Genomic DNA, 56478 nt, shown 5'->3' with positions numbered 1-56478 from the left:
ATATGTTCATCACAGAGCATGCTAAACAGATACTGACAATGCCATAAGCGCAATCAGTAACAAATGTGCATAGGATTGCAGTCAGCATACATCCAGATATGCGCACAAGACTGCAGCAACTATCCTCTACTCAGCAGGATTATGCCAAGGTGAATACATCAGGGACTTCAGCACACTGTCCAGATCACAAACCTCTAGCTATTGTACCCATCTAATAGCCCAATCTCAATATATATTATCATCACAGAGCATGCTGACCAGAGTAGGAGGCAAAAAAACTCACAGTGAAGATTTTGATCGAAATCAAAATGAAGATTGGCTAGGCATGGCTAGCAAGCCGCTGACCCAGAAAACCAATCACCCTCCGTTGCCGGCAGTGAGAGGAGATCGGAGATACAAAGCCTTGCACCGAACTGCCACCGCAATCCGGTTGAGCCTCAACGTTGCAGCTCCAGCCACCAACAAAGCGCTCACTCTCGGGTAGAGCACCAGAGAAAACACGAGAGAAGACTCAGGATTTAGTTCCTGGTGCAACCCCGAGAAAGAGCACAGGGGAAGAAGTCAGCCAAGTTTATGCCATCGCACCCAGAGAGGAAGAGGGAGAGGGAAAGAAATAGGGGCCTTATCCTCCTTGCAGAGAACCGACGCAAGCTTCCCTGTGAGATTCCCGCGGCCACCCAACGAACCGTCGACTCCTGGTGCTGCTGCAACTAACCAATCCGCTCGGAGAATCGGCCGGAGCTGTTGCCGCCGCCAGCACCCAGGAACCATCGGACGAAGCAGCCAGGGAGAAAAATCTCCCTTTCCAACCCTAGAAGACATATTTATACGGCGCCCAAAATGGGCCTGGGCCAAAACAGACAGGAGGTCCAGTCCTAGCAGTCCAAAACGGCCCAAAAGCATAAACATTGAAATTTGCATAAATTCCAACAGTGACATCCCCGCTGCCAAAGACGATGGAGGCAGGAGGTAGGCAAGGCGAGCAGAGAGTGACGGGGGTGGAGGAAGAAGACGACACCTAAACGCTCATATGTCAATTAGACAGCTGAAATATGTCGCTGAAGCAAATGCCGTTTTCAAACACCTAAAAAATAGCATGACCCAATGTTAATTGTATGTAACTTAAAACAACATTCTTTTATGACTGAGGAGGGTAGCAATGGTACAGTTTTACTTACTTACTGGTTGTTAAGCATGGTCTGAACCCTGAGTGTTATCGATCTAAAGGTTCATTCTGGCAGAGGCACGATGTACAGATGGATGATGCTGCCTGAACAACTGAATCTTACAAAATTATGACGAGAGTGTTATAACAGCCGAGCCAAACTCTTTGCGAGCTCAAAGGCCATGACCCAACCAAACCTCACCTACACACCACTTGTCCTGACAGCACACAAGAATTGTGTCAACGCGAGCATGCCTTCCCGTTCCTCTCGTCATCACTCGTCGTCGAGATCTCTCGTCTCTACAAATGCCAAGGCCGCACCCTTCCTCTTAATCACCGCCATCCCTCAAGAAGCCACCAGCAACAACCAGCAGCTCAGGATGGGCGACGCGGCCATCGCCGTCGTGGAGGAGGAGGGGCAGGAGCACATCTTCCGGAGCAGGTTCCCGCCGGTGGCCGTGCCGGACGACGTCACGGTGCCCGAGTTCGTGCTGGCGGGTGCCGAGGCCTACGCTGACAAGGTGGCGCTCGTGGAGGCCGCGCCGGGGGGCCGGTCCTACACCTACGGCGAGGTGGCCCGTGACATGGCGCGGTTCGCCAGGGCGCTGCGGTCGGTCGGCGTCCGGAAGGGCCACGTCGTCGTGGTCGCGCTCCCGAACCTCGCGGTGTACCCTGTGGTCTCCCTCGGGATCATGTCCGCGGGGGCTGTCTTCTCCGGCGTGAACCCCAGGGCGCTCGGCACCGAGATCAAGAAGCAGGTGGAGGACTCTGAGGCCAAGCTCGTTGTCGCCAACGAGGTGGCCTATGACAAGGTGAAGGACGCGGGCGTGCCGGTCATAGGCATCGGCGACATGGAGCTCATGCCGGGCGCCATAAGCTGGGACGAGCTCCTCGCCGCTGCAGACCGCACCGGCGCGCCGGTGGTGGCGCTGGAGCCGGTGCAGCAGTCCGACCTGTGCGCGCTGCCCTACTCGTCCGGCACGACGGGCGTCTCCAAGGGCGTGATGCTGAGCCATCGGAACCTGGTCTCCAACCTCTGCTCGTCGATGTTCGCCGTCGGGCCGGAGCTGGTCGGGGAGGTGGTCACGCTAGGTCTCATGCCCTTCTTCCACATCTACGGCATCACCGGCATATGCTGTTCGACGCTGCGGCACAAGGGCACGGTAGTGGTGATGGACCGGTTCGACCTGCGCACCTTCCTGGGCGCGCTGGTGTCGCACCGCGTCATGTTCGCGCCCGTCGTGCCGCCCGTGTTGCTGGCCATGGTCAAGAGCCCCGTCGCCGACGAGTTCGACCTCTCCGGCATCGCCCTAAAGTCCGTCATGACCGCCGCCGCGCCGCTCGCACCGGACCTCCTCGCAGCCTTCCAGAAGAAGTTCCCCGGCGTGCAGGTCGAGGAGGCGTACGGGCTCACCGAGCACAGTTGCATCACGCTCACGCACGCCGGCGGGGACCCGCTGAATGGCGGCCCCACACAAGTGGCGAAGACGAACTCGGTCGGGTTCATCCTGCCCAACCTGGAGGTGAAGTTCGTCGACCCCGACACCGGGCGGTCGCTGCCCAAGAACACGCCGGGGGAGCTCTGCGTCCGGAGCCAGGCCGTGATGCAGGGCTACTACAAGAAGAAGGAGGAGACTGAGAGCACCATCGACGCCAAGGGCTGGCTGCACACCGGTGACGTCGGTTACATCGACGACGACGGCGACGTCTTCATCGTCGACCGGATCAAGGAGCTGATCAAGTACAAGGGCTTCCAGGTAAATTCACTCACTTGCATGCCATGCCAGAGCTAGCTGCTCTGTTTCGTCACACTGAAATGACACGCACGAACCTGACGTGCCCATGGACTGACTGACTCGTTGCAGGTTGCTCCTGCCGAGCTGGAGGCCATACTCCTGTCCCACTCGTCAGTCGAAGATGCAGCTGTCTTCGGGTAAGCTGTCAGTGACCCATCGTCTTCCACTTGGAAATGCAATTCGCCATGTACCACAGATAGTTTGAGCGACATGCATTGTGCTTTTTCCTCCTTTTTCTTTGGCCGCAGCCTGCCGGACGAGGAGGCCGGCGAGGTCCCCGTGTCCTGCGTGGTGCGGCGGCGCGGCGCGGCGGAGAGCGAGGCGGACATCATGGCGTACGTGGCGGCGCGCGTAGCGTCGTACAAGAAGCTCCGGCTGCTGCGCTTCGTGGACGCGATCCCCAAGTCGGTGTCCGGCAAGATCCTGCGGCGGCAGCTCAGGGACGAGTTGGTCAAGAGGACCAAGACGGCGGCAGCGTAGGGGGAGACAAGTTGCTCAACTCCTCCTTGGAACTGCGTATATGAGAGCTAGACATTGCAAGGTGTTGCATACATCAAACGAGCATCATAATCCACGTGAAACTATTCAAAGATGAACTACATATGTGATATATATGTGCTGGTCAATTATGTACTTTAAACATGTGCTATATATGGTTGCGAAAGCTCGATCTGCGCGTTTCCTCACATAAGGTTGTTACCAGTTGTCTATACTCGTTGAACCGACAACAAGGGCGTTCTCTTGCGTCGATCGCCTATTCCCCTTCCCAGGCCACTTCGTCTGGGTGTTTTCTTTCTGTTTAGCCTTCTCATCCCATCAATGTCTAGCACACCATTCACTGGTAGTTGGTAAGCACGAGGTCATGGACAAGATCTTGCCGCCATGGTTTTTGGGTTTGTCGGGCAAAAAGTTTAGGTCTTTATTTGAATATTGACATCCAAATTAAATGTTTTAATTTGGTATTTGAGTTCAACCGTTATGGTTTTAGTAGAAAGTTCATACCATTCAAGGTTGGGTTTAAAGTTCAAAAATCAAAGTACGAACTTTGACTTATCGGGTGAAAAGTTCAAAATCTCGAGTTTGAACATTAATCTCTTTTTTCCCCTGAAACTTTTGATTTCTTTTGTGTTCAAAGTTCGTATTTTCAGGCTGAAACTTTTGAACCGCCTAAAGTTGATAGTTTGTTTGCACCTTCAGCTACATTGCTCACATTAGAAATGAACGGCCGTGTATTAGGTGCCCCAGATACTATTTTTTTTAACCAGCTTCTTTTTATTTGATTACAAAACATTTCTAACTTGGACTAGTAACTTATAATGTAACAAAATACATATTTCCACGTATCTTTTCATTTAGTTCACATCTTCAACTTGACCAAACCATAGTGTATTTTTGAGCTAAATATTTTGACGAGAAGTCTAAAGTTGCGCGTTCTTATTGGATGACCTTCTCCTATACCACTAAAGAGGTATTTGGTTGGGCTATTTTGGCCTTTAATCAGTTCACAGGGCTATCTGATAGTGTTACTTCTCATTTGGTTGGGCTGGCGTGTAAATGCATCACAGCAGGATCGGATACCAAGCTGTGGAATGTTGATACTGCTCACCTCCAAGCATTATAAGATTGCGTTACACATCGAATCCGATCCACTCCTCGCCTTGGCTCAGTCGCGTGACTCTTCTTCTCACCTCGGCTCTTCACGAGGTCGCACGCGACGGTCGATCCGCACCCACCGACGACTCCTACTACTTCCGCCACATCCTCACTGGTGAGGAGCACCCATCCCTCTCTCCCGCTCCCTCTCCTTCTCCCATCCCTCTCCACCCAGCCTTCTTCACCAAACCCTAACCCTTGCATGTGTTCTATATTTGGAGGGGATTCTTGGTGAATGGCAAGCTCTGCAAGAGGGGCTTGAGGGCAAGCTGACCTATATTAATCGGATTAGGAAAGATCATGTCTATAAGTGAAAGTGCATCTAGGCCCCCTAAATGGGTTTTAGCTTATTGATGACAAAACGATTAAGGAACTAATATGTTTATCTAAGTTATGAACAGGTTTAAGTATTAGTTGAGAAGATATATGACGTTTAACGCCCGTTGAAACTAAAGGAGAAGCAACTAAGAGTACTCAATAGGATTTAAATTCTTTTATTTTTGAAATTGAGTCTAGGATAGCCGCTCTATTAAGAGGGTTGCATTTGATTGCTTGAATAGTGTCTCAATGATCAAGATATCCTTTAGAACCAACAAGTTGAGAGACACACTCACCCACGGATATCGGGTTAGTTCTGCAAAAGTTCACTGAGTTCGGATACTCCGGTGTTCACCGGATACTCCGGTACTCAGTGTTTAGTCCGGAGTCTCCGAGGTAGACTCTGGCAGAGAGTCTCGGTTTCGATTTATTTTTATTGGAAAAAGACCGAGTCTCCGATATTCACCGGATACTCTTCATCCTATTCACCCCCTCTAGACACTTTCAATTGGTATCAGAGCCTAACCTCCTACAAGACTTCACCGCTTGGAGGAAATTATAATGTCGACATCCGGAAGTCCGAGGGGTTTTAAAGATGATCCATCAAAGAGTGATGACGGTAATGGTAAAGGAAAGGGAAGTTAAATTCCTTTCAATTATGATCGCTTAAATTCTTCAAGCAACTATATCTCCGTGCCTTCCAGGCGTGCACCATTCTTCGATGGTATACATTATACCGCTTGAAGGTACAAAATGAAAATACATTTAATCTCTCTTCATCCTAGTATTTGAAAGATTGTTTGCACATGATTTGAGTTACCGGAGGAAGATCAAGAGCTCACCTCAAGTGAAGAACAAAATATGCATCGCAATTCTCAAGCCATAAGTGTGTTGCTTAGTGCTTTGAGTCCGGAAGAATTCAATAAAGTGGATGGACTTGAAGAAGCCAAGCAAATTTGGGATACTCTTCAAGTTTCTCATGAAGGGACAACAAGTGTAAGAGAATCCAAGATAGAGCTGCTTGAGGGCAAGCTAGGAAGATTTGTGATGGAAGATCATGAAACTCCTCAAACCATGTATGATCGGATGATGGTGCTTGTGAACAAGCTAAGAGGGCTCAGGAGTGAGGACATTGATGATCACAAAGTGGTAAAGAGATTGCTTAGAGTATTTGCTCCTAGAAACCCCACTTTGGTGACACTCCTCCGAGAGAGAAGGGACTACAAGAGACTTACACCAAGCGATGTGCTTGGAAGGATCCTTGCTCATGAGCTCATGGAAAAAGAAGCAAATGAAGTGAAGATTCATGCAAAACAAAGCTTAACCTCAAAGAACAAGGAGGTTGCATTCAAGGCAAGTAAAAGCAAGCAAGCTCAAGAATCAAGTACAAGTGAAGACAAAAGCTCTGAAGATGAAGAAATGGCCTTCTTTGTGAAAAGATTCAAAAAATTCATGAGAAAGGGAGGCTATTCAAAATACAAGAGAGACATGCCCAAGAAGAGAACATCAAGGAGGGCATGTTATGAATGTGGCAAAGTTGGTCACTTCATAGCCGATTGTCCGAACAAGAAGAAAGGAAAGGACAAAGAAGACAACAAAATCAAGCCATACAAGAAGGACAAGAACAAGATATACAAGAAGAAGTATTCAGGCCAAGCACACATTGGAGAAGAGTGGGATTCAAACTCCGACTCCGACTTCGATGATGAAGGAGTCACCACCATTGCCATCCATGAGCCAACACCAAGAAAATCACTCTTAATGAGTGATGATGATGACGACTTCCCAAAGTGCTTCATGGCTAAAAGCCACAAGGTAAAATCTCAATCCAAGCTTTTAGATAGTGATAGTGAATATGATAGTGATTGTGATAACTTATTTAAAGGTTTGAATAAAAATGTGATGGCTAAAATAAAGGAGCTAATGGATACAATAGATAGTCATGAAGAGACCCTTGAGAGACAAGAGGACTTGCTCATCCTTGGAAAGGAGAGAAACCTTGAACTCGAGGAGCTCTTTGCTAAAGAGAAGGAAAAAGTTGAGAAATTGTCAAATGATTATGATTTGGCCAATTCCTCAATTGCCGACCTTAAGAGTAACAATTTCTTACTTCTAAGAGAAATTATCTTGTTTAGATGAAAATTATAAAACTCTTGAAACACAAATTGATATCTTTAAGAAAGACTCATCCAACTCTAGTGAAGCTAATTTACTATCTAGTGCATCTACTAGCAATGGATGCTCTTGTTGTTTCAACTTTGATATAAATGCTTGTACAACTAATGTTGAATCCTTGCAAGCGTTATAAAAGGAGAATGAGAGGCTAAATGCCTTGGTCAAATACGGGTGCATCAAAACCTATAAATCAAAAGATGCACTTTACAAGACCATCCAAGCCAAGGATAACAAGCAAAAGAGAGGTCTTGGATTTGATCAATACACGAGCAAGCCAAATGGTCGTGTGCTATTGAATGGAGTGGAATGCCTCAAGTTTATCAATGGAGGTAAGCAAGTTGATCACACGGCTCAAACAAGGCAACCAAAGGCTCATGCTCCTTAATGTTCATGCCTCATATATGCTCAAGAGAGACCACCGTGGTAAAGTGGTTGCTCTCTATGTTGGTCCCCGCACAAGAGATTGAATTGTTAAAAAGAATGTGTGGGTGCCAAAAGTGCTCGTGACTAATGCTAAAAGACCCAAACAAATTTGGGTACCTAAAATAAAGGCATAACTTTATTTTGTAGGCATACTCCTCCGGTGGATCAAGTTGGGTCATTGATAGTGGATGTACAAATCACATGACCGGAGAAAAGAGTATGTTTTCCTCTTTTGAAGAAAATGGAGGACCTCATGAAAACATCATTTTTGGTGATAATAGAAAAGGAGAGGTAATAGGCCTAGGTAAAATCGCCATCTCAAATGATCATTCTATTTCAAATATCTTGTTAGTCAAATCTCTTAACTACAATTTGTTATCCGTATCTCAATTATGTGAGATAGGTTATAATTGTCTTTTTATAAATGAGAGTGTGATTGTCTCTAGAAGGGAAGATGTCTCAATAGCTTTCACCGGTAAGTTGATGGGTAAACTTTATCTTGTTGATTTTTCAACGGATGAAGTAAAGTCTAAAACTTGCTTGATGGCTAAGTCTAGCATGGGTTGGCTTTGACATCGTCGACTAGCTCATGTTGGCATGAGGAATTTGTCTAAACTTCAAAAGGACGAACACATCCTAGGACTAACAAATGTTTCTTTTGAGAAAAATAGAATTTGTAGTGCTTGTCAAGCGGGAAAGCAAGTTGGAGCATCTCATCCCGTGAAAAATGTGATGACAACTACAAGACTATTGGAACTCCTCCACATGGACTTATTTGGGCCGATTGCCTACATAAGTATTGGAGGTAATAAATATGGTTTAGTTATTGTTGATGACTTTTCACGTTTCACTTAGGTATTGTTCTTGCATGATGAAAGCGAAACACAAGCTATTTTCAAGAAGTTTGTAAGAAAAGCCCAAAATGAGTTCGAAGTGAAGATCAAGAGAGTGAGAAGCGATAACGGAAGTGAGTTCAAGAATATACAAGCTGAAGAGTTTCTTGATGAAGAGGGAATCAAGCATGAATTCTCGGCTCCTTACTCCCCTCAACAAAATGGAGTGGTCGAGAGGAAGAATATGACTCTAATTGAGTCCGCAAGAACAATGCTTGATGAATACAAGGTATCGGATCAATTTTGGGTGGAAGCAATCAACACCGTATGCCATGTCATCAACCGGTTGTATCTACACAAGATATTGAACAAGACTGCATATGAGCTTCTAACCGGTAACAAACCAAACGTTTTCTACTTTAAGATTTTTGGTAGCAAATGCTTTATTTTAAACAAGAAGGCTAGAAGTTCAAAATTTGCTCCGAAAGTAGATGAAGGTTTTATGCTTGGTTATGGATCAAATGCTTACGCCTACTGTAATTTCAACAAAACCACCGGTTGCATTGAAATTGCGAGAGATGTCACATTTGATGAATCTAATGGCTCCCAAGTGGAGCAAGTTGATCCTAATGTGCTAGGTGACGAAGAAATACCAAGAGAAGCAATCAAGAAGATGGCAATTGGCGAAATCAAGCCTTTAGAACAACAAAAGGTTCAAGAGACTCAAAATAATCAAGATCAACCATCTTCATCAATGCAAGTGAAACCATCAACATCAACCCAAGATCAAGACGACAAATGACCACAAGACTAAAATCAAGATTATGAAGACCCAAACAACTTTTTGGATGATGAAGTGAAAGATATTTAACATTAATCTCAAGTACCACACCCACGTGTTCATCAAAGCATCCAAAGAGATCACCCCGTGGACAACATACTTGATGATATACAAAAGGGGGTAACTACTCGTTCAAGAATTGCAAATTTTTGTGAATTTTACTCTTTTTGTTTCCTCTTTGGAGCCTTTGAAGATAGAAGAAGCTCTTGATGATCCGGATTGGGTGATGGCTATGCAAGAAGAATTGAACAATTTCAAAAGAAATGAAATTTGGTCTTTGGTGGAAAGGCTAAAGCAAAATGTGATTGGGATAAAATGGGTCTTCCACAACAAACAAGATGAAAATGGGATTATAACAAGGAACAAAGTTCGATTGGTTTCTTAAGGGTTCATTCAAATCGAAGGTTTGGATTTGGTGAGACTTATGCTCCCGTAGCTAGGCTTGAGTGAATTCGTATATTATTAGCCTATGCTACTCACCATGATTTCAAGCTATACCAAATGGATGTGAAGAGTGCATTTCTCAATGGACCAATCTCTGAATTGGTATATGTGGAGCAACCACTCGACTTTGAAGATCCCAAGCATCCCACACATGTTTACAAACTCCATAAGACGCTCTATGGGCTAAAGCAAGCTCCTAGAGCATGGTATGAATGCCTTAGGAATTTTCTTGTCAAAAAGAGCTTTGAAATAGGCAAAGTCGACTCTACTCTTTTTACCAAGAATGTTGATAATGATTTATTTGTTTGCCAAATATATGTCGATGACATTATATTCGGTTCTACTAATCAACAGTTTTGTGAAGATTTTAGTAGAATCATGACAAAGAGATTTGAGATGTCTATGATGGGGGAATTGAAGTTCTTTCTCGGATTTCAAATCAAACAACTCAAGGAAGGAACCTTCATTTGCCAAGCCAAGTATATCAAAGACATGCTCAAGAAGTTTGATATGGAGAATGCCAAACCAATCAAGACACCTATGCAAACTAATGGACATCTTGATCTCAATCGAGAAGGCAAAAGCGTGGATCAAAAGGTATATCGTTCCATGATAGGTTCTTTGCTTTATCTATATGCATCTAGGTCCGACATCATGCTTAGTGTGTGCATGTGTGCAAGATTTCAAGCCGCTCCTAAAGAGTGTCATTTAATGGCCATTAAGAGGATTCTTTGATATTTAGTTCATACACCTTACCTTGGCTTATGGTATCCTAAAGGGTCATCCTTCGACCTTATCGGCTATTCGGACTCCGACTATGCCGGTTGCAAAGTAGATAGAAAAAGCACTTCGGGGACTTACCAATTCTTGGGTAGGTCCTTAGTGTCATGGTCATCCAAGAAACAAAACTCCGTAGCCCTATCTACCGACGAAACCGAATATGTTGCCGCGGGAGCTTGTTGTGCTCAACTCCTATGGATGAGGCAAACTCTAAGAGATTATGGCCACAAAACATCCAAAATTCCATTTTTGTGTGATAATGAGAGTGTCATCAAAATAGCCAACAATCCCGTACAACACTCAAGAACCAAGCACATAGACATTAGACATCAGTTCTTGAGAGATCATACAACAAAAGGGGATATCGATATTCGCCATGTGAGAACCGAAAGACAACTAGCCGATATCCTCACTAAGGCACTAAACGAGCAAATGTTTTGCGAGTTGAGAAGTGAATTAAATATCCTAGATTCTCGAAACGTGGCTTGAACTGTTACATATATTTGCTCGTTATAGATTTGTAGCTTTCTTAGCTACGAGTTTGCGAAAACTGCATTTTTGAGTGATTTTCTCAAAATTATTTGGTTCTTTGATCTCTCGATCATGATTTGCAATTTGTGACCATAGTTATGTAATGATGCTTGTTAGCTGATCACATTTAGCAAATTAGTCCTTATGTTCAATGATTTTCTCCCGATAAACTCCTCCCCAAATTTCAGCCTTCAATCTATTCTGTCACAGTTCCAGGTGCCGGAATGTCCAGTGTTCACCGGAGTATCCGGACCTAACAATGTTCACTGCTCAAGTTGTTTCCTGTCCTGGTTCCAGTTACCGGATAGTCCGGTCTTCACCGGAGTCTCTGGTATAAGTATCAGGACCGGAGTCTCCGATCTTCACCGGAGTCTCCGGTATAGTATCAGGACCGGAGTCTCCGGTCTTCACTGGAGTCTCTGGTGTCTCCAGATTTCTTACATAACCCCCCTGCTCGAACAGTCCTCATATTCATCTACTCTCAACTCCTCTCTCCCAAACTTACTCTCTACGGCGATTTTTGAGGAACAACCAAGGAGCTTCAAGATTTGCATAGTTTCTCACTTGGATTCAAGGCCGGAATCTCCAGAAATCCCTATTCATCAAAATCCCCAGAGTATTTTTGCTCAAAAAGGTACTTTTTCCCAAATCTTCCCGATCTATCAATGCCCTTGTCTAGGATCGCTTTTCCTTGGTAGAATAGCTCCATGTACTTCCTAGAACTCATCCCTAAACCAGATTCAACTCTTGTCGGCCGAATCTTCCAAAACCCTAAGTTTTGGGGGATTTCTCGGGCTGACCGGAGTATCCGGTGTTCACTGGATACTCCGGTATCTGCCTGATTTTCAGCAACACTTTTTAATTAGTGTCCCTCATGTCCACAAATTCGTTTTATCTCTCTCAGGTTATTTGAAATGGCCGGAGATCGCTTTGTGAAGGGTCACACATTTGAGAGGAAGAAGAAACAAAAGAGTGATTCTCGCGCTCAAGAGGCGAGAGCACCGGCACATTCCGAAGATAGTGGAAGTGGGCACGCAAGCGGTGAAAGAGTCCGCAAAGTGGCCTCAGGCAGAGGTATTCACATCGAAGAAGGGGGATCCACTGAACACTATGAAAGGGATGTTGTCACTTTATGTCGGACCAAAAGTCAAGCCATGAGGGGCCGCGAAAGTGGTCGTGGAAAGGGCTTAGCTAAGGTGACAGCAGGAAGGGGAAGAGGTGGGATGCCTTCTCGAGAAGAGAGAGGCAAAGGCATCGCTATAGAAAACAGTTCTGAGTCCGAGGATGATGAGGAAGAAGAGCAAGATGATGAAGTCATCGGACCCTTGAAACTCCATAGACCACTGAGAACTGCTAGCATCTTTGATACTCCAAAACAAACTATGAACTACATGAAGCATGTATCCAGGGTGGTCAATGAGAGATTGAACAACCCATATGACTATGAGAAAAATATCGCAGATCATCGTTTTTGGAATGACTTCCAGGCAGATTTTTATGAAACGGTGATCTTGGCCAAGAAAAAGCCAATTACTCATATGCAGTGGATTGACTGGAATTATATGGCTCAGAAAGATGATCCCGTGTTCAATGAGGTCATCGCTGCTTGTGAGAGAAAGAAAGTCAAAAACATAATGACTTTCAAGTATGATTGGTGCGAGGAAGTTATCGCACAATTTTATGCTACCGTGTGGTTCGAGGGATCTGAGAATCCCGTTATGCATTGGATGACAAAAGGAGTCAAGTACAGAATAAGCTTCAGAGGATTTGCTCATCACTTTCATCTTAATACTCGAGACACATCCAAAGATCAAATCCATAACGAGAATCAGCTGACTTTGGAAGAGCTTGGGTTCATGTATCTAAATCATGGATGAGTTGAGTTTGAAAAGCTTACAGGGATGAGACCATTCTATCGTTGCTTAAACTCCCTGTTTCGACTCACCTTGGCACCTAAGAGTGGGGATACAACAACTGTGCAGAGTATTTCTAGGAATCTCCTCACCGCCATGTCCAATGATCATGCTCCCTTCAGTGTGGCATACTTCCTTTGGGAAGAAATTGTGTTTACATCCAAATCGCCCATCAAAAGCTGTGGATACACCCCCTATATCATGTCTATCATTGAGAGAGTTTCCAGGTAAACTTTTGTGAAGGAAGTAAAGCACGAACCCTATCGGATGAGACCCCTGAACATCCGAGCTCCATCTCCCTCTCCATCACCTCCTCACGCTCCTCCAAGCTCAAGGAAGTTTGCCTTGAGACGTGCTCCTCCTCGAGGGTCATCTTTTATCAAAAGTGCTCTCAAAGCTATTTTCAGAGTGTGCACTCATAATGCTACTCAAATCAAGGAGCAAGGTGTTCGTTTAAAGAAAATGAAGAAGCGTCAGAAAGAGATGTACACCTCCATGAACCTTGAGCCACCTTGTTCACCTATCGCTTCGGATGAAGCGAAAAGTGCACCGGTTGAATTTGAAAACCCTTGGGCATGGTATGATGAAGCCCAAGCAGCTGCAGAGAGCTCTCAACCTCAAGCTCAAGATGACTCCTCCGACGCCGCTCCTGGCAACGACTCTGAGCGAAGTGATGATGAAGATGATGATGATGATGATGACACCGATGATGATGAAGATGGCAGCAGCGATTAGGTTCTCTCTCTTTTTGGTGCTTGATGCCAAAAGGGGGGAGAGAGTTATCCACTTCTTAGTTTCCTTAATTTTCTAGCTTTGGACTCTGTTTGATCCTTAATCGTTGTTGGACATTTGGACTCTATTGTTTGTGATGAACTCTGTGCTCCATTTGAATTTGTAAGATGTTTATGTTAGTGTGATGATTGTCGTACTTTCTGAAGTTAAGTGTGATTCATATCTTGCCATAAGCATTTTGTTTACTTAATATTGTATCCCACGGATTCTAGGATATAGGGGGAGCTCTTGCGAATTTAAATCTTGAATATGTACATTTGTGTATAACTCAAGCTTAAACCAATGCACACATTTAGGGGAAGTTCACCATATCTTCTAGAATTCAAAATCCTATTTCAAATATCTTTTGTAAGTTTTAATCGTGTTGTCATCAATCACCAAAAAGGGAAGATTGAAAGTGCATCTAGACCCCATAAGTGGGTTTTGGCTTATTGATGACAAAACGATTAAGGAACTAATATGTTTATCTAAGTTATGAACATGTTTAAATATTAGTTGAGAAGACATATGATGTTTGACGCCCGTTGAAACGAAAGGAGAAGCAACTAAGAGTACTCAATAGGATTTAAATTCTTTTATTTTTGAAATTGAGTCTAGGATAGCCGCTCTATTAAGAGGGTTGCATTTGATTACTTGAATAGTATCTTAATGCTCAAGATATCCTTTAGAACCAACAAGTTGAGAGACACACTCACCCACGGACACCGGGTTAGTTCTGCAAAAGTTCACTGAGTCTGGATCCTCCGGTGTTCACCGGATACTCCGGTACTCAGTGTTTAGTCCGGAGTCTCCGAGGTAGACTCCGGCAGAGAGTCTCGGTTCCGATTTATTTTTATTGGAAAAAGACCGGAGTCTCCGATGTTCACCGGATACTCCGGTAGTTGGTGGGTTTTGAGACCGGAGTCTCCGAGGGAGACTCCGCCAGAGAGTCTCGGTTAAGTCTTTATTTTTATTGAAAAAGACTGGAGTCTCTGGTGTTCACCGGATACTCCGGTAGGAGAAAAAGTTTTAACTGGAGTTTCCAAGAGAGACTCCGGCAGAAGTGTCTCAGTTAGCATTTAATCTTTTTGATAAAAAGACCGGAGTCTCCGGTGTTCACCGGATACTCCGGTACCTGGAGAGGCCAGAGGGTCCAACAAGTCTCCGGACTTAGTCTTTTTGAAAGCCCTGTCAGGACTGGAGACTCCGGTGTTCACCGGAGACTCCGGTAACTTAACAGAATTGTAATGGCTAGTTCTGACACGTTCTGTGACCGTTCTGAAGCCATTTTTGGATTTGGGGCCAGATACTCCTGTGTTCACTGGATACTCCGGTCAGGTCTGACAGAACAGTAACGACTAGTTTTTGAGAGAGGGCTATAAATACTCCCACACCCCATAGCATTTAAAGCTTGCTGTTGCTGGTGAACTCTAGACACTTTGAGCACTTTAAGAGGATTCAAAGTCCCTCCAACCACTTCTAATGCAAAGTTTGCAAAATTTAGTGAGTTTGTGTTTGGAGAGGGTTTAAGCCACTTGAGCATTGAGTTCTTCCTCGAGCATTCGCTGTGATCATTACTCTTGAAGCTTCGTGCTTCTAGACGGCAAGACGTCGCCCATAGAGCAACTAAACTTTGTGGAGTACCACGGAAAGTTTGTAATCCTCTTCGAATTGAGGAAAAAAAATTCTAACTTGATCTTTGTGGTTGTTAGAAGAGGATAGGGTTGGAAAAGACCCGACTCTTTGTGAGCTCCTCAACGGAGATGTAGGCACTTCTTTGTGAAGTGACCGAAGTCCGGGATAATCTCTCGCGTTCTTATTTGTGCAATTTGTTTAATCGTGTGAATTTGTGATTCTTCATATAAATTGCCCTAATGATCATCTTACTAATAGTAATTGTTATTTTAGCTCTGTGATATCTAGTAGACCTAGCTTCAACTATAGATTCTAGCTACTTGCTTTAATTCGTAGCTGTTCTTGATTTCCTGTATAGACCAGAGACTCCAGACTAGACCGGATACTCCGGACCAGACCGGAATATCCGACCTTCATCGGAGTATCCGGCAGATTTAATCCGCTGTTTTAGCTTTAATTTTCAGAAAAGCCTATTCACCCCCTCTAGACTTTCAATAAGGTGTGTATGTTCTTCCTTCTGTCAGCCCTTTCATGTTTTTCCCTAAAGCAATGAGTTGATGTGTAATGGGGGTGCCCTCGCCAAATCTGGTCGCCGGTGTTGAAGAAGCGGGAGGTCGCGGACACCGGCATGGCCGTATCCTCCTGCCGCAGTGCTACGCGGGCTTAGACCTTGAGCCCGACTAGCACAACAAACGCCCCGCGGAAGCTGCTATGCGTGTCAGCGAGGCGAAGAAAGTCGTCGAACAATGTCGCCATCCAACTTTCCATTTCCATTACACCGTAGAAATCAAACAATATCAGTATTTGGATACCGGTGTTTTCTAATTACATTTGTGTTTGCGTTACAATTTTTAACCAAACACCACCTAATTTACCTAATTTTTTTAGCAATACTTATACACGACCACGTGTCATTATGGAAATGCAATACAGCAATAGGCGGCGACCAAACCCTTATGACCTAATCTTTCCACACCCACCTCCTAACCGCCGATTGCCGATCGGACGGCTTGGATCTGATCCAACGACTCCCGGCTCCAGCCCGTTCCTCCGCGCGGCCTGGGATCCTCCACCCCGACACAGCCGAGAGAAAGCAGCCGGCGGCGAGAAGCGAAAGCGAAAGGCGAGCAGCCGACGGCGATGGCGTGGCGGGCGAGCCTGTCCCGGAGCGTGAAGGAGATCCGCGTCCTCTTCTGCCAGTCCTCCCCCGCCAGCGCCGCCGCCCGGTACTAACCTCCCTCATCCCTCTCTTCCCATCTTCTCTCTCTCTCTCTCTCCAAAACTGCTTCTTCTGATGTGGTGGTGTTGGTGATCTCTTCACCCGCAGGGATTTCGTGAAGAAGAACTACGGAGACATCAAGGCCCGCAACCCCTCCCTCCCCTTCCTCGTCCGCGAGTGCTCCGGCGTCCAGCCCCAGCTCTGGGCGCGCTACGGTACGCATCCCTCTTACTTCTCCCACTCAAGATCTGATTTGGACTGGTTTTAGCCATTTCTAGGGGCCAGCTTTTATATCGGTGCCGTGCCCCGTGTGGAATGTTTTCGTCTGCACTCTGCACTGCCGGATCTTGTCTTTGGATATGTTCCATTGTTCATATTTGAGGGAAAATGATAGTAAACCTGCCAATGATTAGATAAGAAAAACTATCCTGACAAGTTTATGGTGTATTAGTGTTCCTCCTGTTCTGGTTAGCTGGCCTGGACGGTAAGAAATGGTGTTGCCATGCTCTTGTTGGCGTTTGGTGATGGTCAACTTGATTCTAGAGTAGACAACCCTCAACTTTATAATCCTGCCAAAATATTCCTCCACAGTTCTTCTAATGTTAGGTTTCATTCTGTTTCTTCGTTTGGCTTGCAGGTGAAAGCTACAGAGCTTTCTCATTAATACCATTTTGATTTTGATTTAATTTCAAAAGTATATCGCAGTTGTTATGATAAAGCAGATCTGCAGTCAAATGAGTATAACATGCTACGACCAAATGGTCAACTTAAAATCTAGACTCATTTGTAACTTAAACTAAATTAGGCAGGCTCGGCATATGGACCCAATTATGTTTAAGGAATGTGAGAGGAATGGAGGTAAGCAGATTGGAGTTAGATAGAAGAAAGGTCGCATCAGCCTCGTGGAGTGGCTTCATATGCTCCAAGCAAAGCTTTCCTGTGAAACAGGTTGGAGAGAGGTAGGATTAGTATGCCGATCTCACCTTACTCAAATTCACCTAAATGCCTTCTCAGTCAGGCAGGCTGAGCCAAGCTCTGTTTGTGGCATCAGTTTAACTTTATTTTGCCAAACACCTTCTAAGCTTTATTAATCATTGCTGTGCACATAAATAATTAGATGAAAGTTGGATCATCCTGCTACTAGACTATTGAAACAATTATTCTTCTCATCCACTTATCTTAATGGAATGAACATGGTAATAACTATCTTTATACAAGGAAATTATTTGGGTTATGTTAAAGAATTTTGTTTCACAAATACACCAAGCATATGTTGATGCAGTTTTGATAAATCAGCTTTATGCTAATAAAATAAATAGCTTATGACACTATTGATTGGTTATTGTATATAAATCCCATGTATAACCTTTGTGAATTACGTCCAAGGAGTGTAGAGCCATGCCTTTGCTTTAAAGAGGTGCAACTTTGTTTCCATAGAATTCCCTTGGCTAAACTGTTATGAAACATTCATGTTTCTCATTACACTTAAATAGCACCAGTTAATCAGAAATCATCTTCGCATGAATAAAAGCCACATCGACCATTTGACATAACCACCTAACCTGTCACCATAACAAAATATTAAGGCATATCTCTTGGACTGTACCAAGCTACTCAGGGCAGTAGCTTACGAGGTGGAATACCTGGAGACTGATGCCACAACAATGAGATATGAAAGAGAGGAAAACCTGCTTTTATAATGTAAGACTGTTAATGGATTTTCAAGAGTTTGTGCTGTCATTCAGCAAACTGCACAATGCACTACTTTAAATACAAGCAATGTTAAGCAAAAAAAAAAAAAAAAAAAAACACTCCAGTTCAGATTGTTCAAATATTATTATTATGTCATCATTTATTTATATGATCTAGTGGCACTTGTGTGTTGCATTGTCTGTTTAGAAGAATATGCATTTCATTATCTAATTCACTTATATTTTGAAATATATATATATATACAAAATTTAATTCTCGTATACTTGCTGTGGAGTGTAGGTCACATATTTTGTTTATTTAGTCATTAATTTGAGCCTCCAACGCATTCATGTGGTGAATACTATAATTGAAGATAAATCTGTAAACCTTGACAGTGATATTAGACATTAGATAATGCATGGACTCAGCACTTAATATTGGCTATTCGATTCCTCTGGTAAATAGGATATCTTTGCTCTGTCGTGTATCATCGTCACTGCATGATTGCTGCGTGGAACATATCATTTGGCATTAAGCCCTCTGTTGTTTACTGATCAGATATGGGTGTGGAGAGGTGCGTGCACTTGGATGGCCTGACGGAAGCGCAGATCGATAAGAAGCTGGAGGAGCTTGCCAAGGCAGGAGAGACGGTTGAAGCTAAGTAATGTTGGAGGCCCCGCAGTCTCTCGACCTAATGTTCACAAATAAGTGAAACTTTAGCAGTGGGTTTTCCGCTGTCATGATTTCATTGCTGAGAACGAAATGAAGTTTTTGAACTTGTACTTCTCATGGCGAGAAGACAAACTGTTATTCTCTTGTTTGCTATGCGCTCTTCTCGAGTTTATGGATGTTTATCGGTTCACGTGTATTCATGTACTGCATAGTTCTGTACCGCATCCTTTTATAATCGTCGAATTTAAAATGTGGCTATGCATTTCCTTCCTGGAATAGGATTGCCCGTCCACCATGCAAGGATTTTTGTCTTGATGTCGTCGGAATGAAGAGGTAGTGGCTGAGCTCTGCGCTGGGATTCCAAGACGAAGCTAACTGGCTGAGAGGAGGAAGAAAATTCGCCGCCCTTTGATTTCTCTCATAACGAGGCCGCATTCAATTCCCTTGAGTTTAGAGTCAATTTCATTCCCCAAATGTGCATCATATTTTTTATCCCGAGATCGAACAGGGTTTCACTGAAAAATGTCTAAATGTTCTCTCCGGTGAATGCCTTAATGACCACGTTTGCATTAACCTCGATATGTACATGTGGAATGTTCACTGTATAAAGAGAAGTGGTGGGCACACACAGCACACAAGGCGTGTCCAAGCAATCCTGGCTTATACGTCGCCGGCGGGTCACCGGACCACCACAACTGTCACCTTCCCCCGGTAAGCAGTGGAGTTCGTGAGGAAGAATCACATCATGCCAACAATTTTGTGCAACTAGGATCGAATAAAGTCAAGATTTTGTCGGACCACGGACTGCACCATAGTCGGCGATAACAAAGGTACTTTTGCACAATGAAAAAGCGATGAAGATAGATAGATAGATAGATATGGCGAGTCCATTCTGAGTCTAGACATACTGTAATTTACTGCTGTGTCATCTCTAGTTACAACTCTAAAAATTATCAGTTACAATCCCATATGTAGATCAGTTACAATCACACGTTCAAAAATATATAATTGCAAAATGAGAAGTTAACGAATTACATTCGATTGTACTACGATTATAATTGTGGTCCTTACTCTGTTGCACGGATACGCACGAGAGGCACCGTATCCCCGTCCAGGACGCGTACAGAACGGGGATACGCGTACCCCGCGTATCCCTTTTTTTATTTAAAAAAATACGAAATCAAAGGGATACGCACGGGATACGCACGGGATACGTACGGGATACGCTGGGATACGCGGGGGATACGACCGAAATACGGCCCGGCCCATCAGAGGAGGCTACTAACCTGATGGAACTGCTCTCCGCCGCCGCCGAAATACTGCTGGAACTCCTCTCCGCCATCCATCCGCGCCGCCCCTCCTCTCCGCCGGCGCCGCCCCTCCTCCTCTCCGCTGGCGCCGCCTCCCCTTCGGCCTTCTCTCCGTTGGCGCCTCCCCTCATCTCCGCCGGCGCCGCCTCGCCTCCTCTCCGTCGGCGCCGCTCCCGTCCTGTCCGCCAGCGCCGCCCCTCCTCTCCGCTGGCGCCGCCCCTCCTCTCCGCCGGCGCCGCCTCGCCTCCTCTCCGTCGGTGCCGCTCCCGTACTGTCCGCCAGCGCCGCCCCTCCTCTTCGCCGGCGCCGCCCCTCCTCTCCTGTCGCTGCTGGCCTGCCGCTGCTGGCCTGCCGCTGCTGCGTGCTTCGTCCAGCTCACGCGCGCGGGGTTCATCCAGTACAACAGCCAGCGCTGCGTGCTTCGTCCAGCTCCGTGACTCCGTGCAACAGAGGACAGTAGGTAAGCCACGCCCCCCTCATCCAGTGCTCAAATTTTGTGATTTGAGAATGCTTAATGCTGCAGTCAGCAAGTTTAATATCTTAAGTAATGAGTTTAATATCTTAAGCAATGAAATGTTGTAACTGATGAATAGAAGCTGAGGCATTGTAATGGCATCAAGTGGAAGTGGAAGTGGAACAGGAACACGATCCTCTGTTGGTAGTCATGAAACAGAAAATGAAGAAACTGAGTACAGGAACCCCAAATATCCATTGTGGGTTCATGTTACCAGATATGTGACACCCGGCCGTGGAGGCAATGCGAGATTTAGGTGTCATTTTTGTGAAAAAGATTATCCGGGCAGCTATTCAAGAGTGAGGTCTCATCTTCTAAAGGTGAGAAATACGGGTGTTGCGATTTGTGAGAAGATTTCGTACCCTATCCTTGAGCAACTTCGCAAGGAAGATCGTGAAGCTACAGAGGTTGCAACAACTAGAGCCCCTAGGAATAAGCTACTTCGCTTACCCCCTTTTGAAGATTCAGGCTTGCCACCATCATCAAAGAAAAGAAAAGGGAAGCAATCAGAGATTTCAGAAAGTTTTAATGCTGAAACCCGACACATTGCCGATGGTCATATTGCAAGATTGTGCTACACTGCAGGTTTGCAGAATTGCAATTAATTATGTTGTACTTGTATTTTGCATTTCTCATTTCGTTTGAAGCATGCTAGTACTTTATTTTATAGGGCTACCTTTCAATGTGGCAAGGAACCCCAATTATCGGGCTTCTTACAATTTTGTTGCAAACAACAAAATGGGTGGTTATGTGCCTCCGGGATATAATGCATTGAGGACAACTCTTCTCCAAAAAGAGAAGGCACATGTTGAGAGGATGCTTCAACCTATCAAATCCACTTGGCCCTTCAAAGGAGTGACTATTGCAGCTGATGGGTGGACTGATCCATAAAGACGCCCAATTTTAAATTTTATAGCTGTGACAGTGGGTGCTCCAATTTTTCTAAAATCAATTGACTCCGAAGGAGAGGTACAAAATCAATTTGAGCTTGTCTTTTTGATCTTTTTTTGGTACATTATGGTCTTCCTGTCTTGAACTCTTGATAGGTGAAAAGCAAGGAATATATCTTCGATAGGTTGAAGGAGGTGATAGAGGAAGTTGGATCAAAGAATGTGGTCCAAGTGATCACTGACAATGCGGCAAATTGCAAAGCCGCCGGATTGATGATTGAATCAAAGTACAAGAACATCTTTTGGACTCCTTGCGTTGTGCACACCCTCAACCTTGCATTGAAGAATATTTGTGCTCCAAAGGACGATGAAGGCGACAATAAAGAACTTGTTTGGATCAAACACATCTCAGAAGATGCCTCCTATATCAAGAATTACATCATGAATCATGGCATGAGGTTGTCCATGTTCAATGAGTTTACCAAACTCAAGTTTCTTGCAGTTGCAGAAATAAGATTTGCTAGTGTCATTGTCATGTTGAAGAGGTTCTTGCTTATCAAGGAAGCATTGGTGCTCATGGTTGTTGGTGACAAGTGGATGGCTTATAGGAAGGACGATCCAACCAAAGCTCAAGCGGTGAAGGAAAAGATTCTCAATGATATATGGTGGGATCAAGTTCAATACATTATTGATTTCACCGATCCTATTTATTCAATGCTACGGGCAGTTGACACAGACAAGCCATGTCTCTATTTGGTCTATGAGATGTGGGACTCTATGATAGAGAAGGTGATGTGCTGATGTTGACATTTAGTTGTCTATGCTTGCTGATTTTGTTGTTCTATGCTTGCTGATTTTTTTTATATATCTTAGGTGAGAGCTTGTATCTATCGGAAGGAGGGAATTGTGGATGGTGGTACAAGTGTCTTTTTTGATGTTGTTCAAAGCATTTTACTATCTAGGTGGGGCAAGAGTAATACTCCTCTCCAGTGTTTGGCACACTCACTAAATCCAAGGTAACAAAATATCAACCTTACATTGTCATTTAAATGTTTTGAATTGCACAATTCTGATGATTCTTTTTGTTATTGTGGTGATGATAGATACTATACTCCAGCTTGGCTTAATGAAGTATCTGGTCGTGTCAGCCCAAATAATGATGTTGAAATTAATACTGAGAGGAACAAATGTTTTAGAAAGTTCTTTCCGGATCCGGATGACTTAAGAAAAATCAAGACACAATTTGCTGATTTCTCACTATTTTTGGGTGCCTTTGATGACCCTGATTCAGTTGAGGATAGAGCTCATTTTGACACAAAGTAATGGTGGGGCACTTATGGAGTTCACACCCCAGAGTTGAAAGATTTAGCCTTAAAGCTACTTGGGCAGCCAGCATCTTCCTCTTGCTGTGAGAGGAATTGGAGCACATATGCTTTTATACATAGCATGAAGAGGAATAAGCTCACTCCTGAGAGAGCTGAGGATTTGGTGTTTGTGCATAACAACTTGCGTCTTCTTTCAAGGAAGTCCAATGATTATCAAAGTGGACCACGCCGAATGTGGGATGTCGGGGGAGATGGCACCGAGAGCTTTGTTGGTGTTGGTTTTTTAGAAGGTGCTGATCTGACACTTGATGAGCCAGAATTTGAGGAGGAGATATTAGGAGGGGAAGATTGAGTTCTTATCAGTTCTTGAAGAGCTTAGCAGTTAGCATGTTTCTTTATCTTATATTTCTATGATATTTTGATATTATTATGTAATGCACAATATTCGACTATGGTTGTAATTTTGTATTTGGGGTTTACCGTATCCCCGTATTGCTATTTTTGGAAAATGTTGTATCCCCGTACTGTGTAACATTGGGTCCTTAGGTTGTACATCATTAGACAAGGAATTCGTTAGAAGTTACGTTCATCCATAATACAATTACAACTTAATTTTTATATCTGGTTGTAACTCTCTGTCGTGTAGATTGCAACTCTACTATTTTTGGATCGTAACTAAGGGTAGCATAACAATAACTAGAGTTAAATCTAAGTACTCTCGAGAGTATATATATATATATATATATATATATATATATATATATATATATATATATATAGGAAAACTAGTATGTACTCCTGGGTGTATGTACTCTCACCTCTCATATACCACTTGTACACGTGTGTTATATTTCTTTATCACTTTAAATATACTTCATTAGTAATTATAAGATACTACAATACAAATACCACGAATTTTTTTTATGAAATTCCATGATTTTTATCTTAATTTGCGTATATACTTCTTTTATGTATAAAAAAGAGTATATAGCAAAAATAAAAGGCTAACATTGAATTTTTTTTCATACAACTCATATTGGAGTATCTTAGAATTAGTATTAGAGTATACTAAAAATGATAAAAGAGTATAAAGTGTTTGTTTAGGTGGTATATTGCATATGGGAGTACATACTCCTAGGAGTATAGAATAGGTGTCCTATATATATATATATATATATATATATATATATATAAAGAAAACTAGTCTGTACTCTCGAGAGTACATACTCACTACTATAATATATCACATAAATAAACTAAATATACTCCTTTATCACTATAAATATACTTATATACTCATTCTAAAATGCTCCAATGTGAACTACATAAAAAATTAAAAAGAAGTCCATCATCTTTAATAGATTCTGATAATACCTTTATATTTGTACATAAAAATATAATATACCAAAAAAATATGCAAACCACCTAAAAATGTATACATACCACCTGGATGATCTTATATACTCACATGCTCTATGTGCATATCATTTATCACATGAAATACTTTCTATGTTATGAGATACGTATATGGGAGTATATACTGCCAGGAGTACTAAATATGCTTCCCGATAGTACTATATATATATATAGAGAGAGAGAGAGAGAAGATGAATGGCAGTAGAAGGTGAAACGGATACAACAAGAAGCTCTAATGCAAATAATGAAGGGTTCTTTTTCACTGCAAAGAATACTTCCATTTTAATGAAGGAGTAGAGATTATATGGTTTTGAGATTTTAGCTCGCACTAGAAGAAATGTTCATTGTGCGTACCATCTTTTGTTGGTGTCAGATTTCTTTAGATTGGAATCCCATTCCCTCTCAATTTTTGTTGAAGCTCCCCCACTCAATTGGGGTTTCGTGACGTCTACAAATCTATTCATTGACCACCCGAATTGAAAACCTACCAGCTAGACTTGGACGTGAGGAGTTGACACGTGGTGTAAAGAACTGCAGGTTCTCTGAACCTCTGAATTTAGCGCACACTATATTGATCGATGAACAATGTTTATATAGATACATGAGCAGACAATGCTGCTAACTAATCACTGAAATCTAAGCCTAACTAACCAGAGATTCTAATGGAGTCATGTGGTTATGGCCCATCTTTTAATCAGATGAAGAATCGCTCATTGCCTGCAGAATCAGGCAGACATACGACTTCCCTGTTGTCAATAATGGAGTTTACACGAACAGTAACTGATGGAGCCAAACCAACTACGCTAATTCTGAATATCTCGACACCCTCCCTCAATCACAACATGGTCGTCTCATGTTGAGATTGTAACAATTAGTGCGAAAAGGAATCCTTGGTAGAGCCTTGGTGAATATATCAGCATGTTGATCCTTGGAAGAAATGAACTGGACCTTCATTGCCCTCTGAGACACATGTTCTAACACAAAGTGAAAATTCACTTCTATATGCTTGGTTCAAGTGTGGAAAACTGAATTAGCCATGAGATAAGTTGCCCCAAGATTGTTGCACCAGAGAATGGGTGATTTATATATGGTTACTTCCAGCTCCTTTGGTAGGGATTGCAATCAGATTATCTTAGCTGTCACATTTGCAATGTCTTTGTACTTTGCCTTAGTGCTAAATAAAACAGTATGTTGCTTTCATGAACACCAGGACACAAGATTAGGTACTAGAAATACATCAAATCCATTTGTCGATCATCTGGACAGCTGGCCCAATCAGCATCACTAAAGGCACTCGAACCCACAGTTGTTGAAGCCTAAAGTTTTAGTCCAAGATCAACTGTCCCTTTAATATATCTCAGTAATCTCTTCACAGCTGTCCAATGAACATCAGTGGCAATCTACATATATTGACATACATAGTTGACAGCAAAGGAGATGTCAAGTCGAGTAATAGTCAAGTATTGAAGTCCCCCAACAACACTTCTGCATTGAAACTATTCAGACTCATTTAGCAATGTCCCTTGTTCTCTTATCATCTTTTCATTAGACGCCATAGGAGTTGACACAGCCTTGCAAGAGTCTATCTTTGCTCTTTTCAGCAAATCCATAGCATACCTTTTCTAGGAGAGTAAAACTCCTTTCTTCTATGGTTTAACTTCAATGCCCAAGAAATATTCCAGTGAGCCCAAATCCTTTACTGCAAACTCAACTTTTCATTTTGCAATCAGTTGACTTGTGGCTTGCTGTGTTGAGCTAACAATTATGATATCATCTACATAAATGAGCATATACATTGTTACCTTTCCCTGATTGTAAACAAACAAAGATGGATTTGCTTTGGATGATCTGAAACCAAGCTTGGCCACACCCAAGGTTGCCATCCTCCTCCCTAAAGTCAAATGTGTCTTTTTTATAGATCAAATGGACGATAGTGGCAGTGAAAGAATGAAAATTAGAAACAATAACAAATAAAGAAATTTATTTCATGGGATGACAAATAGAAAATTACCTTATCTTCCGATAGCAAATAAGGAATTTTCTCGATAACAAATCAAATGCCGTTTGATGGTTGCATCCTCTTCAGAGGCAATTCCCAGTGCTATATATGTACCAGAGATGATAAAGCAATCACTTCAGCATTCAAACTTTTAGAGGGCATGTCGATACATGCTTGCACACAGGCGAGTAACTTATTCTGCAAAGATGTTTGCGTACGAGGAATCAAGGAATCTGGTTACAAAACAGTTGCATAAGAATGATTGTAGATTTGTAGGCAGTTTTTTTTATTGCGTCAAAGTATAACTGCTCAATACTAGTTGATCCATCATAGTTCTGACTATTTGAAAAAAAAAACTATTTGTGCTGGATATACTTTTTCTTTGTATCATTGCTACTTTTGGCTGCAGCTGTCCTTACGTTCTTGCATATATTTTATTCTCTGAACTGAAAATTGATTTGCGGTAGATATTTCCCATTGGGGAAAAGATGAACTTTTTTGCTCTTGTAACTAACACAACCTGTTCTGATTTGTTGGGCAATTGCAGAATGTGTGGGAAGTGGCAAATATGCTCTTTCCCTTCTGCATGTACCACATAAGTTTGATATGTGTCTCATGGACATTCAGATGTCCGAAATGAAGGGGTAAGTTTATACGCTATTCAAGCCTTTTGCTTGTAAACCTTAGATTCCTTTTGTTTTTGTGTATATGACCGCTAAACATGACGCATCATCTGCGCACGTGTCACAGAATCTCATGGCTATGTGTTTGTGTGAATTATGACTTGTGTTTGTTTTTTGAATAAAATTATGTTTCTCTTGGCAGGAATAAACAATATATCTTCTCGATGCCAAAGGCTGATTAAAATAAGATCAAATTCCAAGCATTTGTCTGAATAGAAAATGAACTATTTGTGTAAGCCCACTCTCAATATCAATGTAGTTACTACCTTTTTCTAAGCCATGAATAATCATCAAACTAGACTAGCATACAACAATGTGCAGTGGTTTTAGGTGGAAATGATCTGAATAGTGCGTCAAGGCCTCATGAATAGTTAAGGTGATATGATCTCTCTTGTGCTCATGTTGTTTGGAACAGCAAGTGGTCAAGTTGTTTCTTATGTTGGTTTTTAATTCAATATACTGCTATTTGATATATGGTAGGTTTGAAGCAACTCGGCAAATAAGGAAAATGGAAAGGAAAGACTCTAGTTTAAATATATATATAAACGCTGATGATGTTTCAGAAACAGGCAGCAAAGCAAAGCTGAAGAAATGGCACCTGCCGATCATAACAATGATTGTCGATCTTACAAGATTGGCTTCGAGTTTACACAGTAATCCTTGTCATAATATGGGGTTACTCTGTTTAGCAGCAATTTCTTGGGCTGTCTAGAGAACCAGAGAAACAAGATTGCCATCGAGCACAAGTATCCCGGGGAGCCTAACGGGAATTTGTACCAAATTTTCTACCTTCTGGAGAAATAAAAGATACTACTCAAGGAACAGGATCAAAAGAAGCTGCTGATGTTGGCGTCAAAGCTACAAGACGGCTGGTAGAAGGTCTTCAGAGGTACAAGTGTTGGAGTTCAGTGCCTTTTGAACTAAAGTCTAGTAGTGACAATGTATTAACTTAGTTCATATAGTCAAGCCATAGAGAATCCAACATATTTCTTTCATCAGCCATCCTACTCGCATGTACAGATAACAAAACATGACAGAAAACACTTTGGACTATAAGCGAAACGAGAGAGAGAAGAAATGTGCAGAAGATAATTAGCTAGCACGTTTTAGTATTTTAGTCTCTATTGATGGGGAGATAAAAGTGAGTTAGGAGATGGAATGAATTCCAATGGGAACCTACGGGTACACTTCTCCTGCACTAAATAACGAATTATTCTTTATTGTTGGAGTCTAAAAGACAAAAAAGTAGGGAATTGTCAAGAGGACCTAACTCTCTCAAGGGCCTCCTCTTATGTCATGTTCTGAGGGCCCTTAAATGTTTGGAACGAACTTACCCTCTCGTTGTTTCTAAGATTTTCCGTCAATGAAAATTTTGTTGAGCCAATTAGCTAGAATTGAGGTTTTGTGATGAATATTTGATGTCACACTATTCAAAACATCTTATCATGTATGGACCCAAAGTTCCAATTGAAAATCTCTTATCATCACCTGCAATCTAGATTTTGCCGATCCATTGAGAAAGCACAATATGACGCGGAACACGGTAAGCATCGTCCAGATAAGAGAGGAACTGCTGGAATATATGTACGGTAAAGCATTGACAAGATGCCGGTATTCGTTTGTTGTCTATATTAAAGGGGAGGAAGTTTGGACGCAATCAACAACAATTCACCTGGGAGAAGGAAGGAAAGTGCGCCCTTCAGATAGCTAGCTTGTATAGCATATTTGTGCATCACGAGCATACATATGACCAAAAGGATTCGCGACTTCATCTTACACAAATTTTAGCAATGTGTTCAGCAGCACAGGCAAGAGCAGCTTTCTGATCTCTCTTTCTTAGCTTTGTTCCAAAATGTGGTCGAGCTTCTCAAGGCCGGACGCCGGAGTGATGCTGGTCTACATGCACGTTTCACAGTAGTTGTTGACAAGCACCCGTACTCACGTGAATACCGGGGCAACACTCCCTTCAATCCCAGGTCAAGAACTCGTGATAACATCCCCCTGAATTGATTTTATTCGGTCCTTTTGTGGCCATCAGCCTGGACTCAATTATTGTTCATCCATCCAACACAAAAAAATAATAACCAAAACTGATAATACTATTACTGACAACTCTATAAGAAGGGGATATGTTAAGCCTCATAAGATACAACTGGCAAAAACAAATGATGTTAAGCGTCTATGTTGAACATAACACGGTATATTATCACTCATCGCTGCCAGAATCTATATCAGAGTTTGCCCCTTGATGTGCCACTCCGTTGGCAACCTTACCCTTCCCCTTGTTCTTCTCATCTTCCTCATCGTCACTGTACTCACTCTCGTAGTCGTCATACTCCTCTTCCTCTTCCTCTTCCTCCTCCTCGATGCCATCCTCTGCTGCTGCTGGCCCTTCTTCGGGCACATGTCCTCTGGTTCCTGTGCGGCTGCGTTTCAGGACCTTCAACTTGAAGCTAGTCTTGGTGTCACAGCCTATCCACCCGTCGCACAAGCAAAAGGATGTCAGGTTGTGATTGCCCTCTGCTGGGGCTTGGAACTTGCCCATTACCAACCTACTGCCTTTCTTCACTCTGTCCACTGCCTCCCGAACTGCAACTCCTATTTCCTTCGGGCTTGCACCCAGTGCCTCCTGGGTTTCTTGTATACCTTTTGATGCTGCTGTTATGGCAGTAGCTTCATCCATGAAGCTGACCTTCTGGGATAACCAAACGTCATTCGATGCAGCGTCTGCTAGAAGCAACCAGAAGTTTTCTTCCTTATGGAAAGGGAAGAAAGGAGAATGGGGAAGCGCAGCAGTTAGTCCGTTGCGGCGTTGAAGTGTGACCCAAGCATACATTGTCACAACATCGCCCTCTTGAATGCCCTCTTCACCTTCAGTCTCGCATTTAATATCCACTTCAATAGAAGGAATCATCTCCAGAACAAGCTGTACATCGTGAGCTTCTTCTTCAGAAAGCCCAGCAACTTGTGTCAGCAATGCAGCACGATCCTCCACAGACATGTCACACAGTTCTTGGAATGCACGGATTTTCTGTAGTCCAACACGAAATGAGATTGTTATATTCCAGAGTAGTAATGCTTTAAAAACAGGATATCAGCTTTCGATATTCCTAGCTCAATTTACTTTACGTAAAAAGATTGAGAAGGGCAATGAAGGAGACACCTTGCGAGCAATTTTTTTCACAGTTGCTTCTGTAAAATGTGGCAGCTGCAAGAAAGGTGCTATTCCTTCCGAGTTACCTCCACCAGCTTTTCGGGCGCTCAGAGGCACAGCCTACATATGTGGACATCCAAATATTCTCATTGCCATTAATGGTGATGAACCAGCTTATGAACTGGAAGCAAATGCAGTAATACAAGCCAAAAGACATATTGGAGCATGTGAAATTATAAATTGAAGACAGTTCAGTTTTCAAGGCAATAATTAACAGAACATCTCCTCGGACGTTTCAAGAATTAGCAGATGCATGACAAACCTTACAGGTGGAACACAGTTCAGTTATAAATGGTTCACCACAGGTTGCCTGAAGAAAAAAAAAGGGGGAAGACATAAAGAAAATACCTGGATGATATTTTGAGAAAGCTCAATTACACCGATTGCAGGCCTGAGCCATCCAAAACCATGAGGACTCCTTGGTAGAAATGCAATCTGCACCCAATGAGTATATTAAATTTTAAACTAGAAAAAAACAGCAAGCAAGTTCAAAGGTGAATATTGCATTTCACAGAGAGACATATTAGGCTCCTTTTAGCATTGCTGTAGTTATGATAATTTCCTAATCTATGTTGCAAAATTAGATATTTCTTCTTTTACAAATAGGAGAAACCATGGTTTGGTTACCAAAGAAAAAAATCCACATTGACAGAAAACAGGGGAAGATGAGCAATTGGGTGTGAGGATTTGTTAAAAAAAATCTGATGCCAAACATGGTGCTAAGTTTTTCACAATTGCTTCACCAAAACAAGTTAAAAAATAAGCACAACGCAGCACCGCATAGCAACTGCAAAAAGGCCCTTACCACAGAAAATTATCAAAAAATAAACATCAGTTAGACCATCACACTGAAAGCGAGCAATCATGCAACTGAAATGCAGATCCGCCTTCCCAGAACCAGTTCAATGTGATTGAATAGGGTTTATAGACAATTTTCTATGCTAAATATATAGCTCTAAGGAATGAGATCTTAAGTATGAACTTTCCTGACAGTTTTGCCACCAAATGCATAGTTTTACAAAATTGACTAATAATTCTAGTAGCTTTACATGTACAATGCGTAAATAATTCAGGTCAAAATGAAAAACTCGATGGCTGCGTGGTTCGAATGTCAAATGGCTCAGATAGGCAACCAAAGCACCACCCACTTATCTAAACAAGTTCAACTGTAGCAAACCAAAACTGGCAGCCTGGCACAGACTACTACTCCAGAACTGTGGGTTTTGAGTCCGCTATGAGTTGTGATAGAACAGGGAGAGGAGACACCATACAAGGTCAAGCATGCACAAAACAACAATTAAGGGCAGAAATTCAAAGATAGACATTCAAGCAAGTACCTTAACTAGTTCTTCTAGAAGACGAGGTGCAAGTTCAAGCATGTGCCTGTAATCTTTTAGTAGCGCTGGGGTTAAAGCAAATGACTCTCGAGTCAGATGAGCCTGAATCAAGAGTTCCATCTACAAAAGAAAATAAAGGGCTTTTAAGCTTGTCGAATCTGTCATATTGCAGATATCAGTTTGTAGATTTAGTAACCAAAGACCAACCTTCACTAGTGATGGATGCTGCTTCCAGAACTTCGCTTGTTCTGTCCTAATATTCTTTAAGTCTAGATTTAATTCACTTCTAACAGCTACAAACAATTTCTGGAGGGGTTCGTCATCACTGCGTCGAACCGGCATCTCCATATACTCTGCAGCCTTGATGAAGACATCCATAACTTTGCTGTGACATAGTACCAGTCCATTGCTCAGATATGGGGGAAAGAGACATGATTTCTAAGACCAACAAGTAAACGGAGAACACATAACAGAAGTGGGTTGCAAAATGAAAACCCATTTTGTCCAACAGATACATACGCTGGTTGAACAGAGCCTTCTTTCCGTAAGCTCTCTAGGTTTCATAATCACTCTAATAGGGTTTTTGCAACTCTAAATTTATCATCCAAAAGATTTGGCAATGGTTCATCAATCACTGTGGTTCCGTATGCGCAAAACTTTCTTTTTTTAATCAAGTAGTCAGTAATGTAAAAGTTAAAATAAGAAATGTGCAACTATATGTGCCCAGCAGAAGTAAAGCAAAAATGAAAATGTCTCTGATTTGATCATATAAAAATACTAAGCCTCCAAAAATGATAAATCGATCCTTGATACTAAATTACATCTTGACTTTCAGACGTTACAAAATTGTCCATTGCTCAAGGGAATACCAGTCTCACAGTGCAAATTGAAAACTCAGATAATAAGCACTTTCATTTTAAGAACAAGATGTACTAGGGCGACATAAAATATTAAATATTCATAAACAAGATTATTAAAATGAGGTGTTTGCAAGTTCATACCTGGGAGCTAGAGATGGCTTCATAAAGTAGTAATAAGTGGACAGAGTTTGATGCATGACATAATTTCCAGTATACTTTGATGACCTTGACAAATAGATAACTGCTATCATCAAGGGCAACAGTATGCAAAATCCCACTATTCCAAGAAGCATTATCCCTCCAGAGGCACCATCAATATTCAGTAAGAACTTCGGCAAAGCAATGCCCATTTGCAACCCCTGAATCATAGATAACAGCCTTTTCATGTTAGCTTCAGACGTTCATGAAATATTACATGGCAAATTTTAGTTTTCAGTGCAGCATTAGAAAGAACTGATGTGCATATTACCTGCCGCCCATCTGGATGACCATATTTCTCATAGTTCTCACGAGATACAGGATCAGTTAATGCCTGATATGCCTTCGATATAAATTCAACGAAGTATTTATGGGCCTCTGGATAAGTGTAGAACAAAACATAAGATAAAAGTTCGCAAAGTAAAATATATTATCTTCATTGATCAGCATTAGGATTACAAAGGAGTACCTGGATCAGGATTTTTATCAGGGTGGTATTGAATAGAAAGCCTCCTGTACGATTTCTTGATATCAGATTCAGATGCCCCGGGTTCCAGTCCAAGAATGTTGTATGGCTCAAAAATTTGGACCTAGAAAATCCAAAATCATATAGCACTAAATATTGGAAATTGTAATGCTGAAGTTTGGGGGGGGGGGGGGATATCATCAGAGTTCACATGCTTACGGTCGTGCTGATATCACATCTTTAGTTCACATAAATTGCACATATCATAAATATAGAGAGCCATTGCCACGGAAAACCTTGAAGTAGCAAAAAGCTACCAGAAATCAAAGCCTATAGTAAGAATCTCAACATACTATCCGGTGCGCCCTTGTGCCCAAATTGCAGAGGTGTCTGATCTAAAATCTACAATACAAAGCTTCATAACACATTGCCCACATAATGTGGTTATTTTGACCATTTGCAGCTGAGAGAACTAAATGAATTTTCAGAGGAAAAAGAGGGAGATAAAATCAGTACTAGGACATGATTATAATTTTAGTATGTCACAACAAACTAGTTGGGAAATCTACTGTTCATCAAGCTGATCACTTTTTCCTGAAGCGGGTTTGAGAACTGAGAACAAGAAGTCCTGAAAGTTGTAGTAGCTACTCCCATAGGGTGACATAATGAAACCGATACCGAATCCTTTGCTCCTACTCGTGAGTGTGAACCAGAGTCTTGCAGCTAGCTACCTGTTTTGGTTGGGCTGGTCCATCAATTTGGTTAAGCATACTCCTGTACCAGCCTGGACTGTTGTAGGATTGTAGCTAAAAACATCAAACTCTACAATATCTACTATTCGTCAGAGAAGAAGCGAATCAACCAAATAGACACACCAAAAGTTTTGACAAAAATTGTGACAGCTCTAGGTTCACGTACCTCGCGGCTAGCATGCTTGATATAGTAAACCAGGAAGATCATAACGATCCAGAGCAGAAGAATGGTCAGGTTACTGCACGTCGAGAAGTTGGATATCTGCAAGACAGAAACCAGAACACAGTCACACAGCAACTCCAGCAACCTACACTAAAGTGAAGCCAAGAAAAACAGCAACGGGAAAAAAAAACCGGGGCAGTCCCCACCCTCTTGTAGATCGACTTGCGGTACTTGCCCGAGCGGTGGCACCCCGAGCAGCGGCAGTGGATAGTCTTGGCCTTCTCCGAGGCGGCGCGGCACAGGCGCATGATCGTGTAGGGCACCAGCGGCAGCGCGATCATGGTGAGGATGAATATCAGGAACAGCGAACTGTTCTCCTCCGCGGCAGCCATGGCTGCTGCGACCTAGCTCCGCTCCTTTCACCTGGAACCCCGGGGTTTGATGGCCGCCGACGGAGGGTTGGCTGGCTCACCGGATCTGGTGGAGGGAGGGGGAGGCGGATCTGAGGGGCGCCGGCGCGCGGCGGGGCGAGATCGGGGAGGCGGGGAGGGAGCGTTGGAGTAGAGATAGGTTTTGAGTGTCGTGCGGGGCAGTGGGCTCGCACCACGACACGGAACCGGGCGGGGGACGGCAGTTGTCCGAGCAGAGGAAGCCAAGTGGTTTTGACGGCCCGTTCCTTGGCCTTTCGGCCTTCTAGCTAATGGGCCTAAGGGCATGTACAATAGTTTCTTTTTCGGCCTTTTTCTTTTACTTCGCCACGGAGCAAGAGGGGAAGTTATATTCAGCCGTCAGCCTCCGCTGACCCAGAATTATATATATATATATATATATATATATATATATATATATCTTTTTAAATAAAAATTATAAATATGCATGTTTTTTCGAAGAATTACAAATATAGAGATCTGTTATCCATTGACGGTAGACAGGTCATGTCAATGACCTTCTAATAGTCGACAAGTGTCATCGACTTGTCGCCAGTTGAAAGGGCAACATGCTATAAAGCTGCACGACCGGCCTCCCCATGGGGTACTATTCTCATTTGTTACTTTCGCAAGTGCGCTCAAAGAGAGAGGAGAGGAGCGTTGAAGCCCTGCCAGAATCTTTCAGTTTTAAAGGTAAATATTATAAAAAAATTCACAAACTAATTAGATTAGCCATCAGATATAGTTGTGAACATAGGTTAAACATCATGAGGTTGGGTGAGCGTTGGATCTTCAGCTTTGCAATTCATTCCCTTCACGTGCTTCTGGTGTTTGTGAGGTACTTTGACTTACATTATGTTTTGTTTGCATGTTGCACGGGGCTGAGGCTTCTCTCGCTCTTTAGGCTTGTCGAGGCGATCACGAGGCTCGGGCGAGTAGAGTCTATGCAATGATTCAATTTCAACCAAGCCTTGTTTGCTGTGCTGGTGGATAGGTGGAGGCTGGAAACGTACACGTTCCATCTCCCGTGAGGAGAGATGACGTCTACACTTGAGGACGTCTTGCTCCTGCTTGGTCTACCTTGCATGGGCCAAACGGTGGGTGCAAGGGACATAGGTCCCTCCTGGCGTGATGACATCCTAACACGGTTTGGTGTCCTTGTCCAGAGGGACGGTGCCCCCCTCCGTACAAGATAATACCTGGGAACAAGACATACAGACTTATCAAGAGGTTCCTACTCCAGTTCGTGGTACGTTACTTATCTAACGTTCCTTCACGTGCTTAATGTTCCGCCTCTACGTGCTTAATGTTTTTTTATTTTCTAACTGATAGGCGGATTACATCCACTCCGAGACGAGCGATGATGTTGTTTTTAGGCACTTGGAGGCCTACTTGTTGTGGCTATTCGGTGGATCATATTCACCGCCACCCACAATAACTCGGTCTCCAAGAGCTTGGTCTCGTATGCCATGAAGATAGTCGATGTCAGACTGGGATATGTCCCCAGTACAGTTGGCCTTTCGATGTGCTAGCAGAGACCTACATGGGTCTATGCGAGGCCTTTACGAAGGCGGATTCAGGCGTCATCTTTTCCAGCTACCCACTTGTCGAAAATTGGTGGATCGCCGATATTACGAATTTATAGAATGTAGATAGGGGATGTCTCGAGTAGACAAATCAAAGGAACACATAGAGGAGTTTTTAGACAGGTTCAGATCTCCCTTAGGATAATAACCCTACATCTTATTTTTCTTGTATTGATCTGAGTCTATTACAAGGTGGTGCGTGGCTAGTCTAGATAGATCTAACCTAGTCAAATGGCTTCTAATGACTTATAGTCTTATGTTGCTTGTTGGCTCATGTCCTATAACTTGTCCTCCGTAGGGTTCTCAGGCTCTATATATAGGGGACGTCGTACGTCCTCTGGAGTCTTTTTTCATATTTTTGGAGATAAACTTTCATATTTACGAGATACCATGGGTACCTATGGGTAGTTTTCTTTCATCCGGGGATCTCCTTCCGAAGATAAAGATATACCCCAAGAATTACGGGTAATCCTTGGGTGCTTAGATATGGTAGTTATCCATTAGTCATCATCAAACCCCCACAGTACATGAAATGAGGTTTCAACAGGTTAACTATTTGGTCAGCAAAGATAAGAATTTTATCCGACCGTGTCATCAAGTAAGTCTCGAGTTCCCGATTAGGATGATACGTCTAACCGGATTTTCTGGGTTCTCGGATCATCTATTCAGGGTTCTGAACACCTCTGAGTTCTCAAGCGAGTTCTCTAGAAAGTGTTCCATCTGAGTAGGTTTTCTGATCAGCTCAAAAATATCATCTCGTCCTTGCAAAAGTATGAGGGAGACGACTTGTCACTGGTTGGCTTCGAAAGTTGGACCGTCACAGCAAAGATTTCGGGTAGTGGTGACAATCTTTTACCTGACAGGAGATCATGATTATGGTAGGAAAACATGCACGCATGGCAGCGTGATGCACCGAGTTCCTTGGGTTACCGCTCCAATTGCTCCCGCATGCATTGGACATTAAATGCGATGTGACGGTAAAGTAGGATATCATGGCCTCGAGTCATGCCATGGCGTCAGTCAAAAAGCCATCTCTGAGAGCTGTCATCCTGTATAAAGGCAAAGGGGGAGCCCACTTCAATTTTCACCCCATCGTCACCATCTACTTTCTATCATCTCTTCGTGCCTCTCGCATCTTTGCCTCCAAAAAACCCCCAAAACCCTCCTCCTCTAACTCCTGCAGCGCCATGGGCCGAAAGAAGATCAAGAAGGAGAGCTCCACAGCCGACAAGATGGCGAGCGTGCTCCCGACCTGGAAGGAGTTTGAGATCATGGAGGAGGCATTGGACAAGGCAGATCATGATGAGGTGGTTCCTTCTTAGGCCCTAATCGCTTGCGTGCCGGTGGCGGGGCAGACAATCCCGAGCTTGGACACTGCCTGGAAGGTGATTTTTCTCGATTTCTTACGTTGCGGTTTTCACTTCCCCCCTTCCAGTTTTCTTCTTGAGGTGCTTAGTTTCTATGGCCTGGAACTCATTCACCTCAACCTAACCCCATCATCATGATGAGTGTCTTCGCCCGTCCCTTGACATCTTCAGGTATTTTTACCTATTGAAGGGGTTCTAGGGCAAGGTCACGGCGGCGCCGGATTTTGGCTTTGGGAGGGAAAGACGACGGAGTATATTGATTTCGCTGCCAAGATCTCCTGGTCGGGTTGGCACAAGAAGTGGTTCTACTACCAAGCCGGACCGCTAGGGCATCCTTACTGGGGTCTTTCCCTGCTGCTGAGGTCCGCTTGGACGGAAGAGCCAATGATGACCACCCTCCACTAGAGTCTTATTAAAGGCATCCAACATTTGAAGGAGAAGAAGTTGATTGCGTATGACGTCACTAGGGATTTCATCAAGTGTTGCCTAAGTCCTTTAAAGTCAAGGATCACCAGCGCTTGCCAATTCCAGGCTGAGATGGACCCGACTAGAGATGGTGAGAAGCTGCGGGCTTAGTCCTCACAATTTATTATTGCTTGTTTCTTCTCGCAGTGCTTTCATTGGAGATGGCTAACAAGAGGACCAGACTCCTGTTTGATGCAATCCCCGCCTCTAGTCGCTTGGACATCCTAGTAACCATCGTGGAGTTGGGGGTTAATGCTCAAGAAAGGACATTATCGGTAAGTCTCATGAACCTTCTCATTTTTTATTTTCTCTTCTTTTTGAATAGTCATAACCATAGTGACAGTCGTCACAAACTTGCGAAGCTCCCCGGGCATGGGCAACCCGACCTGGAAGCTAAGAATCGCCGATCTAACGGACTTGTCGAAGAATTAGGAGATGCTTTGAGTAGACTAATCACAAGGGGAACACACATGAGTTTTTAGATAGGTTTGGGCTTCCTTGAGGATAATAACCTTACGTCATGTTTGTCTTATATTGATCTGAGTCTGTTACGGGTGTGGCTATCCTAGATGGATCTAAATCTAGTCAGCGACTTCCTTCTTGGCTTCTGGTGGCTTGTCTCACTTGTCTCGACTTGTTTGGGCTTGTCCTTTGCATGGCCCCTTGGCTCCTTATACGCTCGTACATCCTCTGGACTCCTCATTCCTATTCTTGGAGATAAATCTTCCCGGTTACGGGACGTCTTGGGTATATACGGCTGATTTCCTTTCTTCTAGGGGTCCCTTTTTCAGAGATAAAGATATGTCCTAAGAATTATGTGAAATCATAGGGGTATCCGGATATGGTAACTATCCGTTATTTATTGTTAAGCCTCCCATCAGTACGTGAAATGAGGCTTCGACGGTTCAAATACATAGCCATCAAAGATAAGCATTTTGTTTGACCGTGTCATAGAGTGAGACTCGGGTTTCCGATTAGGATGAAATGTCTAATCGGATTTTCTAGGTTCTTAGATTACCTACTCGGGATTCCGAACACCTCTGAGTTCTCAAGCGAGTACTTGAGAAGGTGTTTCATCCAAGTAGGTTTTCTGATTGGCCCAAAAATATCATCCCATCCTTGCAAAGGTATGAGGGAGATGAGACTCATCGCTGGCTAGGCTCAAAAGTTGAACTATTTTAGCAGAATTTTTTACATACTGGTGAAAAGATTATTTCCTCCTTTTCTGGCAAAAGGTCATGATGACGTTTGGGAACTGAGCGTATTTGTCAGTGTATTGCACCGGCTCTCCTGGTATTTCATACAAACAACCCTCGTGTGCACCGGAAGAGATCCCAAACAGAAAATGTGATGGAACCCCGGCACAGAAGGTCATTGCTCCGAGTAGTACTCCAAATAGCCGTGGTGGCTAGTCGAAGAATCGCCGATTCCGCTTAGGCTTTCTTCTATAACATGTGCTTGGGAATAGAAACTTATTCTTTTGTTAGTAAAAAACAAAAAAGATTATAAATGAAATCTATGGGACTTCTTAGGAACTCGATACTGAGGAGATAAAGATAACTTAACATACTTAGTGTTACTTGTTTGCTCCTCTGGCTAGAGTAGGATGACTTCGTCACTAATTGGGGGGCTTAATCGGGTCAACCCTAGGTCCGACTTGAGTGGGAGCCATCGTAACCCCTGGGCACTCAAGGACGCAATAAGGAAACTTTATCACATCCTGCGAGGTCGTAACTTAGAACATCGTCCCCAAGCGAAGAAAGTCGCTTTGGCGCACACACAATATGGTGTTGTTAGCTCTTGGTATACTGTATTCATCCAACCCGACTGGTTATATAAAAAAACTCACATAGATAGTCAAAGATAATAAGATAAAAACTATTGACTAGCCATTATGAAATAGCCGACTAGGGTAAGAGAAGAATCAAATGCTCATACTTCCCCTCTGGTCATAGAAGTTGTTGGTTCCTGTGTGACCTTGTTCGGGTTTATTTGGGTGCGCTTGAGAGGTAAAGGTACCCGGATTGCGGTTTACTGTTAGTGTACCCATCTTACGGGTGCTAGATATTTAGTTTAGGGAAGACAAAAAATAACACAAAGAGATTCAAGTGACCTTCTGGGAAATATGAACCTTTACTAGTGTAAACTTACTCTTAGTACTTACACATAAATCTTCTGGAGTTGATTGATGTTCCAAGAATTATTGAAGACTCATTCATCCTCCATTGCTAAGGGATCTCGTGTGAGTAGACTCAACCACTGTGTAGAGACCCTCCCACTTTGAGGATAGCTTGTTGCCTTACGTTTGTTCTGAACATGTTGTAGAACTAAGTTCCCGGTTTGGAGGGTTCGTTGTCAGGTGTCTTAGTCGTAGTAGGTCTGGAGGGTTCTACTGATCGTATCAGCCCTGGAGTCCTTTCTTGGTAAAGGTACCAATGGAGACAAAAAAACTTGAAGCCCCCGGACGCTATCGGGAAGCGCCCAGAATATCCAGCTTCCAAGTCGTGAAAGACCATGACAAGGGGATCATCATCATGAGCTTAGACCGTCATCCCCGTCTCCAATGGCGAAGACTTCTCGAGGGTAATCTCCAATAGAAGAATCCAGATCCATTATGGGTTTGTCATAAGATTGCTCCGCGTAGGTATCTCAACAATTCGTGTTGTTGGAAACTGCGGGGGAGGATCCCAGCTTGTGGTGAATAGAGCATTCACGGCTGTCTTCACAGCCAAGTGGTTTGAACTCGATGTTGTAATCCTTGGCACATGGATCTATAAATCGACTTACCTTCGCTTGAATCATCGCTAGAAAATTCATCGTCAAAATTCACCCGATTGATCACCAGCTTGCCAGGAAGAGGGGTAAAGTTGTCATAGAACCCCTCATCCGAAAAGCCGGTTCTCGATGAAGGCTTGGGTGACATCGATACTCTTTAATGCCTATTGTCATGATCCCCATGGACGATGCCAACTGTCGACAATCGGTAAATCGTCGATCTAACAAACTTGTTGAAGAATTTTGGGATGCTTTGAGTAGACGAATCACAAAGGGAACAAACAGGGGTTTTTAGACTGGTTCGAGCCTCCCTGGGGATAATAACTGTAACACCCGATTTTAAAGGAATAAAACCAGGTACAACAGTATGTATGTTAGGATCAAGTTTCATACATGCGTTACAACATCAGTATATCATCACAGTGTCATATTATTACAAATATCGCATAACTTATTACAAAAGGACACGAGGGTCTAGAAGAAAAACATAGCGAAAAAGATAAACTCCAGTGCCAGAGGGTTTTCCATCTTCTACAGGAATCAACCAGGGGAACACTAGCCTAGAAAAGGAGCTTCGGGTTAAAGTCGTCTCCATCATAGGGTGCAGCTTCATTACTGGCTTCTGAACAGCTAGTAAACCCAAACATCGGTTTCCAATTTAGACAAGCATGCAATGAAGGATAAACAGCTAACATATACATCCTAATATAGGAGCAAGATATTCAAGGACACTTTATTTCTGTTGAGGGTTGTTCGGTGCCTTTAAAGGCTTGATCTTGCAGATTCTCGAATTGATCGCCACCTAATCGACACACCGGAAAACCATACAAGGGAAACTACTAAGAATAATATACCAAACAGTACTAAAACTAGGTAAAAACCCTATAAAAAGATTCTACACAACACTCTGAGAATTTGAGCGTGAAAATAGCCCAAATCGGAGTTACGAGCAAAAAGTTATGAGCTTTTGAAGTTTTAGGGGCTTTTCTGCAAATTTTACTTATTTTCCGGGAATAAACTGATTTGTTTTTATACTGAAAATCTTATTTATGACATCATAAATCAAAACAGGATTGTTTTCCAATTGAAAAAAATGTGTGGAAAAGGTTCATGGGCTCAAGGACCACGGCCTGAAGGCCGGTACATGGGTCTACGGTGGACCGATTATGAATCGATGAAGGGGTATGCAATCTCGGCCATTGGATCTCGGTCAGACGGCTAGGGGCAAAGGGGGCTTGGACCGGTGGCGCGCACAAGGGTAGTGGCCGGTCGACAACGGGGTCGCCGGTGCATCGCCGGAGTGCGCGAAAATGCGCTACCGACCACGGATTTTGACGGGACAAGGCGCAAAAGAGAGAGGAGTGCGTGGGGATCATTACCATGGGCTTCACGTCGATGGAGAAGAGTCGAGGGAGGTCGGCGACGGAAAGGGGTGGTCGGGTGGAGCTCGAGCTCGGTGCAGCGGTGAAGGACCGAGGCATGGCGGGACGAGCTTCCGGCGACCCTGTGACACCAAAGATGGGAGAAAAGGGATCAATGGCTGCTCAGACACGAAGAAACGGCGCGGTGGCAGAGCTCATCGGCGTTGAAGAAGAACGCGGCACCGATGATGAATCCGAGCGGGAAGTGAGGTGGGAGCGGGTGGAATATGTGCGGAACGTCGCCAAGAAGATGATGGATGGCTTAAATACGCAAGAGGGGAAACAAAGTGGTTGGGATTTGAAGGTATTGGTCGGTGCCCTTAATGGAGATAAATGTGGCAGTTTCCGCATTAGAGAGGGGTAAAGGAGGGGGAAACGGCGGGAGACTCGTGATTAAGAGGCGGGCGGGGATCGTGGCCACGACCTTTAATTGGAGATTCGGAAGGATCAGAGAAGAGATTAGAAAACTCTGTCTTTAGATCATCTTCTCTTTTCCAGATTGCTTCCTCTTCGGAGTGATGCTTCCATTGTACTTTGCGCATATGGACTCGCCTGTTCCGAGTAACCCGTTCTAACATCTCAAGAATCTTGGTCGGATATTCTGAGTAAGAGAGATCTTCTCCCACATCTAGTTCTTCTACTGGTAGCTACTCTTTGGGAACTCTCGGACACTTTTTCAACTATGACACATTGAAAACGTCATGTACTCCTGAGAGTTGAGGTGGTAACTCAAGTTGGTAAGCTACTTCACCTCGTCTTTCCATAATCTTGTATGTACTAATAAAATGACGTGAAAACTTGTCTTTGAACCTTGAATCTGCGTAGACCTCTGATCGGCGACACCTTGAGATACACGAAGTCTCCTCTGATCTGCGTAGACCTCTGATCGGTTGTAATAGTGTTGCTAGTCTCTAATGCTCGGCTTTGACTCGCTGACAAATATCATACAAAGCCATGTATTCTATAACTGCGCGTTTTATTCCATACCACCAATACTGATCTTTAAGATCTCGATACATCTTGGTACTCCCTAGGTGATTGGAATATGCTAAATCATAGGCTTTCTTTAAAATTGTATCATGAATAGCCTTCACGTCTGGAGCACAAATTATGTGCTTGTACCACACTGTACCTTGCTCATCTTCAGTGAAATCCAGGGGTTTGCCAATTTTGATAAGCTGCTTGATTTCTAAAATCTTTTTCATCCTCAAGCTGACCCTTCCTTATATCTTGTTCAAGCGTTGAGTCTGATCCCATTGCAACTATCTCAGTGTTACACACCATTCCCAAATTCAACTTCTCAAATTCCTTGCATAGTTTAGGACTCATCTCTTAAGGAGTTATAGCATTGATCTAAGATTTCCTACTTAAAGCATCAACTACTACATTTGCCTTTACTGGGTGGTAGTTGATTACCAAATTGTAGTCCTTGATAAATTCTAACCATCTGCGTTGTCTGAGATTAAGATCTGGTTGAATGAAGATATACTTCAAGCTCTTATGGTCTGAATAGATCTCACACCTTTGACCTATCAGGTAGTGTGTCGAGATCTTAAGCACATACACTACTCTAGCTAATTTCTAAGTCGTGTGTTGGGTAGTTCTCATCATATTTTCTTAATTGTCTGGATGCATATGCTACCACATGACCTTCTTGCACGAGCATACATCCTAACCCTTGATGAGACGCATCAAAATACACAGAGAACGGCTTCTGAGTATCTAGCATGATCAGCACTAGAGCTGAGGCCAATCTTTTCTTCAACTCATTGAAACTGGCTTCTCAAGCGGCTGTTGGAAATTCATTTCAAAAGTTTTGAAAGGGGGAGTGTTGGAAATTCATTTTGCTCAATAGATTGGAGTAGGTAAGTAGAGAGAAACTGAGAGGTCAGAAAAGCATGGGATGGGGTTTTTTTTTCAAAATAGGCTTTTTAAAATATGACCTTATGGCACGACCAATCTATCTAGGCTTGCATCCTACGGTCAGTATGGCTCTGATAACACCTTTGTCACACCCGGTTTTAACGGATAAAAATAGATGCGGCTTATGTGTGCTCATGACATTTAACACAATAAGGACGTCACAGGTGAAGTAACAAATGCAATATTTAAAGAAATAAACGTCAAACTCTTACAGCAATTGACATATATTGTCTTCTATGTAGATATCTGCAGCGGAATAGAAGCACTGGTGCCCAACAACACCGCAGGCAACCAACCGGGAGATACGCGCATAGAACGTCACAACCTTATCCTGATAGTCTTCAACATGTTCACCGATAACTCCATAGGCAATCGACGGAGAACACCTCACTAGAATGCATCTTTCTCGAGGTCTTCAAATTGTTTTCCAACTGAGTGTTTGGTTATAACAAGTGTGAGCACATGTCGTACTTAGCAAGTTGTAAAAGAAATATTATGCATATGAAGGCTTTGACAAGGTAAGGCTAGTTTGACTCTTTTGCATAAAACAACATTTAAGTAAAAACCTTTGAAAAGCAGTAGTAATTAAGTATATGACTGTAAACAACCAACCACCTCAAGATTCCACTCATCTTGACTTAACCAACTGACCACCTCAACCAAGTTTCTAACCACCAAGGTTGAACACCCAGTACCTCAACCATGGCTCCCACCACCAAAGTTGAACTACTAACCACCTCAACCACGATTTCCACCATCGTGACTGACCCACACCTCAGCTATGGTCCCCACCACCACAGTTGATCTCACTGATCAAACCATCAAGCTATAATCATGATAGGTTTTCTGTGCCACTCGCGACAGTGAGTATGGCTGAATATTCAGTTTTAACTCTGCAGAGGTTGTACATACCAACAAGTCGTGATTTCATCACCTGCAAGCAGGTGACTAAGTCTCCATTTTGCCCGTGTTAGCTAGACACTTGCATACATCCAAGGTGTGTGGCCAGGAGATCACTATAAAGCCTTTACAATACTCCTCTCAGCACATGTCTACTCGCTAAGGTTTCACAGCCGCGTGATTCACCTCAACAACGGAAGCACCCTCTTACACCTTTCGGATCCCAAGACATCATCCATTCACTGCTCTTCTGCCTGGTCTACACTATGCTGAGAGTAACAAATTAATTAGCTAGCCTTGACCCATACCATGCTTGTGGTTGTATTGTAAACACAGAAAGGTCACCCCACAAACCGGACCATAGATTTGAGAAAGACTACCACTTTCCAAACCATACATTCCATCATACCACATACTCAAATCCATATACCATGTTGCTACAAAAGTTATTCCATCATATTTTATCATTGTTGTACAGGACCATTATTAAGTTCGTAGAGCATTAATCATGATTTCCATCCCAAAGCAAGGCTAAGCATCATCTACCCTTCCATAACCCAAAACCATACTATGGCGACAAGGATGATAAAGGAAAACTAGGGTAAAGCCTAACTCTTGGGATTCCCAATAAATTATTAGCATGCATATTTATAAAACAAAACATTTAAAAACTGGGATAAGTATGTTCAAGAACACAACTTGCCTTCACTTGACTCAGTTGGGTCTTCAGAAAAGTCCTGGTCTTGAAGTCCTTCTAGCTCCTCTGGAATATTGACTAATCGCAAAAACTACCGACAAACAACACAAAGGAAAACACTAAGAATAGCATACCAAAAAAAAATCAAAACACTTTTAAAACACTATAGTTGGATGAGTATGATTTTAGAGAAGAAATTTAGATTTAAGAATCGCCTAAGTCGGAGTTAGGATGAAAGATAACGGCTTTTGGAAGATGAATTAGGCTGAAAAAGAAAGGCTGGTTTACCAGAGTTATCTTCCTATAGGAAAATGTTTATTGCACAATCATTATGTCAGACTTGACAACATCATTGTACAAGATTCAAGAGGTATATGGCTGACTAGACTTTATTGACTAGGCTAAAGAGAATGATGTGGTGCTGACTTGGCATGTCATGCAAGCATCATCTTGGATTAAATGGCTAGAGGTTGCGCTGAGGTCTAGCCTCAACCGCCCATGATGGATCAAATAGCTGGAGGTTGCGCTTCTGGGTTAAGGATACTGCTGGTGAGTCTGCGTAGTGACGGTAGCTCGGGTTTCGTTGGAGATGACGATCGGGCGCGTGGCCACTGACATCGATGTTGGGCTTCATTGGTGTTTCAACGAAACAAGGGAAGCATAGCGTAGCACGCGGAAAGGCTAATTCAGAGGTATGGTTGGTATTGGAAGAGGTCATCCGAGGTAGCGGCGAAACAACGACGACTGCTACTAGGTTTGGTGGTGACTACGAACAGATGCAGCAACGAAAATTCTTGTGGATACAACAACATAGCGCATCACGGGCGGCGACAGCGGTGACACCGGTAAACGGCGGTGCACGGGCAGGGCTGCTGTGGAGACTAGGGCATGGAGGGATGTAAAGGGGGTATGAGAGGACGTGCAATACCTATTTATAGGGTTAAGGGTGGCTGGTTGAGGTGAAGTCCAAGCTGAACACGATTCGGACTCAAGTTCGAGTCGGTTAGGATTTTCTTTTTTGTAGCTCTTTATTCCGAGGACAATATCTCCACCATTAGGACTCCACATTGGACGTTTTTGGACACTAAATTGTAGTACTCGAAAAGATCTACAACTTTGGTATTCATTGGAACTTCTGAAAACGCCATTTTGATTTCCAAAAATATGTCACAAGATAAATTGTTTGAACTGAGACTTATCTGAGTAGCATTGATTTTGAGGGCTATAACTCCTAGCTCCATTATCCAAAAGGGGACTTCCATAGATTCAAATGGAAGCTCTCGACTACAACTTTAGTATTGTTAAGATGTGCATTTGAGGTCGTCTTGAACTCCGAAACTGCATAGGAAGATGAAGGAATCCAGAACTCCACGAATATCCACATATTTCGTGGATCCTTTGTGTTGAGCCTTCTAGATGACTTGAACTCCGAAACTGCATGGGAAGATGAAGCAGTCCAGAACTCCGCAAATATCCACAGATTTCATGGATCCTTTGTGTTGGGCCTTCTAGATGACTTGTGTGCTGGCCAAGGGCTTGGGCTCGGGTAGTATTGGGTCTAAGGCACTTTAGGCATATCTAGGATTTTAGAAAAGAAAATTTTGCAGAGAAATTTGAATAGGGTTTGAATTCGAATTGAGTTAGGAGTAAATTTAAGAGAAAAGAAAAATAAGGTTGAACAAAAATAGGAGTAGATAAGGAATTTGAATTTGGATTTGGATAGAATTTGACAAAGAGGAGAGATTGGCTTTAAACAAGGATTTGGATAAGATTTTAATTGAACTAGAGAAGAATCAAGTATGATCAAGGATGGAATAGATGATAAAATTAATGATTTTGAATTCCAACTATTAAGATCCTTAACTAATTTACTACATAGTTTTGTAAAAACCTTTTCAAAATCTTTTTCACTCAAAACACCAAAGAGAAAGAAAAAGAAAAAGAACTCTAATGCATTTATCTAGCTCCTAGCAAAATTCAGCATGCAATGCACACAAAATAATAACCTATATTGATTGATTGTTTATGAAAATAGGTTTTAAACCTATTCTACTGGTGAAGCTATTCACTAAAGTTGGGAAATTTTAAACAGTTATAAAATCTTAGAAAGTAGGGTCTTACATTAGGAGTCCAATGATCCGAAGTGGAGAAGGACTACCACTAGACAACGCTTGGTCACTTGAATGGGATCAAGAGGGAGCTACACCCTTGCATGGATGCTCCAAAGAGGATTAGTAGAGAGCGCTAACTCTCCAATACCTCAAGAAAAAATGAGCTTCTCCTAGTCCCTCTCTTTACATTCCGTATTTACTTCTAGCATTTCAATTCTTGCAAGTTTACATTCCACAATTTACATACTTAAAATTACCATGTTGGAATAGGATTGGAACAAGGTTGCAGAACTTTGTGCATTAGTGAACTAGAGCATATTTAGGTTAAGGTTGTTTAATTTATTGCTATTAGTTTCTAGACCTAGAAAAAGTTTCAGAACCATTTCACCTCCACCCTCTTGGGCATCTTAATCCTTCAAAAAACAAGTCATAGGGCACATGGGATATCATATCTGGTGTAGCTTTTCCAAATTAATGTAACATTAATCTTATACCATGATATTATGATAGTTTGGCTTAATAGATCTAATCTCCATGATTACATCTACAAGCTGATCTTCTAGCCACGAACTAGATGAAGATCTAAGCATGATTGTAGTAAAAAGAATTGAGAGAAAATAAGACGCTAACACATGATGATAAAAGGAACTGATAATTCATTAAAGATAACTGATACAATCACCATCATAGGCATACCTTGATAGTGTCTGGATCTGGCCCTTGACCTTGATGTGATTAGTGCTTCGTGGCCTGATCACGATTGACTAGACTAGCCTAGATAACTAAGCTGTAAGTTTGGTAGAGTTTCGTCGAGTTTGGCTCTCGACTTGTGGAGATGGGATGCGGGAACATGTACAGGGGTCCATATTTATAGTTTTGAGGGTCGACAGCATCCGAGAGGTGGCAACAGCAGTTGTGCCATGCAGCATAGAGGCTTGTGTTGTGGGCCCGCTCGATCTTCATGTAGGTTAGTTCCCATCCTTCTCAAAGTCCTCCTTTGCTATCACGTGGTCTCAAATGCGCGAAATCCTTTGGGATAAGCTTGGAGAAGATTTATTGCCACCGAAGATTTCCATATTTCGATTTTATTCCATTGGAATATTGGAAGATCATGGAAGACATGTGCGAGGGGAATTTCCCTATCTAAGATGGGCCATGGGGGGCTCACATTGGAGATTGTGCCACGTGGTTTAGCAATGGATTGGGCCCAGCTGGCCCAGTCTCTGGCTAGTGTGTTGGTAATGATTGGCCTTTCTCCATTGTGGTCTAAATATGTCCAATTTCGACGTCTTTTCTGTTGATTCTGTAAAACATTCTCAAATGATACTGTGTACAAAAATTGTCAAGGGTAGCAACAATAATAAATGCTAATGAGGTTTATCCATAATATATTAAGAGAATTTGGCACAAAAGTGAGTTAATAACTATCGCCAACGCTTCTCTGATGAGAACAAAATTCAGGCTGAGAACATTGTATTGAGGAATGAGCTGAATGCTATGAGAAAATGAAAGGCAGATCTAGCTGGGTGTGAGGATGATACTGATGTTGAAGAATTGGTTTTGGTGGATGTTCTGTGGTTATTGAGACCATTGGTGATCCTAACATTTCTAAAGATAGGAGCAAAGGAGAAAACAGAGAGGATAGTAGGTCAAGGAACAATAAGGGGACTGAAGCCAATGTGAAAGATGGGAGGACCGGGGAAGACAAAGAGGATAGAGAATCAAGGAAGGGAAAGGGAAAAGCTATCCTATAGGATGTCGTTGCAGGGTGCACGTGTGGGAGCTCTGGTTTACACGAAGGGTAGTGTGACTTGATAGGTGACCTGATGCCTGCAATGGATGGTCCCATGTAATTAGTCCACCATGTCAGCAAGCCACATGTCATCCTAGGTGGCAAATGGGAACGATATCGTAATATCCTTGTTAAGCCAACAAGTGGGTTTCGGGATCGGTGACGTCCTAAGAGGGGGTGAATTAGGACGCATAAAACTAATCGGCTCCAAATGCTTCATAAGATAAACCTATATCAATTTCTATCTAAATGTGCTCTAGGTTCATCTAGTTTGTCTACTCTACCGTTCAGAGAGGTTTGCAACCTATAGTCAATCCTAGCAAACTACTCTAGGAAGGTAAACATGTAAAGGTAGATTGCAAGTATGTAAATGTGGAAATATAAAGATGGTAGAGAGAGCAAACTCAGCACAATGGATTTTTATTCCATGGTATCGATGATATAAACGCCACCCCTAGTCCATGTTGGAGCAACCACCTAGGATATAGCTCCCGAACGGCACCTGGTCATGACCCTTGAGCCACTTAGGCCTCAAGTAGGTTCAGCCACCAAGGTAAGGCCTCACCAAAAGCCTGTCTTTTGGTCACTTCCTATCGTCTTCACTTCGGAACTTAAGCCACCAAGGCAAGGGTCTCCGTGTCCCCGTACAAGAGTCTTGTCGCCGCTCCACACCAAGTCGGAGGGATAACAAGCATGAGCCACAAAGGCTCACGGTGCCGGTGAGTCACCAAGACTTTAAGGTACCGGTGTACCACTTGGTACAATATAGGATCACTCATTGATCCCCTCTCTAGGCAGCAACACCTATCAACAACTCTCTCTAAGCCTATTAGCACTAATCACTCCCTAATCTTATGCTTAGTTGCCTTGGATGATCACTTTTAGCACTTTGATGGCTTGGATGTCTTCTCAAATGTCTATGAGCTTTCATGGACTCCAGCATACTCAAATGTCCGAGTGAGGGGTATTTATAACCTCAAACCCGCGAACTAGTCGTTGCTCCAATGGTCAAAAAGACTGTGGACACCAGATGATATGGCTATAATAGCAATACAAACACTGGACCATCTGACGTGTACAACAGCAAAAAAAACTAGCCATTGGACCCGCAATCAAACTCATTGTGAACACCGAATGATTCGGTATAATCTTGAACTCCATCACCGAACTATCTGGTGTGTATACATGAGCCAACCGAGCCACATCTCACTATTCATTTGTCCATGTGTATAATATTCTGATCACCGGATTATCTTTTGTGTACAACTCATCTCTTCACTGAGAACCTTCTGAAAAATACTCCGGTGAAGCCTCCGGTATACACTCCTCTTCATCACCGGACCATCTAGTGTGTACAACTACTCTTCTACGAAAATGCACCTCCTGGAAAATGTTCTGGTGTGTACATCACCTCAACACTGGATTATCCGTTGTGTTCTTCAATTTTTTCTTCTGTGTCAAAACACTCCGGCGTGTATACTTGTTTGAGCACCGAACCATCCGGTGTGTTATCGTTTCTGAGCACCAAACCATCCGGTGAGTGTATTTTTCCTGAACTCGTCCAATTCAAACTTTCTTGAGTTCAGCTTCAGTGGCTTCTTTATGTATAGTATGCATAGGATCTACTAAAGCATATACTTGACAAACATGTTAGTCACATTGATTATGTTGCCATTGATCACCAAAATCAGCATGCCCTAAAAGGGCCATGTTCGCTAAAATCTCTCATTTTTTGGTGATTGATGACAACACAACCAAAGCAAGTGAAAAAAACATAAATGATACCAAATGTAAAGTACACAAATAATGAATGACGACAATTTATGAAGTGCACAAGAATAACCAATGATACCAATTGTAATGAAACTAATGATACCAACTAAAGTGCATCAAAGGTATCAACTGAAGATGGATCAATTGTGAAGAAAAGATCCTATGTTTGCTATACATTGTTCTTACCTTCACTTTGTCCCCCTTTTGTTGTGACTGTATGGAGACAATTCACCTCTTTTCTCCATCGTCACTATCTCCTTTGATCGACCTATGCAAGAACTCTTTGCTTTGTGCGTTTCTTGCCATGATATCACTTGTAATCCTTCCATACGAACTTTTTGTGTCATGCTTCTCCTTTTGTCAATAATCTTCAACAATCTTATATCATGCAACTTTAACTTACTTTAGTCATCAACATTCTCCCCCTTTGTCAATAATCTCAAAAAGGCTACAAACATTGTTGAACTCAAGGGAAAACGTTAGTACACACGGGAGAGATATTCATGAACCATGATTCAATAAGATAATACCACTTGTAGAAATCCAATTTAAAGGAATCATACTAATTGTAGGGTAAATGATACCAATCCTAGATATGCATGTCAACTATAGAAATGCAATTGAAATGAGCTATGTGGATACCATTTGAAATGAAAACACATGGATCACAACTCATGAAGCTCACATAATATAATCTAAACTCTCTCTCTATATGTGTGTATACATATGATGATAGTGAAACATATGCACAACTAGTTAATATGAAGAGATAGGAAGTTTAAGCTATATTATGTATGGAGGTAGGTTAAAAGATCAAATTAATTGACAATAATACCAATTGATGAATAAACATTGCATACCTCTGGTGACTTGTAGATTACTCCATAAAACTATAAAAGATATCACTTGCAACACATGTTAGTTTCAAAATTACAACCCATAGGATATATTTCCCCTAAATGTGTGCATGCAAGTGTTGAATACTTGTGAGAGACATGTACTTGTCATTGATAATAATGGGGAATTTATCTTATAAATTGGACTCATGACACATAAGAAAAGACTTGAAAATAAGTGCCATAAAAAGAACCAACAACTAATAAACCATCTAGGTTGTTCATGGTATAGAGAGAAACACGCGCAATCTACCATATGAAAAACTACACTAGGCATTACAAAGAAATGAAATATGCACATGCAATCCTAGACAAGGCAAATGTACTAGATGCAAAATTAAAAGCATGAACAAAAATCTAACTACCATTAACTCTTTTACTTTTGATGGGGGATTTTGGGTATATAATGATCAATATTTTCATCAACGTGCCTAATCTTGCACACTTGACTTCTTTGCTTAAATATTTACTTCATCTTGTGAGTCAAATCTCCAAATCCCTCGAGCTGACCCATGGACTTCAAGTTTTTTTTGGCACCCAAACCAATTTGGGGCCCTTCATGTTAGTAATGACTTCCTTGGGCACCCAAATAGGTTGGTTTCACCTCCAGTCCTTTCTCTCAACCATGTGTGCAACCACTTTAATATTATCCTTCTTCATAAGCTTGTAGTGGTTGCCCTTGGTCTTGATCTTATAGTTGGGCTTGGTGCATGTGTTGGAGGCTTTTTTGAAGATATTCATCATCTTCTTCTCCTTGGTGTCCTTCTTGACGTGTTTGCATTGGAAGTACTTATGGCCTTCTTGATGATACTTAAAGTATGTCACGGTGGATCCCTCTGCAAGCTTGTTCATCATGTTGTCATGATTATCTTGAGAAGGTTGGACATGATTCTTACCCTTCAATCTTGCTAAGTCCTTTTTGAGCTTCTCCACTTCTTGCTTGAGCTCATCATTTTCTTGTGTAATGAGATCATTAAATGATTCTATAATAACATTCTCAACACATGTCTTATTGCAAAGGGGTGAGCTAGATAGATCAATTAAATTATCACAAGAAGTAGAAGCATCTATAATAGGATTGAAATTAAAGAGAGAGATAGATTGATTCAAAGGAGCCTTAGATTGAGATTCAATGCCCTCAAGTTTAGCAATTCAAATTTGTTCACTAATTGTTTATAATTAGAAAAAAAGGTAGCATGAATGTTATTAAGGGCATTATATTTCTTAAGGTCTTTAACTTGTTTCTTTAAGGCCCTTTTGTTGTTTATTGATCAATTCAAGAAGTTCTTCTTGAGAGGGTAATCCTCATTAGATTCATCATCACTTATATTGCTTTCTATACCTTTGGCTATAAGACACTTGTATGATGACGACTTTGAGGAAGAGCTTCTCTTGGAGGAGTGGATAATGAAGCTCTCATCACTTGAGCTTAAATATTCATCTTCACTCGCTCATCTTCCTATCCTTGTGAATGCTTTGTCTCTTCCCCTGTCTCCCTCTTGTTCTTGATCTTTTTCTGCTTCTTGATATGATCAATTGTGTTGACCAAATCTTTCATGGAGATTGGATGATTAAACTTGGTGTTGATCCTCATGATGTCCTTCTGCAATCTTGAGATGAGCTTGACGATCTTGAGATCCATTTCTTCATAACGTGATGTGCTTTGCTCATCTTCTCCATTGCTCTCTTCATCTTTATTACCATCATATTCGCTTTAGCTTGACTCTTGCTCTTGCCTTCTCATCTTCTCTTTTATATGTGGGCAATGAGCTTGCTTGCTTGTGACTTAAACCACAAAAGCAAGGGTCTCCGTATCCCCGTTCAAGAGTTTTATCGCCGCTCCACACCAAGTCAGAGGGACAACAAGCATAAGTCACCAAGGCTCATGGCGCCGATGAGTCACTAAGACTTCAAGATGCTGACGTACCACTTGGTGTAATGTAGGATCACTCTTTGATCCCCTCTCTAGGCAACAGGACCTAGCAACAACTCTCTTTAGGCCTATTAGCACTAATCACTCCCTAATCTTATGCTTAATTACCTTGGTTGATCACTTTTAGCACTTTAATGGCTTGGATGTCTTCTCAAATATCTATGAGCTTTCATGGACTCCAGCACACTCAAATGGCCAAGTGGAGGTATTTATAGCCTTAAACCCTCAAACTAGTCGTTGCTCAAACGGTCAAAAAGATTATAAAAACCGGATGATTTGACGTCAACAGCAATACAAACACCGGACCATCCGACGTGTATAGCAGCAAAAAACTAGCCATTGGACCCGCACTTAAACTCATTGTGAACATCGGATGATGCGGTGTAACCTTGAACTTCATCACTGGACTATCCGGTGTGTATACTTGAGCCAATCGAGCCACATCTCACTATTTATTTGTCTGGTGTGTATAATTTTCTGATCACCGAATCATCCAGTGTGTACAACTCCCTCTTCACTGAGAACCTTCTGGAAAATGCTTCGATGAAGCATCCAGTGTACACTCATCTTTATCATCGGACCATCCAGTGTGTACAACTCATTTGCTACGGAAATGCACCTCCTAAAAAATGCTCTAGTATGTACATCACCCCAACACCGGACCATTTGGTATGTTCTTCAACTTTTTCTTCTATGTGAAAACACTCTGGTGTGTATACTTGTCTGAACACCGGACCATCCAATGTGTTATCATTTTTTTAGCACCAGACTATCCGGTGAGTGTAATTTTCTCTGAATCGTACAATTCAAACTTTCTTGAGTTCGACTTCGGTGGCTTCTTTATATATAGCATCCATAAGATCTACTAAAGCATATACTTGACAAATATGTTAGTTCTATTGATTGTGTTGTCATTGATCATCAAAATCATGTACATATCTAAAAAGGGCAAGTTCGCCACAGTAGGCCACCTCTCTCAAGGCGTTGGAGGTGACGGGATATCTAAAACTTATAGTTTTTTTTTTTAAACCGATGACCTTAAATTTGTACTTTTTTGAAACTTGTTCTTAGATGTGTAGTTTTTTTACATGTGACAAAGAAGTTGTAGTTTTTTTAAATTTAATCTTTTTTACTGCACACATAAGCAAAACCTTGAGCAGAGGAGGAAGGGTGTAAATATGAAAATAGGTTGCAAGATAAATAAAATATCATGTACACGCTCTAATTCATCGACCTTAGTGGACAATCGTGGACCTGGAGAAACCTTCCGCCTGTAGTCTGAACTTATATCATTGTTCTGTAAGGAAGTCAAAGTTTGGGATGCGTTGGGAGAGCCAAGAGAACAAATAGTGGCTCAAATGCGGGATTTTTTTTTTGTGAGGCTTAAAAACAATATGAGATTGTCGCTCAAAAGGCATGAATACTTTGGCTATATATTAAGGTTACCATTCTTGTACTTGACAGGAAAAGGACCACTAAGCTGATATTTGTGCAAAAAGAATCAATACTACCACGATCAAACAACATGGTCCCATAGTGGCAAAACCGCTTGAAAAGAAACGCTTAGTGATAAAGTGATCCGGTTTTAGAACTTCAGTGGACTAAATAGTCCAAAAAATTCTTTAGGGTTTTTCGGACAAATGCAATACTTATGATAGTAAAATGAACATTTTCCCGTAATTAAATGTAGTAACTACGGCATTGAGCCTTCCCTTTTACTTTAGAAATTCTCCTTTTGCCCACTCCTTGGACCTCTAATCTTCTTTTCGCCACCTGAGTCATGACACACTTTTCTTCTATGTTCAGTTCTTTTTTCCCTAATCTTATAAACTTACAACAACTATCAAGAAAAACACTATAGGGTCAATTTCTCCTAATAGAACAAGGACATAAAGTCACCCTATGCTTAGAATACATTTAGTTATTTGGATATCTAAAAATGCATCGACCGAGCATTGGGGGAGCTGGTTAATTTTAGAAGTTTTTTAAAACTAGAAATCTACAGAAATCGGTCCAGAGCTCAAAAAATTCTAGAGGTCCCTTGAGTGACAAAAGATAAAAAGTTTCTCTTCTAGTTTCTTCAAGTAAGAACTTACATTGATTTGGAGGATGTAAAGTGCTTTGATAATTTTGTGGTTGATTTGAGCCAGATCCGAATATACATTGAGCAAAGGTAATGTTACAGATCTTTTTCGCTCAATATCAATACAAAGTGAATATGAACAATCATTCATATATACGAAATTGTCGAAACTGGAAAACAACATTAAACTCCAGAAAAGTACAAATTGTTCTTAAAAAATTCAAAAAATCTCATACTATAATTCAGAGTTTTTTTTATCATTTGTGGAAGTCTTGGACATTTACATTGTGATGAAGTAAATTCTGCAACTTGCAAGTGCTTTTGTAATGGACGATCAATG

At 42.3% G+C, this 56478-nt stretch overlaps 6 protein-coding genes across 8 annotated transcripts; 5 read left to right on the top strand and 1 right to left on the bottom strand.

Annotated features, from left to right (window-relative positions):
* The first annotated feature begins 1347 nt into the window (after positions 1–1347).
* On the top strand, positions 1348–3537 carry LOC133889259 (4-coumarate--CoA ligase-like 9). Its single transcript, XM_062329762.1, has 3 exons — positions 1348–2922; positions 3031–3098; positions 3210–3537. The coding sequence occupies exons 1-3, from the start codon at positions 1348–1350 to the stop codon at positions 3439–3441; spliced, it is 1875 nt and encodes a 624-aa protein (XP_062185746.1). The 3' UTR covers positions 3442–3537.
* Positions 3538–16292: 12755 nt separating this feature from the next.
* On the top strand, positions 16293–19057 carry LOC133889560 (NADH dehydrogenase [ubiquinone] 1 alpha subcomplex subunit 2). Its single transcript, XM_062330036.1, has 3 exons — positions 16293–16504; positions 16606–16712; positions 18748–19057. Exons 1-3 carry the CDS (start codon positions 16419–16421, stop codon positions 18852–18854), a joined length of 300 nt encoding a protein of 99 aa, XP_062186020.1. The 5' UTR covers positions 16293–16418; the 3' UTR covers positions 18855–19057.
* Positions 19058–20150: 1093 nt separating this feature from the next.
* Positions 20151–20753, top strand: LOC133889410 (actin-binding protein wsp1-like). Its single transcript, XM_062329941.1, has one exon. The coding sequence runs from the start codon at positions 20151–20153 to the stop codon at positions 20751–20753; it is 603 nt and encodes a 200-aa protein (XP_062185925.1).
* An 11-nt stretch (positions 20754–20764) lies between these two features.
* On the top strand, positions 20765–22182 carry LOC133887784 (uncharacterized). 2 transcript variants are annotated; one of them, XM_062327765.1, is made up of 3 exons: positions 20765–21270; positions 21356–21654; positions 21761–22182. In XM_062327765.1, exons 1-2 carry the CDS (start codon positions 20781–20783, stop codon positions 21574–21576), a joined length of 711 nt encoding a protein of 236 aa, XP_062183749.1. In that variant the 5' UTR covers positions 20765–20780; the 3' UTR covers positions 21577–21654; positions 21761–22182. The 2 variants fall into 2 exon arrangements, with proteins under 2 accessions (XP_062183749.1, XP_062183748.1); XM_062327764.1 differs by having other exon boundaries at positions 21732–22182.
* On the top strand, positions 22029–23140 carry LOC133889409 (uncharacterized). Its single transcript, XM_062329940.1, has 3 exons — positions 22029–22364; positions 22449–22591; positions 22679–23140. The coding sequence occupies exons 1-3, from the start codon at positions 22029–22031 to the stop codon at positions 22896–22898; spliced, it is 699 nt and encodes a 232-aa protein (XP_062185924.1). The 3' UTR covers positions 22899–23140.
* Positions 23141–28989: 5849 nt separating this feature from the next.
* LOC133888491 (dnaJ protein ERDJ2) lies at positions 28990–34603 on the bottom strand. 2 transcript variants are annotated; one of them, XM_062328764.1, is made up of 11 exons: positions 34195–34210; positions 33992–34087; positions 33805–33895; positions 33077–33197; positions 32879–32985; positions 32551–32768; positions 31757–31934; positions 31550–31669; positions 30561–30647; positions 30162–30272; positions 28990–30029 (listed from the first exon to the last, which is right to left on the bottom strand). In XM_062328764.1, the coding sequence occupies exons 3-11, from the start codon at positions 33841–33843 to the stop codon at positions 29205–29207; spliced, it is 1806 nt and encodes a 601-aa protein (XP_062184748.1). In that variant the 5' UTR covers positions 33844–33895; positions 33992–34087; positions 34195–34210; the 3' UTR covers positions 28990–29204. The 2 variants fall into 2 exon arrangements, with proteins under 2 accessions (XP_062184748.1, XP_062184747.1); XM_062328763.1 differs by lacking the exon at positions 33805–33895 and having other exon boundaries at positions 34195–34603.
* Positions 34604–56478: the final 21875 nt, after the last annotated feature.

The sequence above is a fragment of the Phragmites australis genome, chromosome 13 (assembly GCF_958298935.1).
Source record: "Phragmites australis chromosome 13, lpPhrAust1.1, whole genome shotgun sequence".
Classification (NCBI taxonomy): Eukaryota; Viridiplantae; Streptophyta; class Magnoliopsida; order Poales; family Poaceae; genus Phragmites; species Phragmites australis.
This window is presented reverse-complemented; position numbering and strand designations above follow the sequence as displayed.

What these genes read in the sequence shown, in the direction of transcription:
- LOC133889560 (XM_062330036.1), top strand. Translation starts at nt 16,419, where the DNA reads ATGGCGTGGCGGGCGAGCCTGTCCCGGAGCGTGAAGGAGATCCGCGTC. An exon ending in CCCGCCAGCGCCGCCGCCCG is followed by an intron (nt 16,505 to 16,605) that starts GTACTAACCTCC and finishes CTTCACCCGCAG; the next exon opens with GGATTTCGTGAAGAAGAACT. An exon ending in CCAGCTCTGGGCGCGCTACG is followed by an intron (nt 16,713 to 18,747) that starts GTACGCATCCCT and finishes TTTACTGATCAG; the next exon opens with ATATGGGTGTGGAGAGGTGC.
- LOC133889259 (XM_062329762.1), top strand. Translation starts at nt 1,348, where the DNA reads ATGACCCAACCAAACCTCACCTACACACCACTTGTCCTGACAGCACAC. An exon ending in TCAAGTACAAGGGCTTCCAG is followed by an intron (nt 2,923 to 3,030) that starts GTAAATTCACTC and finishes GACTCGTTGCAG; the next exon opens with GTTGCTCCTGCCGAGCTGGA. An exon ending in GAAGATGCAGCTGTCTTCGG is followed by an intron (nt 3,099 to 3,209) that starts GTAAGCTGTCAG and finishes CTTTGGCCGCAG; the next exon opens with CCTGCCGGACGAGGAGGCCG.
- LOC133888491 (XM_062328763.1), bottom strand. Translation starts at nt 34,380, where the DNA reads ATGGCTGCCGCGGAGGAGAACAGTTCGCTGTTCCTGATATTCATCCTC. An exon ending in TTCTAGAAGAACTAGTTAAG is followed by an intron (nt 30,648 to 31,549) that starts GTACTTGCTTGA and finishes CATTGGGTGCAG; the next exon opens with ATTGCATTTCTACCAAGGAG. An exon ending in TTTCTCAAAATATCATCCAG is followed by an intron (nt 30,273 to 30,560) that starts GTATTTTCTTTA and finishes CCACATATGTAG; the next exon opens with GCTGTGCCTCTGAGCGCCCG.
- LOC133889410 (XM_062329941.1), top strand. Translation starts at nt 20,151, where the DNA reads ATGGAACTGCTCTCCGCCGCCGCCGAAATACTGCTGGAACTCCTCTCC.
- LOC133887784 (XM_062327765.1), top strand. Translation starts at nt 20,781, where the DNA reads ATGGCATCAAGTGGAAGTGGAAGTGGAACAGGAACACGATCCTCTGTT. An exon ending in AAGATTGTGCTACACTGCAG is followed by an intron (nt 21,271 to 21,355) that starts GTTTGCAGAATT and finishes TTTATTTTATAG; the next exon opens with GGCTACCTTTCAATGTGGCA.
- LOC133889409 (XM_062329940.1), top strand. Translation starts at nt 22,029, where the DNA reads ATGAGGTTGTCCATGTTCAATGAGTTTACCAAACTCAAGTTTCTTGCA. An exon ending in GGGACTCTATGATAGAGAAG is followed by an intron (nt 22,365 to 22,448) that starts GTGATGTGCTGA and finishes TATATATCTTAG; the next exon opens with GTGAGAGCTTGTATCTATCG. An exon ending in GCACACTCACTAAATCCAAG is followed by an intron (nt 22,592 to 22,678) that starts GTAACAAAATAT and finishes TGGTGATGATAG; the next exon opens with ATACTATACTCCAGCTTGGC.